At 36.1% G+C, this 72,089-nt stretch overlaps 1 protein-coding gene across 1 annotated transcript; it reads left to right on the top strand.

The window, feature by feature from the left end:
* The first annotated feature begins 27,922 nt into the window (after nucleotides 1-27,922).
* LOC131623424 (squamosa promoter-binding protein 1-like) lies at nucleotides 27,923-30,069 on the top strand. The gene is made up of 2 exons (XM_058894435.1): nucleotides 27,923-28,289; nucleotides 29,841-30,069. The coding sequence occupies exons 1-2, from the start codon at nucleotides 27,994-27,996 to the stop codon at nucleotides 29,956-29,958; spliced, it is 414 nt and encodes a 137-aa protein (XP_058750418.1). The 5' UTR covers nucleotides 27,923-27,993; the 3' UTR covers nucleotides 29,959-30,069.
* The last annotated feature ends 42,020 nt before the right edge of the window (nucleotides 30,070-72,089 follow it).

The following is a 72,089-nucleotide window of genomic DNA, read 5'->3' as shown; positions in this document are numbered from 1 at the left end:
GAGAGTCATCCACAATCTTGGGCTTTGTACAAGGCAGATAATAGAGTCTCCCCAGTGAGTCCTTCACCATCAAGTAGCCACAACCTTGGGCTTTGCACAAGGCAGATAAAACCACATTTCCTTTGTCAAAAGATTCCTAACCTCCAGGATCTTTTCCCCATAGAGTCATCCATACTTAGTTTCCTCAACAGTTAGCCACAACCTTGGGCTTCATACAAGGCACAAAATAGAGTCTTCCCTAGCAAGAGTCAGCCACAATCTTGGGCTTCATACAAGGCACAAAATAGAGTCTCCCTAGGTAGAGTCAGCCACAATTATGGGCTTTGTACAGAACACTAAATAAACCTCTCAATCATAAAACAAAACAAAACACTTTCTAACTAAAGTCAGCCTCAATTCTGGGCTTTGTACAGAACACAAAACTTCTTAGTTTAAGTTAATTTCCAGTGGAGTCATCTCCCAGAATCAATAAAAATCATTCAAAAAGCCTCAAGCTTGGGCCTCATTCAAGCCAGCTAAAAATCAAATCTTTCAAACAGTAGATAGACATAGCTTATCTCTATAGGGAGATATTTCTCCTATCTCACCACAAACAAACAATCATTTCAAATAAACAAACAACAATCATTTCAAACATTCTCCCATTTAGGACTCATGAAAGGCATGCTCTGGCAACACCCCAGACTTGTACAACTTTCCCTAATTTGGTCGAGAATCTTTCATTCAAGAGACACGTGACTGTCATGCTTGATCAACCAAGTGGGGTCCCTCTCTTAATGAAACAAACTCAGCTTTTCTGTCACTTTAAAATGTTTGTGGTGGAATAGTAGAAATACCTCTCTGTAAAGATGATTTCATGTCTCTTTACTGTAAACAGAGATTTAATTCAAGCTTCAACCTTGAGCTTCAAGCAAGGCACCAAAAATAATTAATTTCCCTAATTAGTTCTCTGAACTACAAAAAGCTCTGACTTCCATCAGGGATATGTAGGCATGAGGTTCACAAGGAATCTCTGCGAGCTAATCAAAAACCAAAAATAGTCAGTCTGTCTATCTTTTAATTCAATTCAATTCCTTCTCCTAACACAAAGGAGAAACTTTCCCAATAATTAGCAACAAACACAAACACATAGACACAGAGAAGGTTCCCGTAGAGTACTACGGATATGTAGGGTGCTTAAAACCTTCCCTTTGTATAACCGACCTCTCGGACTCCAGAATTTCTAGTCTAGGTGAATCCCCACACTTAGCAAACTCCTAGGGTTTATTGAATATATTTTTCCCCTTTCCTCCTCGTAGGATAATTAAAAAGTTCGTGTGATATCGTAGGAAGAACTGAAACAAAATTCATCCCGCCACGGGCGCATTATCCTTCCAAATTTCGTGTGAAGGGTCTAGCGTGCCGTCCTCCCAAGTGAAACGGGGGGTAAAAAAAACGACACCACAATTGCCTTTGCACGCGCAACCTTGTAGAGATTAAGCATGTGCTCAAAATCTCAGGTTAATGTGAACTAGCAGTTTTATTCTTCTGAACTTATGATTCATCTTAGAGAATAAGACTTCTGAACCGAGTGAGTCAGATGTTTCTAGATGATTTCAGTTTCTGACTTGTGAGAAGTTGTAAATCAGGTAGTTTAATTTTTAAGCAACCAGCTAGATTTATATCATAATTTCATTCAAGACACAATTCCACACTAATATTCTTTAGAATGAATTTGAATATATCTTTAGAAAGAGGTTTTGTGAAAACATCATCCCATTGATGGTCTGTATCAGTAAAGTTTAAGCTTAATATCCCTTTCTGAATATAGTCGCTAATGAAATGATGCTTAATTTCTATGTGTTTAGCTTTGGAGTTTAGGATAGGATTTTAAGAAAGATATATAGCAGAAGTATTGTCACAAAAAATAGGAATCTTACGCTCATAAATGTGATAATCCTCTAACTGACTTTTCATCCAAATCATCTGAGTGCTACAGCCTGTTGCAGCAACATATTCTGCTTCTGTAGTTGATAGTGCAATTGTGGCTTGCTTTTTGCTGTACCAAGTGATCAGATTATTTCCTAGAAACTGACAGCGTCCAAATGTACTTTTACGTTCTACTCTGTCTCCAGCAAAATCAGCATCACAATAACCCACTAAATTGAACTCTTTGGATTTTCTGTAACAAAGTCCGACATTAGTAGTACCTTTAAGATACCTCATAATTCTCTTGACAGCAAACAAGTGTGATTCTCTAGGATCTGATTGGAATCTTGCACATAAGCAGACACTCTTCCTTACCTAAAATGCAAGTATGATGCATAGGGTTTTTTGCTTCTTTACTTTCTGATAGCTTAAATTTCTTCAGAAGTTCCTTGACATATTTTGTTTGATGTAAGTAGGTACCTTCAGAAGTTTGCGTTATTTGAATTCCCAAAAAGAATTTTAGCTCACCCATCATACTCATCACAAAAAGAAGTTTGGTCTATTAGAAGTTCCAAAAAGAAGTTTGGTCTATTAGAAGTTCCAAAAATAATATCATCCACATATATTTGACAGATTAAGATATCATTTTTAAATGAGTTACGAAATAGTGTTGTATCAACTTTACCTCTGGTGAAATATTTTTCTAGAAGGAATGAACTTAAACGTTCGTACCAAGCTCGGGGAGCTTGTTTTAGTCCATATAAAGATTTCTTTAGTTTAAAAACATGTTCAGGAAATATTAGATCTTCAAATCCAGGAGGTTAATGAACATACTGAAGGATAGAAAAACACTTAGAAAGGAGGGGTTTGAATAAGTGTGACTTTAAAAACTTATAAGATAAAAACAATGAACACAATTATTTTTATCCCGGTTCGTTGTTAATGAAACTACTCCAGTCCACCCCCTTAGAGTGATTTACCTCAACTGAGGATTTAATCCACTAATCAATTTGATTACAATGGTTTTCCACTTAGATAACCTCTTAGTCTTCTAGAGTATACAGATCACAACTTGATCACTCTAGGAAATTGTTAGAATCCCAATTGTGTATAGTTTGTATATAAGTTTTGTGGTATTTCTGAAACTCTTGTGCCAAATTTGATCACCTTTAGATATAATAGTATGTAAATAAATAACTTTGTGTTTATTTTGTAAAGTTAGTTAATTTATTAACTCTTGTAATGTTTTCTTTAGGTTTCAACAATTTTTGGGCAAGATGGAATGAAAAGAATAGTCAAAACAAGCTTGCAATGAGGTTGGAAAGCCAAAAGAGGAATTTTTGTGCAAGAAGCTCCGCTCAGCGGAGTTGAAGCGGACCTGCTCCGCTCAGCGGACCTACCTTTTCAACTTTTGTTCTTAGCCACATAAAATTGATGAAAAAAGGTGGTTAGCATAGTTCTTATCATAACACACACTTGGAAGAAAAGTTAGGGCAAGAGAAGAAGAGAAAAACCATTTTTCTTAAGAGAAAATCAAGATTTCCAAACATCTTTCTTTGATCTTCTTGAGTTTGATGTCACTAAATCTTGGTTTGTTGCTTGTTGTTGAAGCTTCCATGGATATGGAGGGCTAAGTTTCATCTTGTGTCAAAATTAGAGGTAGTTAGTTTGTAAATATGTACTTTCTTTGATCTATTATGTATGAACTTGGTTAATGATTAATACATGGTGAATATCTTGTTATTTATGTTTCATTTGTTGTTTTGGATCATTATTGAGAGATATGTTTCAAAGCTAGACCTAAAAGATATTCATCTATCAATAAACAAACTCTAGAGATAGATTTGTGAGTTGATAATCACAAGTATCAAGCTTTTAAGATTATCATGTTGATTGTCGGCATGAGAGATCATCTGACGGTGAATATGATAATAATCACGATATTGCTTTAGAGATAAACGGTATCGAGAGGATACGTGATTGTATTAATCATGAATAGGTTCATATATATAATCATTAGAGTACATATGAAGCAAACTAATGAACACTAATCTTGACACAGTTTTACCAAACCGTTTTTAAATCCTAAGTTATTGTCTTTAATTTCTTTTCATGCTATTTATCTTTCATGAAACTAAAAACATCCAGAACTTTAACTCAAAATACACTAAGCTGTAGAACGGCGATAATATCGCATCAATCCCTGAGGAGATGATACTAAAAATACTTATCCTATACTTTCTAACAAAATGGCGCTGTTGCCGGGGATTGGCGTTAAGATATTATAAGCATAGCAATAGTTTTTGTGTGTTTTGAGTATAAATATTATTATTATTGCCTAGTCTTTGCTCACTTTTTGGTTAGTGTTTCAGCTCTGGTTTATGCGTGGGAGTGTACCAGCAGATCAGCTTCTTTTTGATCCAGAAATTGAAAGAACCGCAAGGAGATTGAACAGTAAAACCAGGAGAAGAAGGAAACTAGCCAAAGAACGAAGATTAGCCCAAGAAGCTACTACTTCATCAGCACCACAAGTTATAGAAGAAGAGATGGCAGGGCATGGAGAACAGGATCCACCACCGCCACCACCACCACCTCCTAGAGCACCATGTGCTAACAGTCCGAGAAGAGCAGCCCAGTTTGCACGAAATGACAACAATGCAAGAAATTCTGAAATGAAGACCGGCATTCTTCAGCTACTTTATGTTAGTCCCTTTGCAGGACTTGATCATGAGGACCCATATACACACTTGACAAAGTTTTATGAAATTGCTGGAGCAGTCGGAGCCCCTGAAAGAGAGGAAGAGCAGGTGTTTAAGAGATTATTCTCTCACTCCTTGATCGGCAAAGCAAAGGATTGGTATCTAGACCAACCCACTCAAACCATGACAAATTGGAATGAGTTAGAAGAAAAGTTTCTTGATAGGTTCTTCCCTCAGTCACGGTTACTTGAAGCAAAAACAGCTATTTCAGTGTTTTCTCAAGGTGTGAATGAAACTCTCAATGAGGCATGGGAAAGGTATAAGTCAATGTTGAGAAAGTGTCCTAGTCATGGATTTGATGAACTTACTCAGATTCACATTTTTCGTAATGGCTTACAACCACAACCTAAGCTTCTGTTAGATGCTACAGCTGGAGGTTCCTTGATGGCTAAGACAGCAGAGGAGGCAATAGAGATAATTGAGAAAATGGCCAGAAATGATCATCAGGTGCAACATAACCGAGGAGTTGTTCAAAAGAAACAGGGGCTTATTGAATTAGGAACCAATGATGCTATTCTTGCTCAGAATAAGCTTCTTTCTCAACAAGTGGAGGAGCTTACAAAATAAATGGCAAGGTTACCTCAACAACTCAAAGAGCTACAAGATCCTAACAAGAACAAACAAGTTGCTTCGTGTGAGCTTTGTAGTGGAGACCACCCTACCGAATATTGTCCACCGGTGAATGAAGTGAATTACATGGCGAATCAAAATCAAGGAGGCTATCAACAAAGACAAGCTCCTTACCAAAACCAAGGTGGATACCAACAAAGGCCTAATGCACCACAATATGGCCAAGGGTGGAGACAAGATAATTATCAACAAAGACAAAGTCCTTATCAACAACAACCACCTTCTCAAGACAAGCCTTCAAAGTTGGAGGAGACTCTAAATCAATTCATGCAAGCATCAATGGCGAATCAAAAGAGTAATGAAGCGGCAATAAAGAATTTAGAGACTCAAGTCGGCCAACTTGCGAAACAACTAGCCGAGAAGCAAACCGGACCATCATTCACGGCAAACACTCAAACCAATCCTAAGGAGCATTGCAAAGCGGTTGTAACTAGGAGTGGGAGGGTGCTTGAAAGTGAAGTGGAGAAGGAGGTTGAGGAGGAGGAAGTTAGGATAGAAAAGGAGAAAGAGGTAGAAAGTGAAGTAGAACCAAAGAAAAATGAGGGAGTCTTAGTTGAAAATGAGAGTGAAGAAAAAAGTGAGGAAGAAAAAGAAAAAAATAGAGAGAAAAAGAGAAAGATTAAAGAAGGAAAGAAGAAATTTATGAGTCCTCCCGTTCGTAATTTACCTTACCCTCATGCTCCCTCAAAGAAAGATAATGAGAGGCAATATGCTCGTTTTCTTGACATATTTAGGCAATTGCAAATTAATATTCCTTTTGGTGAAGCTTTAGAGCAAATGCCAAAATATGCCAAGTTTATGAAGGACATCCTCACAAAGAAAAGAAGTTACACTGAGCCCGAAACGGTTGTCCTAGATGCTAAATGTAGTGCCATCATTCAAAGTACTTTACCAAGGAAGGAAAGAGATCCGGGAAGAGTTACTTTGCCGGTTACTATTGGTGACATTCATATTGGAAGAGGCTTGGTTGACACGGGTTCAAGTATCAATTTGATTCCTTTATCCATGGTCAAGAGGTTAGGCATTGTTGATATGAAAAATACAAGAATGACACTTCAATTAGCCGATAAGTCTACAACTATGCCTTTTGGGATAGCGGAAGATTTACTGGTGAAAGTTGACAAGTTCTTTTTTCCAGTTGATTTTGTTGTCATTGATATGGAGGAAGATGTTGATACCCCATTGATACTAGGAAGACCTTTTATGAAGACGGCAAGGATGATGATAGACATTGATGATGGTTTGATGAAATTGAGGTTCCAAGATGAGGAAGTGTGTTTTGATCTCTCAGAAGCAATGAAATATCCAAATGATACAAGTGATTGTTTTAGAATCGATGCTATGGAGGAAGTTATCATGCAAGTTGAAAGTCGAGCTCATGTGTTCAATCCTCTGGAGAAAACATTAACCAAAGCTCTTGATGTTCTCAATGAAGAAGAAGAAAAAGAGATTGAATAATGTTTGCAAGATCTTGATGTTTTTGAAGAGATAAGTCCTTTTGAAGCAAAGATGGAGGAGTTGAAAGTTGAGCCAAAGGTGGAGGAAACTAAGTTAGAATTGAAGATGTTACCACCCCATTTGAAATATGTTTTTCTTGAAGAAGGTGGTAAGAAGCCGGTGATCATTAGTGGTTCATTGTCAAAGAAGGAGGAAGAGAAATTAATTCATGTGTTGAAAGCTAACAAGGAGGCGATAGGATGGGTTCTTTCCGATCTAAAAGGAATTAGTCCGGCCTACTATATGCATAAAATTATGATGGAGGAGGATTTTAAACCGGTAGCTCAACCTCAACGCCGGTTGAATCCTACAATGAAAGAAGTTGTAAGAAAGGAAGTGGTGAAACTATTGGAAGCCGAAATGATTTATCCTATTTCTGATAGTGCATGGGTGAGTCCAGTCCAAGTGGTACCAAAGAAAGGAGGAATGACCGTGATCACAAATGACAAGAATGAGTTGATTCCAACAAGGACCGTGACGGGTTGAAGGATGTGTATTGATTACCAAAAGCTTAACCAAGCTACTAGGAAAGATCACTTCCCGTTACATTTTATGGACCAAATGTTGGAAAGATTATCGGGTCAAGAGTTTTATTGTTTCTTGGATGGCTACTCCGGATACAACCAAATTTCGGTCAATCCGGAAGATCAAGAGAAAACGGCGTTCACTTGTCCCTTTGGAATTTTTGCTTATAGGCGAATGCCGTTTGGATTGTGTAATGCACCGGCCACTTTCCAAAGATGTATGCAAGCTATCTTCTCGGACTTCATAGAAAAGACAATGGAAGTTTTCATGGATGACTTCTCCGTTTTTGGAGCTTCATTTGATCTTTGTTTGAAGAATTTGGATGCCGTGTTGAAAAGATGTGTTGAAACCAACTTGGTCCTCAATTGGGAAAATTCAATTTCATGGTTACCGAAGGCATAGTTCTTGGTCACAAAGTTTCTTCCAAAGGAATTGAAGTCGATCGAGCAAAAGTGGAGGTTATTGAAAAGTTGCCACCGCCAACAAATGTCAAAGGAATTCGAAGCTTCTTAGGCCATGCGGGATTCTATAGAAGATTTATCAAGGACTTCTCAAAGATTGCAAAGCCTTTGAGCAACTTGCTCAACAAAGATAAGTCTTTTGTTTTTGATAATGCATGCCTTTTAGCTTTTAATGAATTGAAACAAAGATTGACTACCGCACCCATAATCATAGCGCCCGATTGGAAACTTGACTTTGAACTAATGTGTGACGCTAGTGATTATGCGGTAGGAGCGGTGTTGGGTCAAAGAAAAGGAAAAATTTTTCATGCTATACATTATGCTAGTAAGGTTCTTAATGAAGCACAAATTAATTATGCAACAACCGAAAAAGAGCTGCTAGCTATTGTATATGCATTAGAAAAATTTAGGTCCTACTTAATTGGTTCGAAAGTTGTTGTTTACACTGACCATGCAGCGATAAAGTATTTGCTTACCAAGCCGGATTCAAAGCAAAGGCTAATCAGGTGGATATTGTTGCTACAAGAATTCCACCTAGAGATTAGAGACAAGAAAGGAGCGGAAAACTTGGTGGCGGATCATTTGTCAAGGTTGGTGAATGAAGAGGTAACAAACAAAGAAGAAGAGGTTTTGGAGTCATTCCCGGATGAAAAGTTGTTCATGGTGGAAGAAAGGCCGTGGTTTGCTGACATGGCTAATCACAAGGCATCGGGATGGATACCGGAAGATTGGAGTAAAAGTGCAACAAAGAAGTTCCTTCATGATGCCAAATTTTATGTGTGGGATGATCCATACTTGTTCAAAATTGGTGTGGATGGTGTGTTAAGGAGATGTGTGACAAGGGAAGAAGTAATGAGAATCTTGTGGCATTGTCATAACTCACCTTATGGTGGACACTATGGTGGACAAATAACGACGGCAAAAGTTCTTCAATCCGGGTTCTATTGACCAACGTTATTCAAAGATGCCTACTTGCATGCACAAAGTTGTGACAATTGTCAAAGAAGTGGTGGAGTGAGCAAAAGAAATGAAATGCCATTGACAAACATGTTAGAAGTGGAAGTGTTCGATTGTTGGGGAATAGACTTTGTAGGACCATTTCCTTCGTCTTTTGGTTGTGAGTATATTTTGGTTGCGGTTGATTATGTTTCAAAGTGGGTGGAAGCAATAGCATGTCCAAAGGCGGATGGAAAGACCGTAATCAAGTTCTTGAAGAAAAACATTTTTACAAGGTTTGGAAAACCAAGGATTCTCATTAGTGATGGTGGCTCACATTTTTGCAACACACAACTTGAAAAAGTCTTACAACAATATGGTGTGAAGCACAAGGTAACAACGGCTTATCATCCACAAGCTAATGGTCAAGCCGAAGTTTCCAACCGAGAAATTAAAAGAATCCTGGAAAAAACTGTTTCTTCATCAAGAAAGGATTGGTCATACAAGTTGGATGATGCTTTATGGGCTTACCGTACGGCATACAAGGCACCGATTGGTTTTACTCCGTTTCAAATGGTTTACGGGAAGAGTTGTCATTTACCCGTGGAATTGGAGCATAAGGCATTTTGGGCCTTGAAGTTGCTTAACTTTGATCCTAAGGCAAGTGGTGAAATGAGAAGATTGCAATTGCTTGAGATGGAAGAATTGCGATTACAAGCCTATGAATCCAACAAAATCTACAACGAGAAAGTGAAGGGATATCATGATAAAAAGATTGTGGAGAAGGAGTTCAAAGAAGGCCAAATGGTTCTTTTGTTTAATTCAAGGTTGAAGTTGTTTCCGGGCAAATTAAAGTCGAAGTGGTCGGGTCCGTTCCGAATCAAGCAAGTCAAAGACTATGGAGCGGTTGTGTTAGAAAATCCGACAACAAATGAAAGTTGGACCGTGAATGGCCAAAGACTCAAGCCGTATCTTGGTGGTGAAGTCGATCGAAGTTCGGAATCCGTTCCGATTTTTGATCCGTAAAGCCGCCTCGGACCGTCAAGCTAACCGACGTTAAACAAAGCGCTAGTTGGGAGGCACCCCAACGTTGTAAGTATTCTCTGTTTTATGTGTTTTGGGACATTTGAAAAGTCGGTGGAGAAAGAATCGAGTGGAACAGACTGAGAAAAAACCAGAAAAACTAGATTTTCTGTCATCCGCTCAGCGGACCCCCCTCCGCTGAGCGGACCTGCTAAAAACCAGAAAAAATTAACAGGGCCCAATGGACCAAACCGGTCCAAAGGCCCAATTAAAGCAGAGTTTGTGGCTGAGCGGGTTCAGAACCCTAACTCACCACATTTGTGCCTCTCACTTGTTTCCTTCTCCTTCTCCACCATTTTCAAACCTTCCAAGTTACAATCTTTTATTTGTTCAAAGTTGCTGCACTTTTGTTCTTGTCCATTTTCAGCAAGGTATGTTTCTAATGTTGTTCATAATTTTGCAATGATGTCATAGTAGGGTTATGCAAAGATTTGTTTCCTTTTTAGATTTGAAGTTAGGTTTAGTAATATCTAGTGTTTAGGTTTGATTTTATTAAGAAATCTTGTTTATATTTTAGGTTTAGGTTAGATTAGATTTTAGATTTTAGGGTTTTATCACTTGCATGCTGTGATTCTCTATTTCCTTACATGTTTTCGTGCTTAAAAGTGTTGTGGAATGGGGTTTGAAACCCCATGGATGTTTCTGGTGCAGACCTGTGTCTGCAGAATTTTTGAATTTCTGCGCAGGTCCGCTGAGCGGACCCCCTCCGCTGAGCGGACCCTGCTGAGTGCAGAATTTTGCTTATGTTTTCTGTTGGTTGTGGAATTGGTTAGGGCCTAGTGCAATGCTACAGATGGATATGTTACATTTTATAAATGTTGCTTGACGATGTTTGTTCGATGTTATGTTGTTTTTTTTTGTAGATGTCGTCAAGAAGTGATCGGGGAAAGCGAGCTAGGCAATTGACAGGTTCAAGCTCAGGAGCTGCTCCGCAACCACCCTTCGATTCACATAGGTTTCTAGGTTCAGAGCAGCAGGCAAGGTTTGAGAAGTTGGTTGGTCGAAAGATTTGGCCTGAAAAGGTGTTTGACCTCCCACAAAGCGGTAACTTTTATCAGTTTCTGGAAAATATTGCGGAACGCCATTGGGAAGCTTTGATCTCTCCTGATACTCAAATCAATGCGGACCTCGTGCGTGAGTTTTATGCCAATGCGATTCCGATTGAGGGAAGGGTGTACACTTACACCTCCTATGTGAGAGGTAGGGGAATTTCTTTTTCAAGGGATGCAATTAACACTTTTTTGGGAAGACCGTCTCCTCGTGCTGCAGGTGAGAAGTGTGAGTATGCGAGGAAAAAGGCTGCAAAGACTTGGGATATGCAGGAGATTGCTGATCTGTTATCCTTTGAGCGCCGAGGGTTCACTCTTAACCCTTCCGGTTATATTCAAAAGATGGACAGGAAGAATATGACTCAAATGGCACAGCTGTACACAGTTTTCCTCCTGAACAATGTCATGCCGAGGAGCCACACATCTTACCTAACCATTGACATGTCTTGTCTTTTGTTTTGGATTATGACAGGTGGAGAGGTGGATGTGGCTCAAATCATTTCTGAGGAGATTAGGATTGTGGCTTCAAGTGGTACCAAGTCAGGAACGAAGCCTTCTGCTCAGCTTGGCTTTCCAAGTTTGATAATGGGACTTTGCAGGAAAGCAGGTGTGGAGTTTCCTAATGTGGCAAGCATGAAATCCACTAGTGTTGTGGACACCGGCTATGTGCATAAGCATTGCTCTCCTAAGCTAGGTGTCCAGCAGCATCCTCAGCCACAGAACATGGCTCCTTCTGCTGGTGGTAGGTATAATGAGGAATTAGCTTGCAGGTACAATTGGGCGTATTTTGATGCCAACAGAAGATCACAAGCTATGATTCATGATTCTCTCTGCAAGCTCTATCGCCACCAAGTCAATCCGGCGGATGTTCCCTCTTTTCCTACTAATGAGGAGTATGAGGCTCATTGTGCATGGCCTGCGGAGAGGCCATTTTTCAGAGAGGGGGATGGTGAAGAGGAAGAAGAGGAAGGAGATGGCATGGAGCAGGATGATGAGGAGGATTGAGGATATCCAGTGTCGATTTTTATTGTTGTTTATTTAGTTTATGTTTAGTTCTATAATACTTTGATTTTACTTTTTGTTGTTGAACTAGTAGCATAATTTCTAGTGCTTTTGTTAGTAACTACTTTTGTGCCATCCATATGAGGATGAGGTTTGTTGTACTTTGGTGGCCGTGGGTGCCACCCGAACATAATTTGTAGGCAACTTATGCCTTTGTTGATTAAGTATTTTGTTTAAGTAATGTGTGTTTGTGTGGGCAATTTATGCCCTTGTTGTTATAATATTGTGTTTTAGTAGTAGAATAGTGTACATATATTATATGTTAAGGTGTATATAATTTTTTGTGTTTGTCTTGGAATAGAAGTGATGCTCTAAAGAAGAAAAAGTGATAAGGTTTGTCAACATCAAAAATTTGGATGGTGATGATAAGATTCTTGATGATGTTCATACCAAGGTAAGTATTTTGTTGCTTTGTAGATTATAAGGTGACTATGAACTAAGGGCTTTACACAAAGTTTTTGTCACATTGCATTTTAGAAATTTTGTTTGTGTTTGAATCAAAATTAGGACAAAACTAGATAAGTGAGTGGACTTCCATTGTGTACAAAAATAAGAGTGTTCTAGTGATGGATGTTAACTCAAATGATTCATGTTTAATCTTGCTTTGTATGAGACATTAGAACTTAGAAGGGATCGAGGAAATTTTTTTTTGAGTAGTATGAGAAAAACCACCTTAAACAAGGCTACCCGTGAGTGTGTGATCTTTTGTAACCAATTTTGAGCCTAAATTTTTGTTTTGTCAAGTGAATCAAAGGAAAATGCAATGAATTTTGATAAAGAGAAGAAGTGAGTCACTTGACAATTTCTTTGGCAAACACTTAACCCAATAGTACTTGAACCTTGAATGGAAAGCATTGATGTCTTTATAGATGGAAATGTTTAAAGTTGGGGAGAGATGTTTCTTAAAGAGAAAGAAAAGAAAGAAAATGGTGGTGCAATGCATTCTTTGGAAAAGGAAAATCAATGAAAAGAATTGAGAAAGAATGAGCATATGATAAAGAGAAAAAGAAAAATTCAAATGATCTATGGAAAAGAATGCATTGTATGGTGAAAAAAAAAACAAAAGGGTAAAATATTATTAGTGTTGTACATAAATAATGCTTTCCATGATCATTCACCCTTTTTGTTTCAATGGCCGTGTACATATAATATCACTTGTTTGGAACCCAGGCCAAGTTACAACCAAATGAAGTCCTCAGTGATCTTTGTCTCTATTGTCTCGTGTGCATAGTATAGATGAATATATGAATTGTTTTGGATGTGCATCATTACTAGTGAGTGTGATTTGTCCCTTATGCTATCATGGCAATTGTCCTTCAATTATTTTGTGAAGTGAAACATAGGTGATTCATTCATGAACATTATCTTTTTAATGCAATTGTGTTGAAATGTTTGTGTTTAGGAAATGTTTCATAGTCATGTTAGAATCTTGTACAAGCAAGGAAGACTTATCTTGTAGGTATGTAACTCAAGTTTGAACCATTCAATTGATGTTACTAACCTTGTGTGATGTGTTGATATTTGCTTCTGAGCTAGCTTTGTTCGAGGACAAACAAAGATCAAAGTTGGGGAGAGTTGTTAGAATCCCAATTGTGTATAGTTTGTATATAAGTTTTGTGGTATTTCTGAAACTCTTGTGCCAAATTTGATCACCTTTTGATATATATAATAGTATGTAAATAAATAACTTTGTGTTTATTTTCTAAAGTTAGTTAATTTATTAACTCTTGTAATGTTTTCTTTAGGTTTCAACAATTTTTAGGCAAGATGGAATGAAAAGAATAGTCAAAACAAGCTTGCAATGAGGTTGGAAAGCCAAAAGAGGAATTTTTGTGCAAGAAGCTCCGCTCAGCGGAGTTGAAGCGGACCCGCTCCGCTCAGCGGACCTACCTTTTCAACTTTTGTTCTTAGCCACATAAAATTGATGAAAAAAGGTGGTTAGCATAGTTCTTATCATAACACACACTTGGAAGAAAAGTTAGGGCAAGAGAAGAAGAGAAAAACCATTTTTCTTAAGAGAAAATCAAGATTTCCAAACATCTTTCTTTGATCTTCTTGAGTTTGATGTCACTAAATCTTGGTTTGTTGCTTGTTGTTGAAGCTTCCATGGATATGGAGGGCTAAGTTTCATCTTGTGTCAAAATTAGAGGTAGTTAGTTTGTAAATATGTACTTTCTTTGATCTATTATGTATGAACTTGGTTAATGATTAATACATGGTGAATATCTTGTTATTTATGTTTCATTTGTTGTTTTGGATCATTATTGAGAGATATGTTTCAAAGCTAGACCTAAAAGATATTCATCTATCAATAAACAAACTCTAGACATAGATTTGTGAGTTGATAATCACAAGTATCAAGCTTTTAAGATTATCATGTTGATTGTCGGCATGAGAGATCATCTGACGGTGAATATGATAATAATCACGATATTGCTTTAGAGATAAATGGTATCGAGAGGATACGTGATTGTATTAATCATGAATAGGTTCATATATATAATCATTAGAGTACATATGAAGCAAACTAATGAACACTAATCTTGACACAGTTTTACCAAACCGTTTTTAAATCCTAAGTTATTGTCTTTAATTTCTTTTCATGCTATTTATCTTTCATGAAACTAAAAACATCCAGAACTTTAACTCAAAATACACTAAGCTGTAGAACGGCGATAATATCGCATCAATCCCTGAGGAGACGATACTAAAAATACTTATACTTTCTAACAGAAATCACCACTTAGATAACCTCTAAGTCTTCTAGAGTCTACTCATCTCACTGATCACTCTAGGAACCTTTTACAATCAATGTAAAATAAAGTTTACAAGAGTTTGAATTGATTCTTATAAAGCTATAATCACAACAGTGATATTTCTCTTAAGTTCTAAGCTTAACACTCACTAAATATTACAAGAGTTTGTGAGGTTGAAGATGAAGTTCGTGAGCTTTGAATTTGACAGCGCTTTGGTATATTTCACAATAGTCGGTTTGCTGCTTCTGATCAGAACTTCCATATTTATAGGCGTTTGAGAAGATGACCGTTGGGTTGCATTTAATGCATTGCGTGAGTAGTACAACGCTGCATTTAATGTTTCACACTTTTGTCAACTACCTCGAGCCATGCTTTTGCTGCTTTTACTGACTTTGCCTTTTGTATCTTCTAACGTTCCTTTTGCCAGTCAGAGATTAGACTTAATAGCCTGTCATCTTGTACTTGCTTCTGATCTCAGATTTGTGAATACAACGATTGAATATCAGAGTCAATCAGCTTGGTGCAAAGCATCTTCTTGTCTTCTGACTTTGAAATGCTTGAGCGTGATACCGTTCAGAACATCAGTGCTTCTGCTTCTGACTTCATGTTCTTCTGATGCTTCATAGTCCATGTTCTGATTCTGCTTGACCATCTTCTGATGTCTTGCCAGCGCATGTTCTGATGTAGCCATCCAGAAACTTTTGAGTCAGTGCTTCTGAGCGCTGAATTGTGCATACTCTTTATGTATTTCCTGAAATGGAAAATGTAAAGGATTAGAGTACCACATTGTCTTATACAAAATTCATATATATTTTTATCATCAAAACAAGAATATTGATCAGAACAAATCTTGTTCTAACAATCTCCCCCTTTTTGATGATGACAAAAACATATATAATTGATATGATTTTGCAATCAGAATATCAGATGACAAAAGACAATTACACAGATATAGCATAAGCATATAATCATAGTGTGTGAATATGTCTCCCCCTGAGATTAACAATCTCCCCCTAAAATAAATACTAGAAGAGTTTATAAATAAAAGACTTCCCTGAGTATTTTTCCATTTCAGTATAGACTTTCACTTTGCCTAGAACTTCAGAATATTCAGAGCTTCTGCTTCTTACTTCCATAGGACAGCTTCAGAGCTTTGAATTTCTTCTTTGTAATCAATTGAAACATATCATGCTTGATTGAATCAGAACATTCTTGAATGTATCAGAGCATCATCAGAGCATCTTTACATCCTGAAATGTATCATAGCATACTAAACAAAAATATCAAAGCATGAATGTATCAGAACATTCTTGAGAAAGAAAATGTATCAGAGTATTCAAAAAAGAATATATTAGAGCATTCTAAAATGAATATCAGAACATTCTTCTTCTTGCTTCTGATCTTGAAGCTTCACAGCACTAAGCTTGCTTCAATTTTCCAAGAGCATGCTTCTCTATAGAATTGCTTTTCCTCATGTATTTGCTTCTCATGTTGAGCTTTTTCAGAATATCTTTAATCCTGCAAAAAATCTCAAAGACATAGAACTTGCAAATAATGTTAGGAAGTGTTGAGACTTAATCCCAGCAACTGATATAATAAACAAAATCAATTATCATGTTTCTCCCCCTTTTTGTCATAACATCAAAAAGCATTAAAAGATTCAGACGATAAAAGACACATAGAGTGAAGAAGATAAAGATTTCATTGATCAAAATATCAGAAGGGTACAAAAGATATCAGTCGTGACTTGTTTCTGATAACTTCTCCTTGCTCATTCATTTTGTTTCTAAACACCCACTTTGTTCCAATTATGTTGATCCTTTAGGTCTTGGAACTAGATCCTATACATCATTTCTGGTGAATTGGTTTAATTCTTCTTGTCTGGCAATAATCCAATCTGTATCTTGAAGGGCTTTATCTACTAAAGTTGGCTCAATCATTGACACTAAACCAAATAATGAATTTTCATTATTTCTCATAAATGCTTTAGTTCTGATAGGATCATCTTTCTTGCCAAGTATAACATCTTCTGAATGATGTGTAGTGAGTCTTGGAAATCTTTTATCTTCTGAATCATCAAGATTCGTGATTTGTTCATCTGTATCTGCAAAATTTTCAATCTGCTTTGGCTTTTGATGGCCAAGCTTATCATCAAATCTGATGTTGATTGATTATTCAAATATCAAGGTTTATGTATTATATACTCGATAGCCTTTTGAGCGTTCAGAGTATCCTAGCAGAAAACACTTTTGTGCTTTAGAATCAAACTTGTTCAGATGTTCTTTAATATTAAGAAAAAAACAAGTACAACTAAATGGATGAAAATATGAAATGTTGGGTTTCCTATTTTTCCATAGTTCATAGCGGGTCTTTTCAAGAATAGGTCTTATAGAGACTCTATCTTGAATATAACATACTGTGTTAACAACTTCTGCCCATAAATGCTTAGCCATATTGGCTTCATTAATCATAGTTCTAGCCATTTCTTGTAATGTTCTGTTCTAACGTTCTACCACTTCATTCTGCTGAGGAGTCCTAGGACAAAAGAAATTATGAGAGATTTCATTATCTTTAAAGAACTTTTCGAAGAAATGGTTTTCAAATTCTCCTCCATGATCACTTCTAACCTTTATGATTTTAAGATCTTTTTCATTTTGAACTTAGTTACAGAAGTCAAAGAACAGAGTATGTGATTCATCTTTGTGTTTTAAAAATTTTACCCATGTCCATCTGCTGTAGTCATCAATAATGATCAATCCGTACTTCTTGCCTCTGATTGATGCAGTTTTAACTGGACCAAATAGATCAATATGCAGAAGTTCTAATGGTCTAGATGAGGAAACAACATTTTTAGGTTTGAAAGAGGTTTTTGAAAATTTTCCCTTTTGCCATGCTTCACAAAGAGCATCTGAGTTAAACTTCAAATTTGGGAGACCTCTTACCAAATTGAGTTTGTTGAGCTGAGATAATATTCTCGAGCTAGCATGTCCCAATCTTCTGTGCTAAACCCATTGCTCATCATTAACAGACTGAAGACGAGTTACTTTCTGAGTTTTAAGTTCAGAAAGATTAATTTTATAAATGTTGTTTCTTCTCTTTCCAGTAAACAGGATTGATCCGTCTTTCTGACTAATAGCCTTACAAGACTCTTGATTAAAGATTATGTCATAGCCATTGTCACTTAATTGACTTATAGACAACAAGTTATCGGCTAATCCTTCTACTAGTAAAACATTAGTTATAGAGGGAGAGTTACCATTACCGATAGTTCCTGAACCAATAATATTTCCTTCTTGGTTCCTTCCAAATATAACGTCTCCGCCAGATTTAAGTTCTAAGATTTGGAACATAGACTTTCTTCCCGTCATGTGCCGCGAGCATCCAGAGTCCAGGTACCATGACTGGTGTCTTGACTTCGCTGCTAAGGACATCTGCAACATAGATCATTTTCTTCTTAGGTACCCATATCTTTTTGAGTTCTTTTGTGTTAGTGTGCCTAAAGTTCTGTTTGACTTTAGGTATGGCATGAGAACTATCAGAATATGATGTATATTTGATATCATGAGTGTATCCAAAATTAAATTGTGTATGCAATGGTTTATATGTGATTGTCATGTCATCAACCGATTTAGGTTGATATGGTTCCTTTCCTTTGGGTTTTTTATAGTCAATACCAGTTCTATTGTTTCTACTTACACCATAAATCATAGAAGCTATTTTTCTTCTGTTTTTACTTTTAGCAAGGAATTTTTGAAAACCATCGTCATATTCTTTTAAAATATCTTTGATGCTTGAAGAACTTTCTGACTTAAGGATTTTTTGATTTTTTAGCTCTTCTACAAGTTTCAAATTATTATCTTTAAGCTCAGCATTCTCAGTTTTAAGTTTTTTGTTTCATCTACTAAGATGTTCTTTAGCTTATTATATTTGATTTTTAATCTACTGTGATTCTCTAGAAGTTTTGAAAGACTTTCTTCTAGCTCTTCTCTAGTAAGTTCAGAAAATACCTCATTAGATTCTTCTTCAGAATCTGAACTGTTTTTGGTGGTGGCCATGAATGCTATGTTGGCATGTTCATCTTCTGAGTTGTATTCGCCTTTAGATGATTCATAGTCGTCCCTTGTAGCCATCATACTTTTCTTCTTCTCGAACCTCTTCTTGGGCCTTTCTCTTTGCATTTTAGGACATTCATACTTGAAGTGTCCTGGTTCATTACATTCATAGCATACATTACCTCTTTTACTGATCCTTTTGTATTCAGAGGATTATCCTTTTATATTCTGGTCTTCTAAAGTTTCTGAACCTTCTTTGCTTGTTCTTCCAGAGTTGATTCACTCTTCTAGACAGAAGAGACAAATCATCTTCCTCGTCTGATTCGGATTCGTTTGAGCATTCTTCCTTGGCCTGCAAAGCGTTAGTTTCAAATTTTTTAACAGATTTAAGAGCTATAGTCTTACCTTTATTTTGAGGCTCATTTTCATCGAGCTCAATCTCATGACTTCTTAGAGCACTGATGAGTTCTTCAAGGGATACTTCATCTAGATTTTTTGTGACTTTCAACGCTATAACCATTGGATTCTTGGTAGAGTTCTGATTATCTTCTTGACATGATCCACTTTAGTATATCCTTTTCTTCAATCCTCTCGTCATCTTCCATATCGTGTGATGTGTCTCTGTTTGTGATTTTTTCATATTCAGCATGTGAGATAGCACTTAGTAAGATGGTTCTGGATTTGTGATGCTTCTTGAAATCCTTCTATTGTTGATCTGTCATGTTTTTTCTGTCTATCTTTTTGCCTTCATTTACAGGATATTTGTAGCCATCTACTACAATATCCCATAGGTCAAGATCAAATCCTAGAAAAAACCTTTCTATTCCGTCTTTCCAGTATTCAAATTTTTCCCCATCAAATACAGGAGGTCTTGAAAAACCATTGTTGTTTACTTCGTTAGTCATAGTGTTTTCCTTCTGGATCTTTATCTGACACGGTTAAGTGTTTGCACCCAGAACTAGGCGCTCTGATGCCAATTGAAGGTTGAGAAAACTCTTAGAAGGGGGTTGAATAAGTTTTTTTCCGCTTCCATCTCCTTCCCCTGTCAAAAAGCCTTTTGCATTCCTTGTGGTTATCTTGAAGAGACCATCTAATTCATCCCTTGTCCATAAAAATTTGATTAGGCTTCTGAATCCTTATAAAATAGATGAAAGATGCAGTAGCAGTTGCACTCCTGTATAACTGTAATTGTTATAACACTTCAATAGTGCAAGTTCTAACCCCACTGCTTATTTTCTTAATTTTGTTTTTTAAACATAATAGTAAGTTTTTCCTTGCTGTCCATATGCTCTAGAATAATAATCTTTCCTTCAATAAAATTCTCGATTAGGTTCCTATCAAGATTCTTGTTCCAGTCATGTTGAATGAGATACCTGATAATATTCAAATCAACACAGTGTAATATCAAGACATTATGTTTGACATTGGAATCCTTCAACACCTATTTTATCAGTTTAGAAAATCCTCCTCTTGTTTCCTTAAATTCAGCTTCAGCATTTAACCAAGAAGCACGTGCTTGCTTCTCATTGATCCAGAAAAACAGACTATTTATCAAGGCAAAATATCCATTGACATCAGATACTTGCTTATTAAATCCAGTGATGTCCCCTTTATTAGGGTGTTTTGAAGAAAGTTCCTTGGATTATTCTGTCTGCCTTTAGTAGGGATACCTTTGCTGGATTTTGATCCTACTGATTCAGTGCAAGTGAATTCACATATTTCATATTTTATTACTTCATCATTCTGCACATAAGATGTTTCAACATTGTCTATAACATCCATATTTTCTTCAGTAACTGAGTCATCAAGGACTGTAGAAGTTCCATTGCAATTTTTTGTTTAGGGTAAAACACTCTATAAGCTCTGCTTCGTGTAGCATACCCCAAAAATATTCCTTCATCTCTTATTGACTCTTTGTCAGTCAAGATATAACATTTATTTCCAAAGACATGAAAATGTTTAAATGTAGGCTTCTTTCCTTTCCATAATTCATAAGGAGTTATTGAAATACCTCCTCTCAAGGTCACCCTGTTATGAATATAGCATGCAGTATTCATAACTTCAGCTCATAATTCTTGTGGAAGTTGTTTAGCATGAAGCATGATCGCAACTGATTCTTGTATTACCCTAGTCTTTTTCTCAACAATTCCATCTTGATTTGAGGAGAAATCATGACCAATACCTTATGAAACATAAAATTCAGAGAATTTTGCATTCTTAAGCTCCTTGTCATGATAACTTGTGTGACTTTGATGATATCACCATTTCCATCCTCTTGAATCTCTTGGCATAAGAATTCAATGATTTCAAGAAGGTCTAATTTTTCTTTGAGAAATTTTATCCATGTAAAACCAAAAAATCATCTATAACCATAAAGACATACCCTACTCTATCCAATCCTTCTGTTGGCATTGGTCCAATTAAGTCCATGTGAAGAAGTTCCAACACTTTGGACGTAATCTGATGTTGTAGAATTGGGTATGACGTTATGGTTTTCTTCTTTAATTCACACATTACATACTTGCTTTTCTTCAATTTTGAGCCCTGACATTACTCTAATGACTTCTTTAAGTATGATGTCCTTCATTCTTTTTAACTAAAGGTGTCAAAGTTTCTGGTGCCATAGCTTCACTTTATCCTCATTGGTTGTTAAACATATGGAAGTTATTTGAGATTCCCACAAGTAACAGTTGTATTTAGACCTTGTACCCTTCATAAGAACAATATATTTATCATATTTGACTAAACATTCTGATTTAGAGAAATTTACCAACAACCTTTGATCATATAACTCATTGATGCTAATAAGATTATCTAATAGTTATTTCACAAGAAGAACATCTTCTAACTTTGGAGATCCATCACACATCAACTTTCCTACTCCCTTAATTTCACCTTTATATCTATCACTAAATATGACATCACTTGTGGGGTGATACCTAATATCTACTAGTAATTTGTTAATGTTTTTCATGTGTTTATAGTATTAACTGTCAAAGTACCAGTCTTCTCTTTTTGTTTTTCTCAAGGTAGTATGAGCTATTAGGTTGACATCTCCTTTTTTGACACTTCTCTTTTTGCTGACTTGACCAACCCTAGAATGAGCTGAAGATTTTTGAACTCCAAGAAATTTGTAACATAAAGGCTTAATGTGACCATACTCATCACAATAATGACATCTCCAAGTTGAAGAGTTGAAATTTGGAGCTTCATTAAGTCTGTCAAAATGTTGAAACATATGGTTTAACATGTTGATCATTCTTTTTTTTTCATCAGGAAATAACTTTTCTGCGGGCTTTTTCTTTTATTGAATATTAGATTGATATTTTACTTTTGTGTCTTTAGCCTCTTGTATCATTTCAGCTCCATTGTTCATCCTTTTTAAAGAGTTTGTCAAGTTGCCAGGCTTGGAATTTAAGAAAGTTACCTCTTTTTGAAGATGAGAAACAGTGCACAAGAGTTTCTTCTTTTCATTCTCCAGATCAGGCATGATCTTTCTCTATTCTTCTATTGTCTTGAAACTTTCTTCACACCTATCAGAGGTATCCTTGCAGGACACATTCAGGTTTTTATAGAGATCATTCTCATCACATGATTCTACTTCATCTGCCCATCTGCCAGAAAGAGCCATTACCAGCTTGGCAGTTTCAGTAGTAGACTCATCTTCTGACTCATCATCAGACAAAGATGCAGTCAATCCCTTTTTCATATTCTTGAGATAGGTTGGACATTATGGTGTAATGTGACCAAATCCTTCACACTTATAAAATTGAGCGCCTTTGCTCTGATTGGACTTCAGTTCAGGTCTGGTGTTATTCTAAGAAACATTATTATTCATGATGTCATATGAGATGTTCTTGACATCTAGTCTTCCTCTTCTACCCAATGTCTTTAGAATTTTATTGAATTGCTTCTCAAGTAACACAATGGTATTGGATAGTCTTTCCTCAGTATCTAGATCAGCTTGACCTATTTCATCTTCAATACTGGATACAAAGGTTGTGCCTTTGTTCTTTTTCTCAGACTTGTCACTAAAAGCCAATTCCAAAGTTTGAAGTGAGCCAAAAAGTTCATCAACCCTCATGGTGCTGACGTCATGAGCTTTTTCAACGGCAGTCACCTTCATGTCAAATTTCCTAGGTAGAGACCTAAGAATTTTTCTTACAAGTTTCTTTTCTAACATCTTCTCTCCCAAGGCACTAGAACTAATAACCATAGCTGAAGGTGGCTAAATGTAGGAGTTAAGGGTAACAATAGGAAGGATGATGGTGATAAAAGAAGGTGTAACCTAGGTTAGGTTTACCTGGGCCCCACGGTGGGTGCCACTGTATTAATCAAAAATTACAGGTGCACATGCTTCCCATGAAAGGGCGAGAAGACTCAAAGGCCTTAGAAGGTTTATAACCTGATTCAGTGGTTAGGGTTTGCCCAAAACAGTGAGAAGCCTTGTAAGATGATGTTTTGAGGTAGTTTATGACCTGTTCACGTGAGGTGAAGGGCTCTTCTGATGTTCCATGATGCTTAATAGTAAGTGTATTGTTACACGAAGTTGTGTGTTAAAACTATAATGAGCGTTGTGCTCTTTAAGTTGTAGAGAATGTGTATGACTTAGAGTTTGTCCCTTATCCCATTAAGGGGAAATGTATTTATAAGGGCCTCTAGGACCCAGAGTTTCAGTCACCCTTAGTGGTGTGAATCACTCTCTTCTTATCAAGGGATGTTATCGACCACCTATATTTCAATAGCTTAGTAGAGACTCTCTCTTTTCCGACTCATACATCAAGTATAGCTATGGGCGGATCCCCGATCCATCGTCTAAGCCGCGACACCCTGATTTAGGACCTTCGCTAATATATATATAACACCATTTTATATATATATATATATATATATATATATATATATATATATATATATATTTAGGGAGCGTATCCGGTGAGAATTAATATTTATGTGAGAAACGAGAACTATAAATATCAATCGTTGGATTTCATTAACGTTTAAGATTTAAAATTTTTAATATGAAGATCACCTCACAAAATTTTATCTGTTATGCTCAATATTTAAACTTTTCATATGAAGAGATTGTTACTGAAAATAATTCTACTTGACGAATTAATTATTATTAAAATAATTTTTATAAACATACTTAATTTTAGGATATACACAATAAGTTTTAAAGCTATAATAATATTTTTCAAGACTAAAAACATAATCCAAAAATAATTTTATAAAAAATAAAATAAGTTTTAAAGTTGTATCTTGCATGTTATAAAATTATATTTTTATAATTTATTTTGATAAATTAATTTTTGAAGACTTACTTTGAAAACCAAACAAGCCTCCCAATGTTTTAATATCAATTTAATCATCGTAAAATATTTACTAAATATTATGAAGTAAGAGATTAAAAAAAATTATAATTTAAGGAATGAGCTATGTCTTAGTGTAAGATTTTTGTTAGTAAATTTTATTACGATAATTAAATTGTTATTAAAACATTGGGAGGTTTGTTTGGTTTTCAAAATAAGTCTACAACAATTAATTTATCAAAATAAATTATAAAAATATACTTTTATAATATGCAAGATATAGCTTTAAAATATTTTTTTTAATTTAATTAATTTTTAAGAGTTAAGATATTTAAAGAAATTTATGACATATTTATTTAAAAATAATTTTAATACTAGTACGATGAGTATACAATTTAAGTTGATGATTACTTTAAAATTAATTTTATTTTTAAAAAAATTATTTTGGAATTATTGAAAAATATATATAGTTTTAGATAATTTTAATTTCAAATAAAAATACTAAATATATTCGAATTATATTTTCTATTTATATCCTAAAATTAAGTATATTTATAAAAATTATTTTAATAATGATTAATTCATCAAGTAGAATTATTTTAATTAAGAATCTCTTCATATGAAAAGTTTAATTATTGAACATAACAGATAAAATTCAGTGAGGTGATCTCACCGGATACGCTCCATATATATATATATATATATATATATATATATATATATATATATATATATATATATATATATATATATATATATATGTATATATATATATATATATATATATATATATATATATATATATATATATATATATATATATATATATGGGATGCCTCAAGTGAGAACACTTGGTTATTATGAGAAATGGGAACAATGAATCACAACCACTAAATTTTGATTTGTTGATTTTGATGAACTGGATTGGTTTCTCTTTCTATGTTGATTTAAAATAAATATTAAGGATAGTAGAAAGAGAAACCAATTCAGTCCATTAAAATCAACAAATTAAAATTTAATGGTCGTGATTCATTGTTCTCATTTCTCATAATAACCAAATGTTCTCACTTGAGTCGTCCCATATATATATATATATATATATATATATATATATATATATATATATATATATATATATATATATATATATATATATATATATATATATATATATATATATATATATATATAGGGCATATCATATGAGAATGACATATTTATATGAGAATATGAGAATGAATCTGAACCATTGGATTTTAAAATAAATTGTGGAGATTATGAGTGAATCTTTTTTTTCTCTCTCCTGTATCTTGAAATAAATGAAGTAGGAGAGAGAAAAAAAGATTCACTCATAATCTCCACCATTTATTTTAAAATCCAATGGTTCGGATTCATTCTCATATTCTCATATAAATATGTCATTCTCATATGATATGCCCTATATATATATATATATATATATATATATATATATATATATATATATATATATATATATATATATATATATATATATAAATTAAGTATATTGCTAAGAAGTGCTCTAAAAGTACATAGATTAAAAAAGGAATTTTTATATAAAAAATAATAATTTAAATTTAAATTAAATACACAACTTCACCCAATTTTTGGTATTTAGAATTGTGTTGGTGATAAATTGCTAGTCAACATCGAAAGAAAAAACAAAAAGGCATAATTCCTTTCAAATTAATGCTTGGCTCGGAACCGCAGATTGTTGAGGGCCACAAAATATGGAAACATGTGTTTACCAAATTAAAAGGAATCATGGTTATATCTAGAGATTGTTGTGTGTTTTTGGATAAATTTTGAAGAAAAATTATACATTTAACTTAAAATTGTATATGATTTGATTCAGTTTTAGGTGATTAATTTTAAAAAATTATAATAATAATAATAATAATAATAATAATAATAATAATAATAATAATAATAATAATAATAATAATAATAATAATAATAATAATAATAATAATAATAATAATGATAATAATTTAATTTGGTCTAATTTCATACATTTAAATTAGTTTTTAAATATTTAAACTAAAAAAAATGATTATTTAAAAGATATGCAATAAAATTATTTTTTGTTTAAAAAGAAGGATGATTAATCACTAAATGACTTTGATTATTGATTTGTTTTGGAAGTGAATTCATGTCCACATTCCGATTAGAGTATTTTCTCTTTTTAATTGAGATCGAGTCTAGCTCATGTTTCTTAATTTTTAGGTGTGTGTCGTGTAACTAACTGTTCTCTTCTGTTATTTTCAAGTGAGATGTATGGTGTTTTGATTTAGTCTTCTCAATGACGTGGTTGAGTTGTGTTTTCTTTGTCGTGGTTTTGTTTTGCTAACCTCCTTTTAGTTGGGCTTCTATTTTTAGTGTATTGTTTGTGTTTTTGATTTTATCTTTTATTTTTTTCATTAATATATTTTTATCTACTTAGGTTTCCACTGGGTAAGATTAGCTATATGAATTAACCTTCGTCATAATGTTCTATTAATGATCATGTTTCTTTTCAAATTTTAATCTCGAAATCTTTCTTAATAACTTCGCTTATAATCTTTCTTCGTATTTCTCTTTTTCAAATTGTTTGTCTTCTCATTATCTGGTATACCCTCCTTATCACCAAATTTACATGTCTTCTCTCTGCATCTCCAAAACCATCGAAGTCTATTTTCCCCCATCTTCTCTACTATAGACGTTACCCCGACACTCTCTATAATATTTTCATTTTTGATTTTATCCTAACAAGTCTTACCACACATTTACCGCAACATCCTCATCTCTCCTATAGTTACTTTATTCTTGTGTTGATTCTTAACCGCACAACATTATGTCCAGTACAAAATCGCATGTGTTACCGCTGTTCAATAAAATTTTCCCTTCAATTTGAGTGGTACCTTTGCATCACATAAAACATCTGATGCCTTTTTCTATTTCTTGTATTAATTTATTCTTTGAGGATTTTAAATTTTTTTTAGTATTATTATTATTATAAATAAATAATATTATAAAAAATTAAAATCCTTAAAAATTAAATTAATACAGTATATAGTATTAATAAAAAAATATATTAATGAAAATACATTAAGAATATATCTTTATAAAAATAAATAAATAAATGTCACAAATAATAAAGAATTAACAAAGAGCATCAGAAGTGCACAAGAGAAATAAGTTTGACTAAAGATCCGGACAAACAACAAAACTAAAAGCAAAATAACTACTGTATTTGTCACGAAGAACACATGTCTAACAGACCAACAATCGAAACTATCATGTAGTCTCGGACATAACAGATCTTCGAAGAGAATAAGTTGGAGAAGGAAAACACAATCACCTACATAAAATACTAACAAAAGAAGGATAACTGGCCTCCAAACACACTCTTAAATATGTGTATGCCATGTGATTCAATTTTAAAAAGATAATTTTAAAATATAATTCCATAAGAGTGATTTTATTATAGTTAGTATAGTTTGACTATTCCTATGTAAAATCTTAAGTTCTAACCCATGTCTCCATATTTCTTTATCATGCATATGTTTATTTGAGTATGTTATGGTTATTAGTGAAAAAAAATTAAATTTGAATGATAATATTAATGTTATTGTGAGAACTTTGTAAATAGATAGTTGTCCCAACACTTAATTAATTTGACCTAATTTATTATCCAAGATTTTTTAGGGTAGTCTGCACTAGGTCTTCACATACTATTCACAAACATTGGTGCTATAGCTAGTCCTCTAGAAACTGTAACTTATCACAATTACCCTCAAGTTGGAAACCAATAAAGAAAGACCCATTTGTGGTCCACACACATTCTATTTATTTACCCTTGTGTTTTTCTTTCTATTTATACACCAAAGTAGTTGTGGTCTTGTCCTTGACTTCACCATAGCCTTGTTCTAAATCATTAATACTCTCTCTATTCTCTATCCTATGGATGAAAGTTGGGGTGAGGGAAAGAGAACCTATGAGTATGAAGTAGAAGAGGAAGAGGATGGGAGTTATGGAGAGGATGGAAAGAAGAAAAGGGTTGTGAATGAACATCATGTTAGGAAAGTTTCAAGAGGTGGTGGATCAGTTACACCTTCTTGTCAAGTTGATAACTGTAATGCTGATCTAAGTGGTGGTAAGCAGTATCATAAGCGCCATAAGGTTTGTGAAAACCATTCTAAGGCTCATTCTGTCCTCATTTCTGAGATGCAACAAAGGTTTTGCCAGCAATGTAGCAGGTTCACAAACCCTAATCTCTTTCAAATCATTATGTTTTTTTCTTTTTCTTTTTGTTTCCTTATACTGAAGATAAATCACTCTTTATTTTTTTTTTTGTGTCATGTTTAATTTTTTTTTATATTTTTAATAAGCCCTAGAACAACTCTAATTAGATTTTTTTTTTTTGTTGATAAAACTCTAATTAGGTTGATCTTGGTTGAAGGGTATTTTTTAATGAAATTTTGCTTTTACTAAGGATCTAAAATAATAGTTTAAAAGTGGACTTTTGATCTTTTTTGTTTTTTTTCACACAATATTTTTTGTTAAATAAAGAATTTTGTAAAAAAAAATAATTGGATATTTTATTAAAATTAGTAAGTTGTCTCTCTCAAATAAAATATATACAAAAATAATTAAGAAAAAGTGATGTATTTAATTAATAATTGATTTATAGAGGAAGTATATACTTTAGATTTTTTTTTAAAGTTCATGTATGCACTTTTTATAGGAATGTAATCATAAGTTAGTGGTTGAAATAGTTTTAACTTATTTGAAGACATGCTCATAAAATTTGTATATTTTTATTAATTTTTTATTTTCACTTTTTGTTTTTTACTCCTACCAAGGATATAGACGGGTTTTAAAGAACGGCAGCAGTCGTTTACAGTTACATTTAGGCTTTCACAAATAATTTGGTACAAGCGTTGTAATATTTATTATGGTCATCGCAGTGTGAATTAACCATCGTAAAATAATAGATCCAATATCAATAAAGAACGGTCGCAGTCGTTTACAGTTGCATTTAGGCTTTCACAAATCATTTGGTACAAGCGTTGAAATATTTATTATGGTTATCGCATAGTGAATTAACCATCATAAAATAATAGATCCGATAGCAGCATCTCTCGATACTATTTTGTCGCGACTGTATTGTTAGCTAGTTATAGTGCTAAAAATTTGTACTAATAGTGAATAATTATATAGTTTTAGTTCTTTGAAAGATTTAGCAACTGGCCAATTGGAAAAAAAAAAAATGGGCACTGGATTCTTGACACTATATATATTCCTGAGAATAAGGTGCATTGTGTATTTATACCAACTCATAGGATACTAATTATTTATTATAAATATCATTGAAAGTTATAAATATCATTGAAGCAATGTGCTCAAATTTATTTTTTTATTATTTACCCCCAACATACTGCACTGTTGTTCGAGTGTGACAGGGACATTGATATCAAAATCACACAGCAATAATAGCATAGGGTCACTCTGGAATATGGCATTTGTTAATAAGCCAAATATAGACATATAGCATTTCTACTTTAGTGATCACTTCATGTTTTGAATCCATGAAATTGACAACACAATAAAATTTTATAGCTTCAACTTTTTAAATGATTCTGTTAACCCATGATTTCATACCATCTCATCCATTTGTTTTTAGCACAAAATATCACTAAAAAAATAAAGAAAAAATAATTAAAAAAATAAATAAATAATTTAATTATCAACAAAAACATAAATTTGTATAATTAACTAATGTTTGAAAAAAAAACTTTTTTTTGTAGGTTTCATGAGTTATCAGAATTTGATGACTTAAAGAGAAGTTGTAGAAGGCGTTTGGCAGGACACAATGAGAGGCGTCGCAAGAATGCATCGGAATTTAATGGAGAAGGAATTCATTGATGAGAAGATTTGATGTTGAGCATCATTAATGTAATTGAAATAAAGACAATCTTGAATGCTTTGTATTCAAATTGATGTTGTTTGTGGAAGCTCTCTATCTTCTGTCATCAATCTATCTATATGCTATGTTTGCTGCTATTAGTTATATATCTACTTGAATATTTTTAGTTTAAATCATAAAAAGAAGAAGAAAAAAATTTATTGTCTTGATGTCTTTGAGAGATATACTTTTAAAAAGTTGGAATGATTTTAAATTGCATGAAATATATCAACTATAAAGAATATGAATACATTTTAAGATATGAGATAGAGGCTTATAAATACCAGGAAAAATGTTATAAACATGAAAAATGTTTAACCATGTTAATCCTATCTAGGTTAGTTTTGTTATACATAGATGGTTTTAAGTTCAGATAAAAGGAGAGACTTGTGTTAGGCAGGCAACAACTAACGTAAAATTTTGTCGAATTTCTATGACATGAATCAATTACGAAATAATGTGAATGTCAAGTCGTTGCCTATAAGCAACGTGTTGTGTGCACTATACGGAAAATACATTTAACTACGGTTGGAAAAAATATATTATCACGCAGGATCAAGCATTGTTATGTAGTGTGTGGTTGTATATGTGTTACTTACACTCATAGTCCTATGATCGTTGTAGTAAACTGGATTGCGTGCACGTTTTCACATCGGTTGTGGTATTTAACTATTGTGATAGATAAAGGTCCTAGGTTTGAAACTCAATAGCATCACAATTTATGTTGGAATAATAATAACATTCCAAAATGGTCAAAGTTTATAACCGTTGTGGTATGTGCTTTAGTTTGTTATATAATATACAGATTGCTTGTTTTTTCATAGACCTCATTAAAGAAATACAACAATTCAAATTGATGAAGAAGTATATAATTTAATTAAATAGCATCCGTATTTTTCCTTAAATTAATTTAATTAGAATTTAAATTATTTATTGGAATTAATTGGCATTTCATTGAAAATTATAGAAAATAATAGAATTGGGTCAAGGTAGTGTTTAGTAAAAGGAGTGGTGTTAGTCATGAGGCCTTTATTAAGGTTAAGTTTTATTTTTCATAAAATAAGGAAAAGAAGAGGAAGGAAGTTAGAACGTGAAAAAGAGAAGCTGAAAGAGGGAGAGCTGAAGAACGTGAAGGAGAACCAAAGAGGAAGAAGACCCAATTCAAGAATTTGGCTAAGGTAAGGGGGGACTCTCCGGTTAGCATCTATTATCACATTTTTAGATGATAATATTGATAAGGGATGTCGTTTGAGTCAATTGATTTGTATGTTAGGTTAGAGATGTTATGATTGATGAAATTTCATGAATTGTTGGATTAAAATGTGTTATTTTGATGTATGATGATGTATAATGATGTAAATTGTGATTGTATGACTGTATCTGGTGCTTAGAGTCGATTTTGGGGCTTGAATGTGTGAAATCGCTGGGTCTGTCGCAGATTTGAGATTTGGTAAAATCGCAGGTCTGCTAAGCGGAGAGGGGTCTGCTGAGCGGAGGACCCGACCTAGTTAGCTTCTGTCTAACGTCGCTAGAGGTCCGCTGAGCGGAGGTCTGAAGGAATTCGCTTCTGCCTCGCGTCGCTGAGCGAACCTTGCTGTGTAGAAAATTGTCCAAACTTGAAAATGATGTATCTTTTGAACCGTTGGCCTGTTTTGAGTGCCGTTTTGAGTATGATAGACCTCTTAACATACCCTATGCGTTTAAATGAAGAAATGAGTGTAACTTTCGATTATTGAATGAATCATGAGTTATTGCTTGGTGAATAATGTATTGTGTATATATGTGATGAAACGTGATAATACATGCTATGTTGAAGCAATAATCATGTGACGATTTATTGGTTGTTTGACGATGATGATTGGATAATATTTGAATGACGTTAACATATGTAAACATGTTTTGATGATGATGAAATGAGTATTTTGATGATGTTACTCATAGACTTGACGATGGTATAAGTATGTTCATGTATGTTTGCATTCATTCATATTCATTGATGATGTTGTATCCATGATGATGTGTTGGATCAGTAAAGGGCATGATTCCCATTATGTGGAATCTGTGCTGGAAGGGTCGTATCTTGATGATGTTGGATCGGTCATGGGTTATTCCCATTTGATGATGTTGGTACCACATGCATAGTGTCAGTTCATACATATGCATACTTCTATAACATGATTGGATGTATTCCAGTGTTATAGTTATTGATGATGTGATGGTTGGTTGCTTATGATGATAAAACTTGTTTGAATGTCTGTTTATGAATACAATTGGGTGAATGATATGACTATGACGTGTTATTATTTATGATGCAATAATATTTGTTAATTGCGATGAGATTCACCCTTACATGTTGTCATTTTCAGATTGAGGATAGCGGTTGTTCGACTCGGTGAGGATTAGCTCATGAGTCAGTTGTTTAGTTAGCGTCAGGTGTCATGCTCTAATATTTGTAACACTAGGGACACGATATTTAGAATTTATGGTTTATAACTCTGGATATGTTTTGATGTTTTGAAGGATAAATTTTAAAGATGTTAAACTTAATCCGTATGATTTAATTTCCGCTGTGTTAACATGAAATGTTTTTAATTGATGATGATTGCCTCAGTGAACGCATGACATAACTGAACGATGTTTAATTTAATATGAATTGTGACACTCTTATTTTCATGTACTCTGAATAATTTTATTTAATTTTCCGCGGGGTTTTAGAAGGGTGTTACAATAGTGGTATCAGAGCATAGTTGGTCGTTGTGACCAGAGTCTTGTGTCAGTCTTCCTTGTGTATGCGACTAGTGCGGGTTAAACACTGTTGATACTTTTCGGACTACATTGTTTGTGATTTAAGCAGAGTAATGGTTGGAAGAGGTGGAAAAAACTATGATGCTATCGCTGAGGCTTTGGGCATGATTGCTGGTGTGCTGGGAGGAAATGCCGGAGGAGCAGGGATTTGTGCTGACAAGCAACTGGGGAATTTTCAGAGGAACAATCCTCCGTTGTTCAAGGGTACGCATGATCCTGAAGGTGCTCAGAAGTGGCTGAAGGAGATCGAGAGGATTTTCAGAGTCATTGATTGTGCTGAGAACCTGAAAGTGAGGTATGGTACGCATATGTTGTCCGAAGAATCTGATGACTGGTGGATGGCGACTAGAGCTGAGCTGGAAGCTGATGATGTGGATATTTCTTGGGCTGTGTTCAAGAGAGAGTTTTTGAGAAGGTACTTTCCTGAAGACGTTCGAGGCCTAAAGGAAATTAAATTTCTGGAGCTGGTTCAAGGTAATATGACGGTACCAGAGTATGCTTTGAAGTTTGTTGAGTTGGCGAAGTACTACGTTCACTACAACAATGATGAAGCTAGTGAATTCTCAAAGTGCGTCAAATTTGAGAATGGTCTCCGTGATGAGATTAAGCAAGGTATCAGGTATCAGAGGATTCATAGATTTGTTGATTTGGTGAACTGTAGCAGGATCTTCGAGGAGGATAACCTTAAGCTGAAGTCATCTCACTCTCGCGAGTTAGTTGATAGAAAGGGTAAGAAGCCTATGGATAAGGGTAAGCCATATGGTAGAGGTAATCCAAAGACTGGTGGTTGGAAGAAGCCTAGTGGGGGAGACTCCAGTGCTTTTGTCAGGTGCTACAACTGTGGCGAGGCTGGGCACCTATTGGCTGGAGATTTCGTTTGAAGAAAATATCCTTTGAAGGATTAGAGTTCAAACAAGAATGGTTACTGATGACCATTTCGATAAATAAATGGCTACTGATGGCCATGTTCGAGGATGTTGTTTAAGTTGAAATAAAGATAATAAGTATCGGAGCTGGTTCGAAGTAAATTGTCTTTAAAGACTTAAGCGTTTTTGCGAAATACGAAGGGTACTGAAGCTTGGCGTGTTTTCGTAGCATTCTCGGTTTTGATCACGTTGCCACGTATCGAAAGAGGATTCAGGCGGGAGGATTTGAATTTCGAAACAGTCTGTGTAACCGAACAAGGACAGATGGCGCCCCAGGGATTCGAAGCGTATGCATGTGAGCAACGTGGCATCATATTAGTGTAGGACCGTTAGGATCGAAATTAGTATAAATAAGGGTCTTAATGTTAGGATTCCGTGTGTTCATTTTGTACAAATCACTCACAAATTACTCAAGTATCAAGCGTTAAGAGAACGAGTTCGTTGAGAAGTGTACGTATGACACCACCATCTTAAATACGTTTGTATTCATCTTTATGCAAGTATCTTTTCAATATTTTTCTATCTTTCGCTACATTCCAGTCATTTACATTCCTACAATTTTATCTTTCGTTTTAACTTCCTTCGAAGCATTTACTTTCTGCAATTTACATTCTTGTATTCTAAGTTTCTTGCAAGTTTATCTTTACTCCATCTTTCGCCAGAGTTATATTTACGTGTATAACAAGGTGATTGTCAGTCTTTACATTTTGTCTATTTATTTCTTATATCGAAGACCAAATAACCAGCCAATATGAACCAATTCATCACAAATGACAAACTTTTTGACTATGTCTTAGGATCAATCTAGTCGATCCTGCAAGTAACCAAAGTATATTCTATAGTTTGGATGACTAGCGGTTGTTTACCGGAAATCACCGTAAACAAATTGGCACGCCCAGTGGGACAGTGTCAAACAAATTGTTATTAATTGGTTGTTTTGTTTTGTCTAGAACATATCAAGACCTTGTATGAACCTTAGGAACGGTAAATTAACCAACAGTGCGCCACCGATTCCAAAACGAAGGTACAACAAGAAAATGGTCAATTCGACCAGTGGAGGGGGACATCAAGATCCCCCACAAGGGTCAGGAACAGCAGCAGCAAATACTACACATGTTTCGACATCTACATCACAAGAACAGGAAATACCCGTGTCGGGAGGATCTGCGGCTGTAGTTAGTTCCCAAGCCATGCCCGAAAACACAACAGGAACGATCCCAATTTCCAGTTCGACTACCATGCCTCATGCGACAGGCACAAACGACATGCTTCATTTCTCGACAAGTCAAGTACATTCTCCAAGGCCATTCTCGTCCCCATTCGATGTATGGAGGCCTGGAAACCCTTATGGAATGTCGTATTCTTATATGGCAGGATCTACATATAATGCACCTAATGCCACGACATTTTCGTCTAATACAGCTTCGGTAGGTCGAAGTGCACAAAATGCAGGCACATCTAGCCAGATGCCTCTTTTAACTACCAACAGTCAGACAGCATTTAGGCAAGAAATGGACGCAAGTAACCACGATATGCTAGGTGCTCTTTGTTATACCTCAAAATTTGCCCGCATCTTTTTTCAAGAAAACTCCAATCTGAAAATTAAGAGTCTCATATAATCATGGATTTTTATTTCAACAAAATATCCTGACATATGAAACACTTAGTTTTTAGAATTTTTCTTATACAGTAATTTGGCTTGCAGTTGAATTTATTCTTACGCAAACGCCAAATACTGTTTATTACTTCACACATGCTATTTATTTATTTACAGATAAATAGTACTGACACAATTGGTACAGAGTTAAATCTTTTTGCAGGCGCAGAATCAGGAAACTCAGACTGTACTGGTAACAAGTAGATTATTATTATCTTTTGTTTCCCACTAATTTTGATACTATATTCCATTATTTTCAAAAATCTTTTCAAATCTCTTTTTCAAAAATCAAATCTCTCTTTTTCCCAACACTATCTCCACTTTCTTTCAAATCTTACTTCCACTCAAATTTTCCTTTTGTACGGAATCACATCATTCCCCAACGTCTTTATCCTCCTTTCCATTCTATAAATACCTCCCATTTTCTTCCATAAAATCTCACATCAAATTCTAATTCATCTCTCAAATTTCCACTTCATAATCCATCCTTTCTTCTTCCCTGACAAGAATGGCAAAGTGGATAGAGACACTGTCTCTTACAGTCATCACCATTGCTACGGTGATCATGACTTTCTTCTGCCTGCATAGTCCTGAAGAGTGTGGACCTGCAATGGTTGCACTCCCAATCATCTACATGTTATTGTTCATAGCATGGGTCATTAATCGTCATTCTTAAAATTTGCAGTATTTCTTATTTCTTAAATGTACCGTTTATTCGTCGTACTGTTCAATATAGTATGTAATATTTGTACTGTCAGTATTAAATGTTGTACTATTTGTCATAATATTGCTTAATTACTAAGATAATATTTTGTGTGTTTTTTGCCAGTCAAATATTCCTATTTCTGTGCATTAAATGATTTTCAGGGTTATTATCGGTAATTTTGCCCGCATACCGTAAATATTAGTTATTTATTATGTCTATGTTTTTTTAACAAGTCATGTAAATAAACTTTCATTTTTCACATAAAACAAAAACAAAAACAACAAAAAAGAAAATTAACTTTGACTGTTGATTTTTCACTCTAACTGCTACGTCAATACCTGGACAGTCAGTTGACAGCCAAACTGCTGGCAGTACAATTCTCAGTGTTTTGTACTATCAATCAAATCAATCTTTCACAATTCAAAATTCCAAGATTTTTGTTCTAGAAGTCTTCTGAATATCACGCGATTAGCAGAGACTCAGCACTGCACAAAAATCAGGTACGCTTAACTGTCTCCTACATAAACAGTCCCTGACTAGGGTTTTCTTGTTTTTACAGGAGAAACAAGTTTTTGAGAGCTCAAATGGATTTCATGCACATCCATATATCTCAAAGTACCATCATACAAATTTTCAAACTTCAATTCACTCAGACGCACCGTCAGCAGCTCAAACAGTCAACAGACGACCCGTTTGACCAAAAAGTCAACAGACAGTCAAAAATGAAATTTTTTGTCAAAGTTCATATTTTGTCAAAGGATTCATCATTTGATCATTGGATGATCATAATTCATCAAGGAAAGATCAAAAATCAACAAAATCCTAAGATTCAAAATTAGGGTTTTTGCCTGAAAAGTCAACTCAACTTTGACTGATCATAACTCTCTCATCCTTCATCCAAAAAATTCAAACCAAAGCTTATTTTTAAGGAAATTCAATTATCTTTCAAATGCCATTGATCCCATGGTCATTGGATTCACCATTTGAAAAATATGATCAAAGACATTACAAGTCATTTTCAAAGTCAACAAAAAGACACTTTTTTCAAAAGGACACACAAGGAGCTTCAAAAATCATTTTGACATGAGACCAAAGGCATTGGTTAGAGGACTCTTTGAGGTTTCCAAAAAGTGCAAGATATCCTTCATATGACAAAAATTGAGGGATTTACACCTTGTTGAAGTTGGCTAAATTTTGGGAAAATGCATGAAATTAACATTGCTCAAAAATGTATTTTTTCCAAATGGGGCCAAGTTTTCATGGTTCAAACATCTTTGCCATGTTATTATGGGCCTCCCACGACCAAGACAAGGCCCACACCTTTTTTATCCATTTTTGGCATAATTTTATCTTATTTTAAGATTAAATTAAAAGGAAAATGGATGGATAATGGGTAGCTTGATTTCCAAGCATGACTCACCCAAGGAATCTTCATCTTTCTGCAGAGAATTGAAGAGCAAGGCAGGTGCATTGAAGACAAGAAGACTTGGTCAATAATTCAAAGCTTTTTTAATATAAAAAATGCAAGAATTCCACAAAGGCAACTAGATGCTTCTTAGCTTCAATTCTAAGCACTCAATGCTTATAAATAGGCTAGCATGCTTCAATAACAAAGGAGACACGAATCAGAAACAAAGCCTTGCTCATATACACTTGTAACCACTTGAAAAAATTCAAATTCGAGTTTTTAATTTCAGTCCATTTCAATACAAACTAAGCATTCAAACATCATCTCTGAGCTTCACTGAAACTATTCCAATCAATTGCAAGTCTTAAACATCACTGAATCGAGCTACACAGGTCACGATTTGTCCAAACTAAAACTGACTTGTATCTCATAACACAAGCATATCTAGCACGATGTAGACATATATTTGGACTTGGTGTGGTGTGTAGATCATTTCTGGAACTTTAATTAAGTTTTAGACGCTTACACACGAAGTTACCATTTTAGGGTTCATAACCTAAAATTTAGGGCTTTCTGAAATAGGCAAAATTAGAAGTTCTAAATAGCACCATTAAAATCGCATGAACAATACGAACTTAACCATGGCATCGCGCCAAATTTATACTCATGTTTGCTTGTATTCGCTATTATTAACAGGTGTAAAAGATTGGAGTTTTTACACCACCTGCAAATGAATGGTGTAAAAGCCCATCTGAAGGTTGAAGATGATGCGTGGCGTCCTCTGATTGGCTGGGAGGCGCGCGCGTGATTTTTTTAAACTGACCTAGGATTCAGTGTTTTGCAGGTGTTCCACGTGCTATGGTCCCTCACCATCTGGGCCTTCTGATCCACTTGCCAGCTCATCCAACGCGCCAGACAAAGCAGTCCTTACCATGGACTCTCAATCCAACCACACCTGATCAGTATCCTTTTATTTTCTATTTTTTTTAATTTCTTTGTTAAATTAATTTAAAATATTTTTAAAAATCCAAAAAATACACAAAATATTTTTAGACTTCTAAAATAATATATTATTTTCTGAAATAAAAATATTTTATTTTCCTTCAAAATTTCAAAATTTTGTATAATTAATTAGTATATATTTATATATTTGCTTTTTAATTATTCTAACCAATCAAAAAATCATAAAAAAAATTGTTCTTAATGTTAAATATTGTTTATATATTATAAACTAATTTTGTACATATTTTGAATAATTTTCTTTTTAAGTTTTAATTATTTGTATAATTATTTGTATAATTATGTATTAATTAGCTTAATCAATTTCAAATCAATTTCAAAAATTCCAAAAAAATTAGTTTTGTTTTAAAATTAATTGACAAATATTTAGTACATATTTTAAACTTAATTTCTAGGTTTAAATCTATTTTCATCTTTTTTCTTCATTTTAATTTAATTAATCATGCATTAATTATAATTAAAACCAATCATAAAAAATCCAAAAAACATGCCTTTTATTTTTCTTGCAATTTAAATTCCTAGATAAATGTATAGGATGTCAAATTCATGTAAATAGGCTAGTTTACATTTCCTGCACAATCGATGTAATAGCGTAGATTTACTTTCCGCACTTAACATTTCCGCATTTTAATTTCCAGCAAATATAAACTGCGTGTATGTCAAAGATAAAATTGAACCGTTAGATCACTAACTTCAAAGATAAAATATCTGAATACAAACACAATCACACTTGCACCTCTTAAGGTAAATCCCTTCTCATTCTTTTCAAAATCAAAGTCAAAATTCTACTGTTTCGAGTACAAAATCGAACCTTGCGTTTATATCCGGTGAAAGGATAGATTTTTAAAGGAAATAGGATAAAGACCTTACAACTCAGGGTAGACCTCCTAGTTTGCTTGCTCAAATCAAAACAAACAAAATTCTCATACACTGTTGTTTTTCAAAACAAAACTTTCAAAAAAGGCAATACTTTGTATACATCCAAACACGGATTATTACAAAGTTAACGTTCTTTTCAAAACATCTTTCGAAAGATAAACAAGCATTTTGTATACATCCACACACGGATCATTACAAAATTCAAATTACAAAGGTATTTGAAACCACATATGAGCAATTTCAGAGCAATTGAAAAGTAATCGAAAAACAAGTGAGCTAAGCAAACTTAAGAGCCCATGGATAACCATGGATACAAAGGGTGCTAACACCTTCCCTTTGTATAACCTACCCCCTTACCCAGAATTTCTTAAAGGTCTTTTTTCTGTTTCTTTTATAAACCTTTCCTTAATTGGATAAAATAAAAGGTCGGTGGCGACTCTGTGAATTTTCAAAAAATGCGAAAGCATTAAGCGATAAAAAAGAGTCAGTTCACGTATCTCTACAGAACAGAGGTATGGCCCGGGATTAAAAAAACGGAGGTCCACACTCTTGCTAAGGAAATAGGGTCACTCTTTACCCCATTAGTAGCAAACATGACCAGAACTAACCAGGACAATGTAGAAACCTTCCAAAAAATATCATCACAAATAAGTCGAATGACAGATTTTATGGGAGTTCCACAAACTAGGAGAAGAAATAACCAACCCCCTTCTCGAGAGGGTGACCCAATCTTGGAACGTGTTCAAGAAGTGGTTCCTCCACCTAGACCAACACCTGGTGATGTAGTTCCTCCGCCTAGGCAACTACCCGTTGAAAGAAACCAAGTGATAGATCTAGAAAATCCGAATCGAAGGACCAATCCTGGCCAACAAGAGACTATCGAAGAAGGTCCCAGATTAAGGATAGTTGGTAGGAACGAACATCGAGATGAAGTAGTCCACAGGGTTAGGAGAGAAAATATGGCAACAGAGAATAATTTAACTGCCATGATAGAAAGAATTATGGCCAATAATGGCCTTAATACTGGACTTCGACGTCCAAACTACACATCCCCCATAGCAGAATATATTATGCAAACAGAATTGCCAAGAGGTACCAAGGTGCCTAAATTAACAAATTTTTCAGGGGACACTAGTGAATCGACCGTAGAACACATAGCCAGGTATTTGACAGAAGCAGGGGATTTAGCAGGCAACGAGGATTTGAGAATTAAATATTTCCCTAGTTCGCTAACAAAAAATGCTTTTATTTGGTTCACTACCTTACCCCCAAATTCCATAGATGCATGGGCACACTTGGAGAGATTGTTCCATGAACAATTCTACATGGGTCAAACCAAGATAAGAGGAAGTTCACAGAACCTATAGATGATTATTTGAATAGGTTCCATTTGTTAACGTCAAGATGCTTCACAGTTGTCCCAGAACATGAATTAGTTGAAATGGCTGCAGGCGGTCTAGACTATTCAATCAGAAAGAAACTGGATACCCAATACCTAAGGGATATGGCCCAATTGGCAGACAGGGTTCGACAAGTCGAACGACTAAAAGCAGAAAAGGCCAGAGCAAATAAAAGTTACAAGAAGGAGAGGGTAGCGTATATTGAAGCTGAAGATGCTGAGGGCGAACCCTTCGAGGACTCATACAACGTGGAAGAGGTCGAAATAGACCTAGCCGAATTAAAAGAGGCACCACCTTATTCTTGCAAGTTGCTCACCCCTTCGAATGGAAAAAATCCAGCCGAGAATGATAAAAGCGATAGATTTCCAAAGAAAACTTATACATTTAACGTCACCAAATGTGACGAAATATTTGATTTGCTAGTAAAAGATGGCCAGATGATAGTGCCTCCTAATTCCAAAGTTCCTCAAAATCAAAGTCAAAATTCTACTGTTTCGAGTACAAAATCGAACCTTGCGTTTATATCCGGTGAAAGGATAGATTTTTAAAGGAAATAGGATAAAGACCTTACAACTCAGGGTAGACCTCCTAGTTTGCTTGCTCAAATCAAAACAAACAAAATTCTCATACACTGTTGTTTTTCAAAACAAAACTTTCAAAAAAGGCAATACTTTGTATACATCCAAACACGGATTATTACAAAGTTAACGTTCTTTTCAAAACATCTTTCGAAAGATAAACAAGCATTTTGTATACATCCACACACGGATCATTACAAAATTCAAATTACAAAGGTATTTGAAACCACATATGAGCAATTTCAGAGCAATTGAAAAGTAATCGAAAAACAAGTGAGCTAAGAAAACTTAAGAGCCCATGGATAACCATGGATACAAAGGGTGCTAACACCTTCCCTTTGTATAACCTACCCCCTTACCCAGAATTTCTTAAAGGTCTTTTTTCTGTTTCTTTTATAAACCTTTCCTTAATTGGATAAAATAAAAGGTCGGTGGCGACTCTGTGAATTTTCAAAAAATGCGAAAGCATTAAGCGATAAAAAAGAGTCAGTTCACGTATCTCTACAGAACAGAGGTATGGCCCGGGATTAAAAAAACGGAGGTCCATAGAACTGGCGACTCTGCTGGGGAAATACTTTCAAAAACAAAATGTTTTCAAAAGGGGTTACCTTAAGAGAATAGATCACTTCGATGTTTTCAATTGATTGACTTGATTGCTCTATTTTTCAAAGGTTTGTTTGGGTATTTTGCCTGTGTGAAAGATTCTAACCCGAATCTCGAGATACCTTAAGTATATGACAATAGACCAAGGAAACTATACGGCATGTACCGATACGGTTGATCTGGTAGTCATCATTAGTGCGATACTTTGGTTTATACTGATGTCCCTTGAAAACGATCAAGGAGTATATTAGGCTTCCGAAATCTCACTAAACACTAATTTGTCTTAGAACCTTTTTAGTTGAACTTGACTTGTGGCCTATTAAGTGGCTAGCTTTGAAATTGATCGAAGTTAGTTATCCTCGAGGAATATTTTGATCGGCCGCTCGAGCGCCGTATTGAGATGTTACTTCCAAGGATCATAGAACCCGAATACTATTCTAGGACAGGCTTTAACCAACTCAACTTCAGTGGGGAGGGTATCACCTATCAGCTCCATGCAAGCCTTTAAACCTAAGGCTATTGTTTGATTTGTTTTTGTGTGCCACATGTTTGCATCATAAGCATATCATTTTTGCACCAAACACTTCAAGGATCAAAGAGTTTACCTTTGTTTTTGCAGGTAATGGCTCCCGCCACCAAAGATTACATCCGAATCAACATCTCAACGGTACCATCTGAACTAAAAGACTTAGTGTCAGAATTCCCCAGGAATGTTCAATTCACTGAAAGGCATGGTCACCTACTCCATTTGGTTACCTCAAAATTTGAAGAAGACATGATACGGGTCCTGTTCCAGTTCTTTGACCCCGAACATCATTGCTTTACCTTTCCTGATTACCAGTTGGTACCCACTTTGGAAGAATTCTCTGAACTAATGGGATTACCTATTCGAGATCAATTACCTTTCACTGGTTTAGAAAGGATTCCAAAACCTGAAGTCATTGCTGCTGCTTTACATTTGCGGAAATTAGAAATCGAGTCCAATTGGGAAACAAAGAGTTGAGTTAAGGGTTTGCTTGCCAAGTTCTTGTTGGAAAAAGCTCGACTACTGCTAGAAAACAAAAGTTATCCAGCTTTTGAGGAAGTTATGGCCCTTTTGATCTATGGGTTGGTTTTATTCCCAAATCCCGACCAGTTCATAAGTGTACACATCATCAACCTTTTCCTAATCCGTAACCCGGTACCAACATTGCTGGGAGACATTCTACATTCTCTACACACTCGTACCATGAAGAAACGAGGAACTCTCATGTGCTGTATACCACTACTGGCTAGGTGGTTTACATTTCATCTTCCCCGATCAGTGTTGAGAAATGAACAAAGAATACAATGGTCTCGCAGGATTATGTCTTTGTCTCATTCAGATATCCGGTGGAACAACTTCTTTCAAAAAGACATTACTATCATTGATCATTGTGGAGAGTACCCTAATGTGCCACTCCTTGGCATCAAAGGAGGCATCACTTACAATCCCTCTTTAGCTCTACGCCAATTCGGATATGCAAGGAGCAACGGTCCTCATGACATGATTATCCATGGCATTGTGTTTGATTACGAGAATGATTCTCATAGACACCGACGAAGGTTCATACATGCATGGGGCAGTGTCTATAGAATAGAAAGCAAAACTCTAGGGCAATGGAATTCTATTCCTATGGAACCCTACCTCAGATGGGTCCGCACTCATGCTCAGAAACTCCTTATGCCATATCCCGCTGTTCTACCTATGACTATTGAACCAGAGGTCGAAGGATATGAACCTCAAGTTATTCTACACCCGGATATGCCAACTGACTTAGAAGAGTTGCAAAAATCTTGGGTTCAACTCAAAGAGGAAAGAGACACCTTCAAATCATACTGTCAAGACTATGAGAGAAGGATATTGGAGCTCACCGGACAGCTTCAAGAAGAACAGCAGATCAACACATTCCTGGGGGCAAAGAGAAAGCGTCCACGGGAGACCTGAAGGATCATTTATTTTATTTCTGTCTTGTAAGCCCAAATGAGGCAAAGAAAAAAAAAGCAAAAAAAAAAAAGAAATAAATTGATTAACTAACGTTTGTTTCTTCTTTAACAAATCTAAACTCTAAGATCCTTGAAACATTGCACACACATTTCACTTCATGCATTGCATATACATTTCATACATTGCATTCATATACATTGCACATACATTTCATACATTGCATACACATGGCATCCAGTCATACACATTGCATAACAGGTTCACATGACGGATTTCTCATCTTCTCGCTGTTTATTTCAGTCAGAAGAGATGGAATCTGAAATGAGCATCAAGAATCTCGAAGCACAGAATGCCCAAGTTCAAGTGGCAATTCTGGAACTAGCAAAGGGGCAACAAGAACTGAAAGCCCTGATAATCAAGAAGAAAAAGAAGCCCAAAGGATCTGTAGGCTTGAGTCACCTGAAAAGGAAAATCAAAATCCCAGTCAAAAAGTTCAAAAAGCCACCGAAACAGTCGGTGATGATGAACAAGAAGACAATCAAAGCAACCAGGGTTCTGCTAAACCCTCTCTCTCTTCAAATGAAGAAGATGATCATTCTAGGGACGAACCGGATGATGAAAAATACCAACAGCTGGAAGACCGTATGAAAGCTATGGAGATACAAAAAATACCTGGCTTAGATTTCAATGATCTGGGGCTCATCTCGGATGTTGTTATCCCTCCAAAATTCAAAGTTCCTGTCTTTGCAAAATATGATGGAGTTTCTTGCCCGAAACTACATCTGAGATCCTATGTAAGGAAGATACAACCTCATACAACGGATAACAAATTGTGGATTCACTTCTTCCAAGAAAGTCTGTCGGGTACACAACTCGAGTGGTACTATCAGCTGGAAAATACCAAGGTTCATACTTGGGAAGAATTAGCTGCTGCTTTTTACAAACAGTACCAATACAATGCTGATCTTGCGCCAACCCGTACTCAACTAAGGGGCATGTCTATGGGACCAAAAGAAAGTTTCAAAGGATATGCACAAAAGTGGAGAGATATGGCTGGAAGGGTTCAACCACCCTTATCTGATCGCGAACTAGTTGACATGTTCATGGGCACTTTAACTGGCCCTTTCTATAGCCATTTGCTGGGAAGCTCATCATCAGGTTTCACTGACCTGATACTGACCGGAGAACGTGTCGAAAGTGGCATTCAAAATGGAAAAATTCAAATAGGTTCCTCCTCTGGTACTACAAAAAGGCCCATCAGCGGGAGAAATGAGGTCAATGCAACACAAATTCAGAAAAGTCGCAAAAGTGAGCAGCATCAATCTGTAGGGGCAGTTCTGATCTCCACATCTGCACCTCAAAAAGATCAACAGCCAAAATATACGCATCGACCAGATGCACCAAGAAGAAATTTCACCAGAATCAACATGCCAATCTCTCAGGCATTGCAGCACTTGCTAAAAGCAGATCTGATCACATTAAAAGGTCCTCCAAAGAATGTCAACACTTCCTCTCCAAATTATCGCCCTGATGCAACATGTGCCTATCACTCAAACTGTCCAGGACATGACGCAGATCACTGATGGGCCTTGAAAAATAAAATACAAGATATGATAGATGCTGGTGAAATTGAGTTCGATCCTCCAGAAACTCCAAATGTTATCACTGCACCTATGCCAAAGCATGACAAAACTGTCAACGCTATCCTGGACACTGTTTACATCTATGATGTGAACGAATTATCAACTCCACTCTGCAAAGTCAAAGGAAAGCTAATCCGAGCTGGTTACTTTCCAGGGTGTGACCCCGACTGCTTTTACTGCTCCTGCCTGCCCAATGGTTGTGAAAATCTGAGGATGGGAATTCAAAAATGGATGGATCGCCGTATCATTATGTTTGAGAGGCTCCCTTCTATGGACGTGCTGTGCAAAGTCTTTGCAAACGAGATGAGAATAGAGGATGCCTCAGTGATCTCCAGCTTACCATTCAAAATCTCTGCCAAGGCTCCATTCAAAATTTCTGCTACACTCAAAGTAGCATCAGTAGTCATTGCTAGTCCAACTCCATTTCCATACTCCTCAGACAAAGCTGTCCCATGGGGATATGACACTAATGTTTACATTCATGGAGTTAAGCAGGGTACCTCGACTGAAGAGACCGCAAAGTTAACTACTCCAACTGTGGGTAATATTGTGGGTACCAGCAAGATCACGAGAAGTGGAAGAATCTTTTCACCAGAAATTTCTCCAAATGTTGCTGCTGGTCCAGTCCGAGTCCCAGTTCCTAATCAAAATGTCAACGCTCGAGGCAAAGAGCCACAAGTTGAACAAATTCAAACCCCGGTGGAGATCACTGCTGAGGATCCATCAAAGCAAGAAATGGAGGAAATATTGAAAATCATCTGCAAGAGTGATTACAATATTGTTGAGCAACTGGGGCACACCGCTTCAAAAATCTCAATGCTATCTCTGCTAAAATATTCAGAAGCTCATGCCAAAGCTCTGATGAAGTTCCTGAAAGCTGCGCATGTGCCTCAAGAGATCTCAGTCGACCAATTTGAGAATTGTGTTGCCAATCTAACCGTGAGCAATGGTCTCGGTTTCTCTGATATGGATCTAACCCCTGCTGGAAAAAATCACAACAAAGCCTTACATATCTCCATTGAATGTAATGGCACCACTCTATCTCATGTGCTAGTAGATAACGGTTCTTCTTTGAACGTGTTACCGAAAACAGTACTAGAAAAGCTTGATTTCGAAGGAATTGTGTTACAGCCAAGTGATGTTGTGGTAAGAGCCTTTGACGGGTCAACCAGAACGGTATACGGAAAAGTGAATCTCCCAATCAGAGTGGGTTCTCAAATCTTTGATTCTATCTTTTACGTAATGGAAATTCACCCAGCCTACTCCTGTTTACTTGGACGTCCTTGGATACATGGGGCAAACGCTGTAACTTCTACCCTGCATCAGAAGTTAAAATATCCAGTAAAAGGAAAGATTGTCACAGTCTATGGCGAAGAGGAATATGTGGTTAGTCACCTAAGCAATTCCAAATATGTTGAGTTGGAGGACGAATTCATCGAAACTCCGTGCCAATCGTTTGAGGTGGTCTCCCCAGATGTCTCTACCACCAAGCATATTCCTGCTACTCCAACTACAACTATGGCTTCTCTCAAAGATGCCAAAGCCATGATTGAACAGGGTGATTGCACAGTATGGGGACAGCTTCCCGATATACCCTACAAGTCTGACAAGCTAGGTCTGGGCTATGATAGTGAAAATCAAAAGAATGATCAAAGTCCTCGTTCTGAAGGATTGATGTCACACTTCGTCAGCCAAGAAGTAAACGCTATTGAAGATGAAGGAGTATTCTTGAACCATATCATTCAGCCATATCCAGATGAGATTCCACCCATTTCCATGGGAATGTGGGATGCTGTGGGAGAACCAAACGGCGGGTATAATTATCAGTATGCCGCACCTCAGAATTCCTATATTGCTATGGAAGACCTTACCCCGACTGGATGGAGTGATCAAATTGGAAATGACGAAAGTTTCACAAGTCCCGTCACTGAGCAATATCAAAATCCACCCAAAGAAGTATGGGACACGCTAGGAGAACCCAGCGGCAAATATGACTATATGGTGAAATATTCCGCTCCTCCAAGCTCACAAATTGCTATGAAGGACATTGTCCCAACTGGATGGGATGAACATTACGATGACAATTTCGCTCTTGAAAAAGCCAGGGAAATACCAAATAACGAGGGTTGCTTTCTGTCAGCATACACTCCTTATCAGGATGCACAAGTCTCTATTCAAAACATCATCCCGACTGCATGGGACGGCCTTATCGAGCATCTCGCTCAGCCAACAGAGATATCTCAGCCTGGGCTCTCGTATCCAGCAGAGTATATCCCTTATCCCGAAGGATCACCGGCTCATTTTCCCACTAATGAAATCAATGCTGTGGAAGATGAAAAAGACAACTGCAACTGGAACAGCTGGGTACCCCCTGCTCACAACAGTGGATTGAACAACTGGAAAGCTGAGGATTTGATCTCCTTTGACCAGGAGTAAATGCCATTTCCTGTTTTCTTTGTGTATATTGTGCAAAGATAAAAATGGTTCCTGAACAATCGAACCATGAGCTTGAAAGCCGTGTGCCTTAGCACACCGGTCCTTCTATAAGGGCTTATCATATCATGATCATGTGCATTCAATAAAATCATGGGACGCTTGCATATTTAAATTTTGTGATCCTTTTTCCTTCTTTCTTCGCTTTCAAATAGCTATGTTTTTTCTTCACACATACTCACATAATTAACATGCAGATTCACATACAATCTGGATCCAGTCAACAACGATTCTGCTATTGCCCGTCATGACTTTGAAAATCCGATCTACCAAACTGAGGACGAAAGTGAGGAAGATTGTGAAGTGCCAAGAGAACTTGCAAGGCTGCTAGAACAAGAAGACAAGGCCATACAGCCTCACGAGGAGCCAATTGAGGTCATCAACTTGGGCAGCAACGAAGAAAAGAAAGAAGTCAAAATAGGGGCTGATTTAGAACACAGCGTCAAGCAAAGACTGATTCAAATGCTGCGAGACTACGTCGAGATATTCGCCTGGTCCTATGAGGATATGCCAGGCCTTGACACGGACATCGTAGTTCATCGCCTACCAATCAAAGAAGGTAGCACTCCAGTCAAACAGAAACTACGAAGGAGTAGGCCTGATATGTCAAAAAAGATCAAAGACGAGGTTGAAAAACAGTTCAATGCCGGATTCCTAAAAGTTGTAAGTTATCCTCCTTGGATAGCTAACATCGTCCCTGTACCTAAAAAAGACGGGAAAGTCAGAATGTGCGTGGACTACAGAGATCTGAACCGGGAAAGTCCCAAAGATGATTTCCCTTTACCACACATCGATGTACTGGTTGACAATACCGCACAATGCAAGGTATTCTCCTTTATGGACGGATTCTCAGGGTACAATCAAATCAAGATGGCACCCGAAGACATGGAAAAAACAACCTTCACAACACCCTGGGGAACCTTTTGTTACAAAGTAATGCCCTTTGGTCTGAAAAACGCAGGAGCAACCTATCAACGTGCAATGGTAGCGCTATTTCATGATATGATTCATCAAGAAATAGAGGTGTATGTCGATGACATGATTGCAAAATCCAACACCGAGGAAGAACATTTGGGTCATTTACACAAGTTGTTTGACAGACTCAAGAAATACAAGTTGCGACTGAACCCAAATAAGTGTACCTTTGGAGTAAGATCCGGCAAACTCTTAGGTTTCATCGTCAGCAGCAAAGGTATTGAGGTTGATCCCGCCAAGGTTAAAGCCATTCAAGAAATGCCTATACCTCGTACCGAGAAACAAGTCAGAGGATTCTTGGGACGTCTAAATTACATCGCCCGATTTATTGCCCACATGACTACTACTTGTGTGCCGATCTTCAAACTGTTGAAGAAAGATCAAGTGGAAAGGTGGAATGACAAATGCCAGTTAGCCTTTGACAAAATCAAAGAATATCTCCAAAAACCTCCAATCTTGTTGCCACCTGTGGAAGGCAGACCTCTGATAATGTACCTAACTGTGTTAGAAGACTCAATGGGGTGTGTACTAGGACAACATGACGAATCCGGCCGAAAGGAGCACGCAATCTACTATCTTAGCAAAAAGTTTGCCGATTGTGAAACAAGATACTCACTACTCGAAAAAACTTGTTGTGCCTTAGCTTGGGCAGCTCGCCGGCTAAGACAGTACATGCTAAATCACACCACTTTCCTAATCTCCAAGATGGATCCCATCAAATACGTGTTCGAAAAACCTGCTCTCTCTGGAAGAATAGCGAGATGGCAAATGATCTTAACAGAATATGACATTCAATACACTTCAAAAAAAGCAATCAAAGGAAGTGTGGTAGCTGATCATCTGGCTCATCAAGCAGTGGATGATTATCAAGCATTGAACTTTGACTTCCCAGACGAAGACATTATGCTAGTCAATGACTACAAACAACCAGGACCAGAAGAAGGACCCGAGCCAGGATCCCGGTGGACTATGGTTTTTGACGGAGCTTCTAATGCACTTGGCAATGGCATCGGAGCTGTGATCATTTCCCCCGCAGGAAGTTACACACCGTTCACTGCCAGATTATGCTTCAATTGCACTAACAATATAGCCGAATACGAAGCATGTATTCTGGGTCTTAAAGCTGCAATCGATCTAAGAATCAAATTCCTGGAAGTCTACGGAGACTCGGCCTTGGTAATCTACCAAGTCAAAGGGGGAATGGGACACGAAGCACCCAAAACTAATTCCTTACAAAGAATATGTGCTGAGTTTGATTCTTTACTTCGAAGAAATCACTTTCGAACACATCCCACGCGAGGAAAATCAACTAGCTGATGCTTTAGCTACCATGTCATCCATGTTCAAAGTCAGGTGGGACAACGAGGCGCCTATGATCACCATTTACAGGCAAGATGAACCATCCTATTGCAATGAGATCGATACCGAAGGAACCGAGGAAAAACCATGGTTCCATGAAGTAAAAAGATATCTCGAAGCACAGGAGTACCCTGAAGGGGCATCCATTAACGACAGAAAGTTTCTAAGGAGGTTTGCTGCCAAATTCTTTCTAAGCAATGGAACCCTATACAAACGCAACCATGACTCGACTTTACTTCGCTGTGTAAACAAGAAGGAAGCGGAACAGATCATGGAAGAAATACACAATGGTACCTTCGGTACTCATTCCAGTGGACATACAATGGCTAAAAAGATCCTGAGAGCAGGTTATTACTGGTCTACCATGGAAACAGACTGCCATCATCACTCCCGAACATGTCACAAATGCCAGATATACGCTGACAAAGTACATGTACCTCCAGTTCCATTAAGCATCCTGACGGCTCCTTGGCCTTTTGCAATGTGGGGTATTGATATGACTGGAGAAATCAAACCTACTGCCTCCAACGGACATCGCTTTATCCTGGTCGCTATTGACTACTTCACAAAGTGGGTAGAAGCAGCTTCATTTGCTTCTGTTACCAAGAATGTGGTGGCCCGGTTCATCAAATACAATCTCATTTGTCGGTATGGCATCCCTGAACGGATTATCACGGACAATGGCACAAATCTAAACAACAGAATGATTACTGAACTTTGCACACAGTTCAAGATCAAGCATCATAATTCTTCTCCATATCGACCAAAGATGAACGGCGCGGTGGAAGCTGCCAACAAGAACATCAAGAAAATCATACAAAAAATGACAGTAACCTACAAAGACTGGCATGAGATGTTGCCTTTTGCTCTTCATGGTTATCGCACATCTGCGCGTACTTCAACAGGGGCAACTCCATTCTCCTTATACTATGGTATGGAGGCAGTTCTTCCAATTGAAATTCAGATTCCTTCCCTAAGGATTATGAAAGAAGCCAATCTAGACGAAGACGATTGGATTCAAACACGGTTGGACCAGATAAACTTGATTGATGAGAAAAGGCTCGCAGCTATTTGTCATGGTCAGCTATACCAAAAGCGTATGATCAAAGCCTTCAACAAAAAAGTCAAAAGTCAAGCATACCAAACTGGTGGCTTGGTTGTCAAACGCATCATCTTACCACAAGGTGATCCCAGAGGCAAATGGACTCCCACCTACGAGGGACCATTCATAATCAAGAAAATATTCTCCGGCGGCGCCATGTTGCTTACCACCATGGATGGTGAGGATTTCCCACACCCTGTGAATGCTGACATAGTCAAAAATTACTTCTCTTAAAAAGAAAAAAAAAAACAAAAAAAAAAACAGCTCGCTAAGTTGAAAACCTGAAAGGGCAACTTAAGCAAAAAATGAGCGTCTCGGTGGATTGAAAACCCGAAAGGGCGGTCCAGGCAAAAATTAGAGACTAAACAAATACTATCCCGGTAGGCTGAAAACCTGAAAGGGCGGCCTAGGCAAAAGTTAGGGAATGAAGCATACAACTGTGTTCCGTTCAGCTGCCTACTCACCATCAAGATTCAACACCTCAAAGACACCGATCAGTCCAATCACTTTCTTCCAACAAGTGAGGGATGAGATGCTCGAAGACAGATTGGCAATAGCAGAGTTGAAACTTGACTGGATCATTTTCACATAGCTATTTATATTCATAAATATTTTCCAAAACTTTCTGATAGTTTCCTACTTCTAGGATTGTTGTCTCCCTGTGCTAACCAGCCTATCATGGCTCTTTTTCAAAAAAATCAATGCAGCTTAGGCTCAAAAATCACTATTTTCACTTTTTCTGTTTTAAATACGTAAACGTCCCAATGATAATTTTGAATGAACATGTGCATTTGAATATGATTGATGTTTACCAGGAAAAACAGGAATAGCATTCAGGAAATGTCCCAATTATCTGGACATCATCCCATCAGAAGAAAATCCCCAAGAGAAACGCATTTCTCAGCAATTTCCTCAAAAAGATTTTCTCTTCAAAAGAAGTCTTATCCCCCAGCAGGGTTGTTCCAGATTACTATCTTCAGAAGGTGAGATCCCCGCACCCGGACTTGGTCAGATAGTGCATCGGAGGATTATGCATCTTCCTCATTCCCATTTGAAAGGGCATCAGAACTTCCAGCTACCTTTCATTCCCAAGAGATATTCAAAGATCCTTCAACAAAATACCAGGGTTCTCAAAGAATTTCCCCAGCCAAGGGTACTCAAACAAGACAAAAGATCATCAACGATCACAATATAGTCATATCCAGATGACTGGCGGAAATTTTTTTTCCCAAATAAAAGCTCGACATCTCACATTCATACATCACATATTCATATTCATATTCATACATTCATATATCATATATTCACATTCATACATCATATTCACATTCATACATCATGCATCATGCGCATATTCATACGCATATTCATACACAACATAACATGCATATTTCTCCGGGAATATCTCACATTTACATGCATCATAAACATTGCATATCACTAACTTGATTTTTCAGGTAGACAGATATCTTCAACAAAGATGTTCTCAATCACATGCAGTGTTCACCTGAATTCCATGAACGGTTCTCTCAGATATAATCAAGCCGAAGATTCATTCTGATCACTTACCAACTCAAAAACAGACATCACAGATCTAAAGTTGATACCTCAGACGGTTCTAAAACGATCTAGCATCAAAGATCTAAAGCGATACCTCAGACGGTTCCAAAACGATCTAACATTGCAGATCTAAAGCGATACCTCAGACGGTTCCAGAACGATCTAGCATTACAGATCTAAAGCGATACCTCAGACGGTTCCAAAACGATCTAACATTGCAGATCTAAAGCGATACCTCAGACGGTTCCAGAACGATCTAGCATTACAGATCTAAAGCGATACCTCAGACGGTTCCAAAACGATCTAGCATCAAAGATCTAAAGCGATACCTCAGACGGTTCCAAAACGATCTAACATTGCAGATCTAAAGCGATACCTCAGACGGTTCCAGAACGATTTAACATTGCAGATCTAAAGCGATACCTCAGATGGTTCCACAATGATCAACTTCCAAAATCTAAATCGGAAAAACTTTGGACAAGTTCCGTAACGATCATCTTCCAAGACTTAAAGCGGTAACCTTGGACGGTTCCGAAACAGTCAACACAAAGACTTTCAAATCCTTCATCAAGATATAATCAATGGATTCATTCTGATGAACAAACCCTCAACCCATTTACCAGGTGGCATCTGAAAGCCCATCTCAGGTAATGTTCCAATCTGCCAAAACATTTCGCAGACGACATTCAAATGCAACTTCCAACATCTCTTCTGATCAAGGTAAGTGCAAATTTTCAGGGCATCTAAATATTCAATCATCTTCTACCTTCAGATTTCAGACAATCTCTTCAGGTTTAAGAAGATTGATTAGGGGCAACTGTTATACCCCAAAATTTGGCCGCATCTTTTTTCAAGAAAACTCCAATCTGAAAATTAAGAGTCTCATATAATCATGGATTTTTATTTCAACAAAATATCCTGACATATGAAACACTTAGTTTTTAGAATTTTTCTTATATAGTAATTTGGCTTGCAGTTGAATTTATTCTTACGCAAACGCCAAATACTGTTTATTACTTCACACATGCTATTTATTTATTTACAGATAAATAGTACTGACACAATTGGTACAGAGTTAAATCTTTTTGCAGGCGCAGAATCAGGAAACTCAGACTGTACTGGTAACAAGTAGATTATTATTATCTTTTGTTTCCCACTAATTTTGATACTATATTCCATTATTTTCAAAAATCTTTTCAAATCTCTTTTTCAAAAATCAAATCTCTCTTTTTCCCTACACTATCTCCACTTTCTTTCAAATCTTACTTCCACTCAAATTTTCCTTTTGTACGGAATCACATCATTCCCCAACGTCTCTATCCTCCTTTCCATTCTATAAATACCTCCCATTTTCTTCCATAAAATCTCACATCAAATTCTAATTCATCTCTCAAATTTCCACTTCATAATCCATCCTTTCTTCTTCCCTGACAAGAATGGCAAAGTGGATAGAGACACTGTCTCTTACAGTCATCACCATTGCTACGGTGATCATGACTTTCTTCTGCCTGCATAGTCCTGAAGAGTGTGGACCTGCAATGGTTGCACTCCCAATCATCTACATGTTATTGTTCATAGCATGGGTCATTAATCGTCATTCTTAAAATTTGCAGTATTTCTTATTTCTTAAATGTACCGTTTATTCGTCGTACTGTTCAATATAGTATGTAATATTTGTACTGTCAGTATTAAATGTTGTACTATTTGTCATAATATTGCTTAATTACTAAGATAATATTTTGTGTGTTTTCTGCCAGTCAAATATTCCTATTTCTGTGCATTAAATGATTTTCAGGGTTATTATCGGTAATTTTGCCCGCATACCGTAAATATTAGTTATTTATTATGTCTATGTTTTTTTAACAAGTCATGTAAATAAACTTTCATTTTTCACATAAAACAAAAACAAAAACAACAAAAAAGAAAATTAACTTTGACTGTTGATTTTTCACTCTAACTGCTACGTCAATACCTGGACAGTCAGTTGACAGCCAAACTGCTGGCAGTACAATTCTCAGTGTTTTGTACTATCAATCAAATCAATCTTTCACAATTCAAAATTCCAAGATTTTTGTTCTAGAAGTCTTCTGAATATCACGCGATTAGCAGAGACTCAGCACTGCACAAAAATCAGGTACGCTTAATTGTCTCCTACATAAACAGTCCCTGACTAGGGTTTTCTTGTTTTTACAGGAGAAACAAGTTTTTGAGAGCTCAAATGGATTTCATGCACATCCATATATCTCAAAGTACCATCATACAAATTTTCAAACTTCAATTCACTCAGACGCACCGTCAGCAGCTCAAACAGTCAACAGACGACCCGTTTGACCAAAAAGTCAACAGACAGTCAAAAATGAAAATTTTTGTCAAAGTTCATATTTTGTCAAAGGATTCATCATTTGATCATTGGATGATCATAATTCATCAAGGAAAGATCAAAAATCAACAAAACCCTAAGATTCAAAATTAGGGTTTTTGCCTGAAAAGTCAACTCAACTTTGACTGATCATAACTCTCTCATCCTTCATCCAAAAAATTCAAACCAAAGCTTATTTTGAAGGAAATTCAATTATCTTTCAAATGCCATTGATCCCATGGTCATTGGATTCACCATTTGAAAAATATGATCAAAGACATTACAGGTCATTTTCAAAGTCAACAAAAAGACACTTTTTTCAAAAGGACATACAAGGAGCTTCAAAAATCATTTTGACATGAGACAAAAGGCATTGGTTAGAGGACTCTTTGAGGTTTCCAAAAAGTGCAAGATATCCTTCATATGACAAAAATTGAGGGATTTACACCTTGTTGAAGTTGGCTAAATTTTGGGAAAATGCATGAAATTAACATTGCTCAAAAATGTATTTTTTCCAAATGGGGCCAAGTTTTCATGGTTCAAACATCTTTGCCATGTTATTATGGGCCTCCCACGACCAAGACAAGGCCCACACCTTTTTTATCCATTTTTGGCATAATTTTATCTTATTTTAAGATTAAATTAAAAGGAAAATGGATGGATAATGGGTAGCTTGATTTCCAAGCATGACTCACCCAAGGAATCTTCATCTTTCTGCAGAGAATTGAAGAGCAAGGCAGGTGCATTGAAGACAAGAAGACTTGGTCAATAATTCAAAGCTTTTTTAATATAAAAAATGCAAGAATTCCACAAAGGCAACTAGATGCTTCTTAGCTTCAGTTCTAAGCACTCAATGCTTATAAATAGGCTAGCATGCTTCAGTAACAAAGGAGACACGAATCAGAAACAAAGCCTTGCTCATATACACTTGTAACCACTTGAAAAAATTCAAATTCGAGTTTTTAATTTCAGTCCATTTCAATACAAACTAAGCATTCAAACATCATCTCTGAGCTTCACTGAAACTATTCCAATCAATTGCAAGTCTTAAACATCACTGAATCGAGCTACACAGGTCACGATTTGTCCAAACTAAAACTGACTTGTATCTCATAACACAAGCATATCTAGCACGATGTAGACATATATTTGGACTTGGTGTGGTGTGTAGATCATTTCTGGAACTTTAATTAAGTTTTAGACGCTTACACACGAAGTTACCATTTTAGGGTTCATAACCTAAAATTTAGGGCTTTCTGAAATAGGCAAAATTAGAAGTTCTAAATAGCACCATTAAAATCGCATGAACAATACGAACTTAACCATGGCATCGCGCCAAATTTATACTCATGTTTGCTTGTATTCGCTATTATTAACAGGTGTAAAAGATTGGAGTTTTTACACCACCTACAAATGAATGGTGTAAAAGCCCATCTGAAGGTTGAAGATGATGCGTGGCGTCCTCTGATTGGCTGGGAGGCGCGCGCGTGATTTTTTTAAACTGACCTAGGATTCAGTGTTTTGCAGGTGTTCCACGTGCTATGGTCCCTCACCATCTGGGCCTTCTGATCCACTTGCCAGCTCATCCAACGCGCCAGACAAAGCAGTCCTTACCATGGACTCTCAATCCAACCACACCTAATCAGTATCCTTTTATTTTCTATTTTTTTTAATTTCTTTGTTAAATTAATTTAAAATATTTTTAAAAATCCAAAAAATACACAAAAAATATTTTTAGACTTCTAAAATAATATATTATTTTCTGAAATAAAAATATTTTATTTTCCTTCAAAATTTCAATATTTTGTATAATTAATTAGTATATATTTATATATTTGCTTTTTAATTATTCTAACCAATCAAAAAATCATAAAAAAAATTGTTCTTAATGTTAAATATTGTTTATATATTATAAACTAATTTTGTACATATTTTGAATAATTTTCTTTTTAAGTTTTAATTATTTGTATAATTATGTATTAATTAGCTTAATCAATTTCAAATCAATTTCAAAAATTCCAAAAAAATTAGTTTTGTTTTAAAATTAATTGACAAATATTTAGTACATATTTTAAACTTAATTTCTAGGTTTAAATCTATTTTCATCTTTTTTCTTCATTTTAATTTAATTAATCATGCATTAATTATAATTAAAACCAATCATAAAAAATCCAAAAAACATGCCTTTTATTTTTCTTGCAATTTAAATTCCTAGATAAATGTATAGGATGTCAAATTCATGTAAATAGGCTAGTTTACATTTCCTGCACAATCGATGTAATAGCGTAGATTTACTTTCCGCACTTTACATTTCCGCATTTTAATTTCCAGCAAATATAAACTGCGTGTATGTCAAAGATAAAATTGAACCGTTAGATCACTAACTTCAAAGATAAAATATCTGAATACAAACACAATCACACTTGCACCTCTTAAGGTAAATCCCTTCTCATTCTTTTCAAAATCAAAGTCAAAATTCTACTGTTTCGAGTACAAAATCGAACCTTGCGTTTATATCCGGTGAAAGGATAGATTTTTAAAGGAAATAGGATAAAGACCTTACAACTCAGGGTAGACCTCCTAGTTTGCTTGCTCAAATCAAAACAAACAAAATTCTCATACACTGTTGTTTTTCAAAACAAAACTTTCAAAAAAGGCAATACTTTGTATACATCCAAACACGGATTATTACAAAGTTAACGTTCTTTTCAAAACATCTTTCGAAAGATAAACAAGCATTTTGTATACATCCACACACGGATCATTACAAAATTCAAATTACAAAGGTATTTGAAACCACATATGAGCAATTTCAGAGCAATTGAAAAGTAATCGAAAAACAAGTGAGCTAAGCAAACTTAAGAGCCCATGGATAACCATGGATACAAAGGGTGCTAACACCTTCCCTTTGTATAACCTACCCCCTTACCCAGAATTTCTTAAAGGTCTTTTTTCTGTTTCTTTTATAAACCTTTCCTTAATTGGATAAAATAAAAGGTCGGTGGCGACTCTGTGAATTTTCAAAAAATGTGAAAGCATTAAGCGATAAAAAAGAGTCAGTTCACGTATCTCTACAGAACAGAGGTATGGCCCGGGATTAAAAAAACGGAGGTCCACACTCTTGCTAAGGAAATAGGGTCACTCTTTACCCCATTAGTAGCAAACATGACCAGAACTAACCAGGACAATGTAGAAACCTTCCAAAAAATATCATCACAAATAAGTCGAATGACAGATTTTATGGGAGTTCCACAAACTAGGAGAAGAAATAACCAACCCCCTTCTCGAGAGGGTGACCCAATCTTGGAACGTGTTCAAGAAGTGGTTCCTCCACCTAGACCAACACCTGGTGATGTAGTTCCTCCGCCTAGGCAACTACCTGTTGAAAGAAACCAAGTGATAGATCTAGAAAATCCGAATCGAAGGACCAATCCTGGCCAACAAGAGACTATCGAAGAAAGTCCCAGATTAAGGATAGTTGGTAGGAACGAACATCGAGATGAAGTAGTCCACAGGGTTAGGAGAGAAAATATGGCAACAGAGAATAATTTAACTGCCATGATAGAAAGAATTATGGCCAATAATGGCCTTAATACTGGACATCGACGTCCAAACTACACATCCCCCATAGCAAAATATATTATGCAAACAGAATTGCCAAGAGGTACCAAGGTGCCTAAATTAACAAAGTTTTCAGGGGACACTAGTGAATCGACCGTAGAACACATAGCCAGGTATTTGACAGAAGCAGGGGATTTAGCAGGCAACGAGGATTTGAGAATTAAATATTTCCCTAGTTCGCTAACAAAAAATGCTTTTATTTGGTTCACTACCTTACCCCCAAATTCCATAGATGCATGGGCACACTTGGAGAGATTGTTCCATGAACAATTCTACATGGGTCAAACCAAGATAAGAGGAAGTTCACAGAACCTATAGATGATTATTTGAATAGGTTCCATTTGTTAACGTCAAGATGCTTCACAGTTGTCCCAGAACATGAATTAGTTGAAATGGCTGCAGGCGGTCTAGACTATTCAATCAGAAAGAAACTGGATACCCAATACCTAAGGGATATGGCCCAATTGGCAGACAGGGTTCGACAAGTCGAACGACTAAAAGCAGAAAAGGCCAGAGCAAATAAAAGTTACAAGAAGGAGAGGGTAGCGTATATTGAAGCTGAAGATGCTGAGGGCGAACCCTTCGAGGACTCATACAGCGTGGAAGAGGTCGAAATAGACCTAGCCGAATTAAAAGAGGCACCACCTTATTCTTGCAAGTTGCTCACCCCTTCGAATGGAAAAAATCCAGCCGAGAATGATAAAAGCGATAGATTTCCAAAGAAAACTTATACATTTAACGTCACCAAATGTGACGAAATATTTGATTTGCTAGTAAAAGATGGCCAGATGATAGTGCCTCCTAATTCCAAAGTTCCTCCATTAGAACAACGGAAGAAACGAGGCTTTTGTAAATATCATGGTTTTTAGGCCATAAAACCTCACAATGTTTTCTTTTCAGGGATCTAATTCAGAATGCTATCAAGGATGGACGTCTGAAATTCGCTGATAAGACAAAGAATCATATGAAGGTCGACGCAGATCCCTTGAATGTTGCTGACACTAACTTGTGTGAACCATTCCATGTCAACATATATGGTAGAAGTGTCTGAAACTGATATTGCTGAATTGGAATTAATTTCATCTGGAAAGCAGGCTACTGATAGCCTAAATGACAGCACAACCTTCAATACTGATGTTGAAGAATCTTCTAAGACCGAAATCAATGAAGATGCAGAGGGGAAAACCAGCGAGGCCACTGAAGACCTCAGGGTGAAACTCCAATAGATAAAGATCTCCGAAGCTTCCCCAGCAGGTGTCAACATGGTGAATGTTAGACAGCCTTTATCTGAAATAGAGGAGTTGGAGAAGTGTTTATTGAGAGAACAAGGAAATGTCAATGTGGTGAAATTCCCACAGAAAGTTGAAAGTTTGAAAGACTATCTCTGGAGGTGTCACGAGAGGAATTCTGGACCAATGCTAATGTGTCCAAGATGCTCGATCATGCTGAATCGGAGGGTCCAAGCTAACTATGATAGGGCCCAACGCGAAAGGATGGAACAACCTTGGAGAGGAGGAAACCTATTGCTGAAGGTTTATCCAAGGCCAAAAGAAAGCTTGGTGGGCTTCCTAGTCATGTGTCCCAAGGAAAACACATAAATTGTTATGTGTCCCAGATGCGGGGCAGTCTATGATAGCCTTATGGCACAATCATTCGAAAGAACTATACTCACTACTGGTAGAGAGTCTCAAGGACTCCGTCCCAACATGTATGTGTTCGACAATCGAACACCATCAAGAAGGCCTGATAGTCTTCATCCTAAAGCTCGAAGAGTGACATTCAAGCTTCCTGCAAACATACCCATGGATAGATGGACACAAGCTGGTGCAAGAAACAACAAGTGGCGAAGTTGGGACCAAGGAGGAAGGAGTGCAATGGCTTATAGAAAGCAATTCCAGACCTCAAATCGAGAGATGTACAGGTTGGAGAATTACAAAGGCAAGCATCCTATGTCCAGATCCCAGTGGAGAAGGCACCAAAGGATGAAGAAAGCCTAGAAGGAATACAAATCAAAGGAGGTTGGAAAGTCTAGTAGTACCAAAGTCCCAATGCAGGGGGCACGATCAAGCAAACCTCCGTTAGAACGCAAACTATTCAGTTCTGATCATGAGAAGGAAGAAGAAAAGATGCATTCCAGTCCGTGGAAAGAGGACGATAGGATGACAAATGACTTCGACTCAGACGGAGTGTCATCTATAAACTTTAACTGCAATGTTGTGTCAGTACTCCCTCATGAGTTTAACCAAGAGACAGAAGCTGAAGATTGTGAGGAAGCTGATGCAGAAGAGATGGCAAGACACAGACCTGTGTGTTATTATGTGCTAAACAACGGGGCTGTCGAAGAGCAGAATGCCTTCTTCGAGAGGCCTGATGAAGGTATGAGAAACCATCTAAAACCACTTCACATAAGGGCTAAGATTGAAAATGTTGGCATTAACAAAGTCCTAGTAGATGGGGGGGCAGCAGTGAACCTAATGCCCCAGTACATGTTGAAAAGAATTGGTATGTTCGATACTGATATAAGGCCACATAACATGGTCTTGTCTAACTACGAAGGCAAAATAGGGCAAACTTTGGGAGTCATTCAAGTGAACTTAACTGTGGGTTCGGTCACGAGGCCAACGATGTTCATGGTGATACCAGCAAAGGCGAATTACAATCTTTTGCTAGGAAGAGAATGGATCCATGGAGTTGCTGCAGTGCCTTCGACAATGCATCAGAGACTAACCATCTGGAGGGAAGATGGTATAGTGGAAAACATTGAAGGGGACCAAAGCTACTACATGGCTGAAGTTAACCAAGTCAATAAAAGCAGTTTCGACAGGAACTTGGCTAACATAGGGCCTTTCCATGTTGCGGAAGATATATACACCCCAAATAAGAATGCTTTATACTATTTATCTTTACACCCAAATGGATTCCAATGGAATAGAGAAATAACGGATGGTCCAGATGACACAGAACCTGTCGAAGGAATACCACCAATACGGCCAACAGGCTGGGACGACGACGCTGATGATGTCTGAGTCATCCTTCTTCGAAAGGATTTCGGCTTACATAGCCAAGAACAAAAGAAAAACGGCTCTCGAAGCCGAATTATTAAACATGACTGTTGATGCAGTCCAGAAAGAGGTAGAAGCACCGGGCCCTGGGATACATTTTATCCCTCAACCTCCTGACGACACAGTTCAAGTTGAAAAGATCTCAGGTGAAGAGGCAAATCAAAGGCTGGACGCGATCTATGATGAAGAACCCTTGGGATTCGAGAAAGACCCAATGGCGTCAAATATAAAGATGTTAGCCCAAGATCCACTCGAAGAAGTAAATCTTGGAGACGAAAATCAGAAAAGGGTAACATACGTCAGTGCAAAGTTAGAGCCAGCCTTGAAATCAAGAGTCATTGCGTTATTAAAAGAAAACAAAGATTGCTTCGCCTGGGACTACAATGAGATGCCTGGTTTAGGGAGAGATTTGGTCGAATTAAAGCTACCTATAAAGGAAGGGAAGAAGCCCATCAAACAGACTCCTAGGAGGTTCGCACCAGAGATTCTCTCGAAGATCAAAACAGAGGTCGAAAGACTTCTCCGCTGCAAGTTCATCATAACTACAAGGTATGTTGAGTGGATTGCTAATATTGTGCCTGCTATTAAAAAGAACGGTTCATTAAGAGTATGCATAGATTTTCGTGATCTAAATGCAGCAACTCCTAAGGATGAATATCCCATGCCTGTGGCAGAAATGCTAGTAGATTCAGCCGCAGGCTTCGAATACCTAAGTATGTTGGATGGATATTCTTGGTATAACCAGATCTTCATTACAGAAGAAGATGTGTCCAAAACAGCTTTTCGTTGCCTAGGGGCAATAGGCACCTATGAATGGGTTGTAATGCCTTTTGGTCTAAAAAATGCTGGGGCAACTTATCAAAGAGCCATAAATTCTATATTCCATGATTTTATAGAAACTTTCATGCAAGTGTACATAGATGACTGTTATACCCCAAGATTTGCCCGCATCTTTTTTTCAAGAAAACTCCAATCTAAAAATTAGGAGTTTCATATAATCATGGATTTTTATTTCACAAATATCCTGACATATGAAATACTTAGTTTTTAGAATTTTTCTTATACAGTATTTTGGCTCGCTGTTGGATTTACTCTTACGCAAACGCCAAGTACTGTTTATTGCTTCACACACGCTATTTATTTGATATTTGTTTACAGATAAGTAGTACTGACGCAATTGGTACAGAACTAAATCTTTTGCAGGTGCAGAGTCTGGGATTCAGACTGTACTGGTAAACAAGTAAATTATTACTAATTTTTGTTTCCCACTAACTTTTGTACTATATTCCATTATTTTCAAAATCTCTTTTCAAATCTCTTTTTCAAAAATCAAATCTTAACTTTATTCTACACATCTCTCTTTTTCCCAACACTATCATACACTTTCTTTCAAATCTTACTTCCACTCAAATTTTCCTTTTGTACGGAATCACTTCATTCCCCAACGTCTCTATCCTTCTTTTCGTTCTATAAATACCTCTCATATTTTCCATAAAATCTCACATCAAATTCTAAATCATTTCTCAAATTTCTACTTCATATCTATTCTCTCTTCCTCCCCGGCAAAATGGCGAAGCGGTGGGAAACGTGTTTTCTTATGGTCATCACCGTTGTGGTGGTGATCATATCCTTCTTCTGTCTACATAGCCCTGAAAAATGTGGACCTGCGATGGTTACACTCCCGATCATCTATTTTTTGTTGGTCATAGCATGGTTTATTAATCGTCATTCTTAAAGTTTGCCGTATCTCTTATTTTCTTAAATGTACCGTTTACTCGTCGTACCGTTCATTATAGTATGTAATGTTTGTACTGTCAGTATTAAATGTTGTACTATTTGTCATATTGTTGCTTAATTATTCAGATAATATTCTGTGTGTTTTCTGCCAGTCAAATATTTATTTTTCTGTGCATTAAATGATTTTCAGGGTTATTATCGGTAATTTTGCTCGCGTACAGTAAATATTAGTTATTTATTATGTCTGTGTTTTCTAACAAGTCATGTAAATAAACTTTCATCTTTCACATAAAACAAAAACAACAAAAAGAAAATTAACTTTGACTGTTGATTTTTCACTCTAACCGCTACATTAATGCCTGAACAGTCAGTTGACAGTCAAACTGCTGACAGTACAATTCTCCGTGTTTTGTACCATCAATCAAATCAAACTTTTGCATTTCAAAATTCCAAGATTTTTGTCCTAGAAGTCTTCTGAATATCACATGATTAGCAGAGACTCAGCACTACACAAAAATCAGGTACGCTTAACTGTCTCCTACACAAACAGTCCCTGATTAGGGTTTATTGTTTTTTTCAGGAGAAACAAGTTTTTGAGACCTCAAATGGATTTCATGGACCTCCATACATCTCAAAGTACCATCATACAAATTTTCAAACTTCAATTCACTCAGACGCACCGTCAGCAGCTCAAACAGTCAACAGATGACCCGTTTGACCAAAAAAGTCAACAGACAGTCAAAAATGAAATTTTTTGTCAACATACATATTTTGTCAAAGGATTCATCATTTGATCATTGGATGATCATAATTCATCAAGGAAAGATCAAAAATCAACAAAACCCTAAGATTCAAAATTAGGGTTTTCTCCTAAAAAGTCAACTGAACTTTGACTGGTCATAACTCTCTCATCCTTCATCCAAAAAATTCAAACCAAAGATCATTGTGAAGGAAATTCAATTATCTTTCGAATGCAATTGGTCCCATGGTCATTAGATTCACCATTTGAAAAATATGAACCAAGACATTACAGGTCATTTTCAAAGTCAACAAAAAGACACGTTTTTCAAAAGGATACACAAGGAGCATCAAAAATCATTTTGACATGAGACCAAAGACATTGGTTAGAGGACTCTTTGAGGTTTCCAAAAAGTGAAAGATCTCCTTCATATGACAAAAATTGAGGGATTTACACCTTGTTGAAGTTGGCTAAATTTTGGGAAAATGCATAAAACCAACATTGCTCAAAAATGTATTTTTTCCAAATGGGACCAAGTTTTCATGGTTCAAACATGTTTGCCATGATATTGTGGGCCTCCCACGACCAAGACAAAGCCCACACCATTTTTATCCATTTTTGGTTTAATTTTATCCTATTTTAAGATTAAATGAAAATGGAAAATGGAAGGATAATGGATAGCTTAGTTTCTAAGCATGAGTCATCCAAGAACCTTTAATTTTCTGCAGAAGATTGAGGTACAAGGAAAGAGCATTGAAGAGAAGCAAGACTTGGTCAACAATTCAAAGGTTTTAATATAAAAAATCAAGAATTCAACAAAGGCAACCAAAGGCTTCTTGGCTTCAATTCTAAGCACAACATAGCCTATATAAGGGCTATCATACTTCACAAATAAAAGAGCACGAAATCAGAACCAAACTCTTGCTTGTAACACACTTGTAACATCTTGAAATATTCAAAGAAATTTGAAATTCGAATTTTAAGTTTAAACTAGTTTCAATACAAATTAAACACTCAAACACGTTCCTTGAACTTCACTGAACCTATCCAGATCAATTGCAAGCATTGAAACCTCAAGAACACGAGCCTAGGACTCACGGTTTGTTCAAATCAAAACCCACCAAAATATAATCATACACGCATGTATAACAAGATGTAATTGCATATTTGTGTTTGGTTTGATGCTCTGGTCGTTTCTGGAGCTTGAATTGGGTTTTCATGGACGTTTGAGACATGTGCCATTTTAGGGTTTTATGACCTCGAAACGGGGTTTTTCTGTTAAGGCAAAATCAAAAGAAAATAAGGCCATGGTTGTGTTCAGTGGATCATTTACAGTCGATCCATGGTCTCATATTGTATTTATATTGCATATCTTGTGATTTTCAATTTGCAGGAGCTTTAGTGACGGAAAAAACCGTTGGTAAAGGCTTTACCTACGGTTGCAGAAATTTAAAATGAAGAAGATGAAGCGTGGCAAGCTCTGGTTGGTCAGAACGCGCGCGCCAGCTTTTTTCAAATTCTTTGGATCCTGTGTTACGCTGTCCACACTTTTGCCATACTCCTCGTTTCAGTGTCCACACGATCAATCCAGTCACTTCATCCAACGCATCTAGCCTTGCCGGTCCATGCTATAGACTCTATTATCCACCACACATGATCACTGCTTTATTTATTTTTCTATTTTATTTTACTTTCTTTGCAAAATTAATTTAAAATAGTTTCAAAAATCCAAAAAATGCATAAAAAATATTCTTAAGTTGATAAAATAATATTTTATTTTCTGAAATAAAAATATTTTATTTTTCTTCATAATTTCAATATTTTGTATAATTAATTAGTATATATTTATATATTTGCTTTTTAATTATTTTCAACCAATCAAAAATCACAAAAAAAAATTGTTCTTTATATTAAATATTGTTTATATATTATAAACTAATTTTGTACATATTTTGAATAATTTTCTCTTAAGTTTTAATTATTTGTATAATTATATATATAATTATGTATTAATTAACTTAATAAATTTCAAATCAATTTCAAAAATTCCAAAAAAATTAGTTTTGTTTTAAAATTAATTGACAAACATTTTGAACATATTTTGAACTTAATTTTTAGGTTTAAAATTTATTTTCATCCTTTTTACTCATTTTAATTTAATTAATCATGCATTAATTATAATTAAAATAAATCATAAAAATCCAAAAACATGTCTTTTATTTCCTAGCAATTTAAATTCCTAGATAAATGTATAGGTTGTCAAATTCATGTAAATAGCGTAGTTTACATTTCCTGCACAATCGATGTAATAGCGTAGATTTACTTTCCGCATTTTACATTTCTGCATTTAAATTCCAGCACATATAAAACTGCGTGTATGTCAAAGATAAAAATTGAATCGTTAGATCACTAACTTCAAAGATAAAATATCTGAATCCAGACACAATCACATTTGCACCTCTTAAGGTAATCCCTTTCTCATTCTTTTCAAAATCAAAATCAAATTCTACTGTTTCGAGTACAAAATCGAACCTTTTGTTTATATCCGGTGAAAGGATAGATTTTTAAAGGAAATAGGATAAAGACCTTATAACTTAGGGTAGACCTCCTAATTTGCTTGCTCAAATCAAAACAAACAAATCTCTCATATATCATTGTTTTTTTTTCAAAATAAAACTTTCAAAAAGATAATACTTTGTATATATCCAAACAAGGATTATTACGAAGTTAACGCTCTTTTTTCCAAAGCATCTTTTGAAAGATAAAAACACTTTGTATACATCCGCACAAGGATCATTACAAATTCAATTTACAAAGGTATTTGAAACCACATACGAGCATTTAAAAGCAATTGAAAACAAGTGAGCTAAGCAAATTAAAGAGCCCATGGATAACCATGGATACAAAGGGTGCTAACACCTTCCCTTTGTATAACCTACCCCCTTACCCAGAATTTCTTAAAGGTCTTTTTTCTGTTTCTTTTATAAACCTTTCCTTAGTTGGATAAAATAAAAGGTCGGTGGCAACTCTCTGATTTTCAAACACAAAAGCAGAAACAAAAAGAGTCAGTTCGCGTATCTCTCCACGAGAGGTATGGCCAAAAAACCGAGCGCGCGACAATGACATTGTTATAAAATCTGTTTCAGATCACAGTCATCTTGACCATCTGAGCCAATCATTCGAAAGAATGAGAAAACATGGCTTAAATATGAATCCCCTTAAATGTGCTTTCTTTGTGCAGGCTGGAGATTTCCTGGGCTTCGTAGTCCACAAAAAGGGAATAGAAATTAATCAGAATAAAACGAAGGCTATTATGGAAACAAAGCCTCCATCCACGAAGAAAGAACTACAATCGTTATTGGGAAAGATAAACTTCTTAAGAAGATTTATCTCTAACTTGAGTGGACGCACACAAGCTTTTTCCCCCTTACTTCGACTGAAGCAAGGAAGGTTCGAATGGCATGCTAAACATCAAGAAGCTTTTGAGAAAATCAAGCAATATTTGATGCATCCACCAATATTATCTCCCCCAAATAGGAAGAAGCACATGCGCCTGTATATCTCAGCTTCAGATAATACAATAGGTAGCATGTTAGCTCAAGAGGATGACAATCGCATCGAAAGAGCCATTTATTACTTAAGTAGAGTACTCAATGATTCAGAGACTAGGTATAGCGCAATAGAAAAACTCTGCCTTTGTTTATATTTCTCTTGTATTAAACTCAAGTATTATATAAAGCCAGTTTATGTTTCATCTCATTTTGATGTCATTAAACATATGCTATCTAAACCAATATTGCATAGTCGAATTGGCAAATGGGATTTGGCCCTTACTGAGTACTCTCTAATCTTTCAACCCCTAAAGGCAATGAAAGGACAAGTCGTGTCAGATTTCATTGTTGACCATGCAGTGGTTGAGAATCCTCAACAATATGTAGAGTTGAAGCCTTGGAAGTTATACTTCGATGGTTCAACGCATAAAGAAGGAAGTGGCGTTGGGATACTAATAATTTCTCCTGATGGAATTCCAACAAAGCTCAAGTACAAGATTGAAGGCCCCTTATGCTCTAACAACGAAGCTGAGTACGAAGCACTGGTCGCTGGACTTGAAGCTTTGTTAGAATTGGGGGCAACCAGAGTCGAAATTAAAGGAGACTCAAAACTAGTGATTAAGCAACTGACGAAGGAATACAAATGTATCAAAGAGAATTTGATCATCTATTTTGTCATAGCAAATAGGCTGCTTAAAAAATTTGAGTATGTGGAGTTAAAACACGTCTCAAGGGTGAACAATCAAGAAGCGAACGATTTGGCACAATTAGCCTCAGGATACAGGGTATCAAAGGAAAAACTAGAAGAACTGATAGAAGTAAGAGGCAAAGCAATGACCACAAAGCTATCTCCAAGTGATCTGGAGAATTCACAATTAGGCTTCGCTAACAAAGAGGAATTTGAAGTTCTAAATATAGATTCCCTAGCAGACACGGATTGGAGGAGTCCAATTGTAAACTATTTGAAAGATCCTTCGACGGATACAGATAGAAAGATAAAGTATAGAGCCTTATCATACTTCTTGATGGGAAATGAGTTGTTTAAGAAAACCCCTAAAGGAGTTTTACTAAAGTGTCTAGGCGAAGTAGAAGCATACTTGGCTCTCTCGAACGTACACAGTGGGGCATGTGGTTCTCACCAAGCGGAGCACAAAATGAAATGGCTTTTGTTTCGCTATGGAATGTATTGGCCCACAATGTTAAAAGATTGCATAGAGTTTGCAAAAGGGTGTTAAGAATGTCAAGAACACGCAAGTATTCAACATGCACATGCAAATGAATTAAGTTCGATAATAAAACCATGGCCTTTCAGAGGTTGGGCATTAGACTTAATTGGAGAAATTCGTCCCACATCTTCCAAAGGTCAAAGATATATTTTAGTAGGAATAGACTACTTCACAAAATGGGTTGAAGTGATACCACTTGCAAATGTGGATCAAGAGGCTGTGATTGAGTTTATTCAAAGACACATTATATACAGATTCGGAATCCCAAAAAGTACAACCACAGATCAGGGATCAGTGTTTACTGGTCGAAAGATGCAAGAGTTTGCCAAAGAAATGGGGTTCAAATTATTTACTTCTACACCTTACTATGCTCAAGCAAATGGACAAGTCGAAGCAGCCAATAAGGTAATAATTGGTCTCATAAAGAAACATGTAGGGAAAAAACCTAAGAATTGGCATAAAACTTTGGACCAAGCACTCTGGGCTTGTCGAACGTCACCAAAAGAAGCTACAAACACTACACCTTTCCAGTTGACGTTCGGACACGATGCAGTACTCCCAGTTGAGATATACTTGCAATCAGTCCGGGTCCAAAGACAAGCAGAAATTCCCCCAAACATGTATTGGGAAATGATGATGAACGAATTAGTTGACTGGACAAAGACAGACTTCGAGCATTGGAAATGATAAAAAGGCAAAAAGAAAGGGTGTCGAGAGCATACAACAAAAAGGTGAAAGGTAAAACATTTATCAATAATGACTTAGTTTGGAAAGTTATTTTGCCTATAGATCGAAAGAATCAGGCTTTAGGCAAATGGTCCCCACACTGGGAAGGACCCTTTCGAATCTTAAAAGTATTCTCAAATAATGCTTATGAGATAGAAGAGTTGGCAGAAGATCGCAGGATTTTGAGAGTGAATGGGAAATATCTGAAAAGGTACAAGCCACTCATGCACGAAGTAAAAATTGCAAAAATGTAGATATTTAAAGTGTGCGCCGTAGGCCAAAATGGTTGAGCAAGCACCAAAATGGCTTCGTATCTAAGTGAGATATATAGTAAATAAACTAAGAAGACAGAGCAATGTCAAAATATATTTCATTACGATTAGAAGAGTAAATTCATCTTGGAAGATTGTGCTTGCATGCATAACCAAGGTTTCAAAAATAAAGGCACGCTAGAAGCTATCAAAAGAAGCGTTTAGAAATTATAAACAATAAAACTAAGGCCTACAACGCCTCCAACAATGCCTCAAACAATGCACCCTTTAGTTGATCCTTTGCTCCAAACTTTCCAAAGATAGCAGGGGCAAGCTTTCTGCATCAAAAAGATCTAGAGATCCTTCCATGCGCATTCTCCTCACTATGCTCTGTTTGATAAACATATAGGATAACAACCTTCCATAAGGAAGGCATGTCGCTATGCCTTGACGAGAAGCAGCAATTGTAACACCCCATAATTTCAGTTTATTAATTGATTTGGATTTAAATTAAATAATTGGAATTTTAGTATTTTATTTGAATTTAATTGGAGAATGATGGAATAAGAGCTATTGGGCTTGTGGTGTGATGTTAGTAAAAGAGGGGTGCTAATTGGTTAGGCCTTTTACTAAGTTATATTCATTTTTATTTTATTTTCATAAAATAAGAAAAGAACCAATTGGGGAGAAAAAGGAAGAACACGTGAAAGAGCAAGGGCAAAAGAAGAGAAAGAGGAATAGAGACAGAATGGGGAGAAACATTCATCGTGAGAAGAGAAGAGGAGCAAGGAGGAGGAAAACCCCAAAGCTCAAAGAGAATCAAGAACCTAATTCCAGGGAAGGGGTGATTACGCTAATTATATAGTATTATGATTTTGATGATGATAGGATTGAATTAAGGAATTAGAATCTCTATTTGGGATGTTAGGTTTTGTGAAATTCCAACACTGACATGTATGATTTGATGAATCGACTGCAATTGATGATGTAGTATTGTTATATGGTGTTGTGGTATGTTGTTTATGCATTAGAATCATGTATTTAGAGTATTTTGATGTTATTGGTGATCAATTTCGTAATGGTATAAGTTGGTATGTGTTTGGGATGCATAAAAGCCTTAAAAATCATGTTTTTCAGCTACTGGGTTCGTGGGAACCGGTTCCCATGTGGGAGGAACCGGGTTCCAGTACAAATTCCAGCAGCACGTTTTGAAAACTGTTCTAACTTTAAAAGCTTCTAATTTTCAAACCGTAAGTCCGTTTTATACGCCGTTTTGGATGTTGTTCCTTAAATTGAATGCTTTACCATATGAAATAATGAAAACAACAATAACTTGATTTTATTTTGAAAAGTATCGTTTTCTCTAAATGTGGTTTATTCTTGTTTTGCATAGTTGATGAGGTGTAATGATTTGTTGTTTGCATAATTGAATATGTGCAAGGATGTGTGTTATTATAATGTGATTGCATTCTCTTTGTTATGCAAATGGATGTTGTTCGTGGTAAATATGGTTATCATGTGTTTTGATGGATGATAATGCAGATGGATGTTATTCATGGTAAATGTTGTATCATGTGTTTTGATGGATGATGATGATTGATTTGTTTTGAATGATGCTTGTACATGTACATACTTGTTGTGACGTTATTGGTAAGATGTGATAAAGCAATGTTAAGCATCGGGTTGATGATGATATAAGTATGTGACATGTGTGCATTCATTCATAAATCATTTGCATT

The sequence above is a fragment of the Vicia villosa genome, linkage group LG1, assembly GCF_029867415.1.
Source record: "Vicia villosa cultivar HV-30 ecotype Madison, WI linkage group LG1, Vvil1.0, whole genome shotgun sequence".
In the NCBI taxonomy this organism is placed as follows: domain Eukaryota; kingdom Viridiplantae; phylum Streptophyta; class Magnoliopsida; order Fabales; family Fabaceae; genus Vicia; species Vicia villosa.
The sequence above is the reverse complement of the archived record's forward strand: the minus strand, read 5'-3'. Positions and strand labels throughout refer to the sequence as shown.

Coding starts and splice junctions, on each gene's coding strand:
- LOC131623424 (XM_058894435.1), top strand. CDS start 27,994: ATGGATGAAAGTTGGGGTGAGGGAAAGAGAACCTATGAGTATGAAGTA. Junction 28,290..29,840: donor TTTTGCCAGCAATGTAGCAG/GTTCACAAACCC, acceptor TTTTTTTTGTAG/GTTTCATGAGTTATCAGAAT.